This window comes from Ammospiza nelsoni, chromosome 2, assembly GCF_027579445.1.
Source record: "Ammospiza nelsoni isolate bAmmNel1 chromosome 2, bAmmNel1.pri, whole genome shotgun sequence".
NCBI lineage: Eukaryota > Metazoa > Chordata > Aves > Passeriformes > Passerellidae > Ammospiza > Ammospiza nelsoni.
In genome coordinates, this window is record NC_080634.1 from 24,651,164 (window position 1) to 24,723,252 (window position 72,089).

The following is a 72,089-nucleotide window of genomic DNA, read 5'->3' on the forward strand; positions in this document are numbered from 1 at the left end:
TCTGTCTGAGTTTTCTAGCTATTATCCCATTTGTTCTGCATAATTTAAATCAAAATATGGTATTGTCATGCTTGTTTAAAGGCTCTTCTTGCATTGCATTTGTTTTGTTCTGAGTTCATGATTTGAGGGGTTTTCATTCTCTTGCCTCCAACCAAGGTTTTCCATATTGCAAGTGTAGATCATACTGAGAGATGTATATTTAAGTTTTAGTTCTGCTGTGAGGTTAAGTTGAAATGCTTGTTGCTGTCCCTCTCTGGCATGATGACGTTATGCAAACATATAAATCCTATTTGATAGAAGGAATATGATTGTGAAGTGTCCCTTAAGTTTGTAGGTCAAGTTTGGATGTGTTCCCATTATTTATATTGTCCCCCAGTGCCAAACCATCTTATATTTACCTGTGCAACATCCACCAAGCCTCCAGGGTGGATTACTTGTATATATAGCAACATCTGGGCCGTAAGAGCAGCCTAGCAAGGAACAAAATAACTGCAAAGCACAGAATAGGCATGGGAAGAGCTGGCTGGTTGCTGGGTGTTTCGGCAGCACTTGATCATGGACAGCTGTGTACAGCTGTAACTCAAAAAGCAGTGAGCAAGCTGTTGCCATCAGAAAATGTCAAACTTGCAAGTAGGGATTTGTTTTTCTTCTTGGATACATTTGAGTGTTAGTTTGAACTATGTATTACCCAGTAGAATTAGCTCTCATCTGATCTCAGAAGAGTGTTTAGGAAAGAAACAAAGTAAAGTTTCCAGGAAACCAAGCAGGCAATTCGCTTTACTTGTAAGATACAGGGCGGTAGGTTCTGCAGGTAACTCATATGCCTGCCTGCCTGCAGCGTGGGGGCAAACCTCTGTAGCCTCTTTTTCTGCTGGAGCTGTGCCTGGTGTCATTTTGCCATCCTTCAGCCCCAGAATTGGTTCCAAGAACGCTACAAGGCAGCCAGGGTAGCAGCAGCTCTGGGAGCTGCATTCCTGTTACAAAACCCTAGAAACTGCCTTTTCTAAGTTGCTAGAGGCAATAATTAAATAAGTAGCTCTTGACATGCCAACTGGATTGAAAGGCTGTCCTGCTGGTAGTAACCCCAGTGTCCATCAAATTACAATTCAGTGGAAAAGAAGAGTGGGAATTTGTGGTTAAGTATGAGTCAGGCACCAGGACAAGCCTGGAATGAAGCGAATGAGCCCAAGAACAGGATTTGTATTATGATTAATGCTATTGAACAGTGCTGGATAATACTTGTTCTTTCCGTGAAGTCACTGCGGGTGACAGCTTGAAAATGCAAATGCTCTTTGGCTAACTAGCAGAAAGCCAGTTGATCCCAGTCAAGCCAGCTGCACTTCACACAGGGCATAGCAGTATCTGCATGTCTTACTGCTGCTTCAGCTTTTGGAGGAGACTCATGGAAAAGCTGGGGAGACACACAGAAATATGACTGAAAGCAGAGAATGGTAGGCAGCAAGTGCTGAGCACTCAGCCTTCATACATGAAGGTTATGGGGTTCCCCTTTGTGCCACAAGCATGGTCCTCACTGTTCTGTCCAGCTTTTGCCCTGGAAACTTCTGTTCTGGAGCACAGTCCACTGCTTTTCTAGATTAAGGCACCTACAAATATTTAGGGAGCAGCAGCCAGCCTGCAAATATGAGCTTGCCAAGAAGCTTGGAAACCTATGAAGAACAATCTGTGCTCCTGTGCTTGTTCCATAAAAACTTCCTTAATTTTATTCTTGATGAGAATAATTTAGAATGGATCATAAGGAGGGGTATGAAAGATCTGAGAAGCAAAGAAGGTGCAAAATTACATAGAGTGGAGCTACTTTCATTAAGTATTATAAGACTTCATTGTTTTATTCTACTTCCAATGTAAATTGGTTACAACAGCAAGTTTTAACATTAGTTTCTCAGTAGAAGATCAATCTGAATGACAAATGTTAGCAATATCAGCAGGCTGTAGAAACATGGAGCTTTCTTCCATCCTTGCAGCAAATGTCCACTTCAATATGTCTTTTCTTTCATGCTGCTGACTACCCTTTATGTAGCCTCACAGCACTATAAGAGGAATGTCTAGAAGTAGCAGTCCACAGTGGTGGCAGTGGCTGATTTGCACCTCACAGCACTTTGCCAGCATGTTGTTAGCAGCTGCTTTTGTGTGCATTCCCTTCTAAAACTCCAATATACAATTTTACCAAATTGATAACTAGAGAAAAAAATTTTTACCATGCTTCTAGCTTTCCATGGGCTGAAGTTTTCATCACTGATCCAGTGTCGTATGCAAAGTATATTTTTCACTTCTGTCTTTTTTTCCTTTGGCTCTCCCTGTTTGAGGCAGGATGGGTACTAAAGTATGAAGTAAGAGATGTGGTTGCTTTTCATTTCAGTTTTGTTATGTGGAGGGTACAATTATGTTACTGAACTGGCTGTCTACACTGGGTGTATTAGCCATGGTAGCATAAATCAGGACACTGTTGAAAGGTCCTGAATATGAATGCCAGAGCAGGTGATTTTCAGGTGAAATGCCTGATAGAACCTTTCCTTACTCACAGTTGCTGGATAGTAAGGCTGGTTCTGTGACTGGCTTCTTCAGCAGGTTCTGGCTAAGTGGTGCAGGGGTGTGAGGGAGCCATTCTTCTCTGGCAAGGGAACATGGAGCTACTGAAGTGTGCAGGCTGGCTCGTGGGATGCATTCTGAGTCCCATGTGCATTGTAGTTTTGGCAAACAGTATAAATATTTACAAATTGTGCTTCCTTCTAGCTCTCCAAATAGACTTCTTCATTAGAGAGGGAACTGAATATTATGTGCTTCCCATGCAGTCAGCAAGATATGAACTGGGATTTAACCCTGTGATGGCCGTCTATCAGATTCAGAGGTTTACAGACAGCCATGACATGACCCTCATCTAAAGAGAGAGGGATCTGTGACTGTGTCACATCATGAAGGACTGCAGACTGCACTGACTGGTACCAGAAGAAAGACTTAATTTGCTGCTAAATGTGTGCTTGAGTTTGCAAACCCAGCATTTGGGGAATGAAGGAAATATTATTCTGGTTTTAGAGACTTTGTGTTTCATCTGGTGTTAATGAAAGGCAATAAATGTTGTATGAGAAAGTACCATATTTAGTGAATTTCCTCTCAGGGATAGAAAAAATGGCCTCTGAGTTGATTAGAAATTTTGTATATTTATTCTCTTTATTTGTATTCTTATTGCCTAATGGGGAAGAGAGATGTGGTACTACAGTTTCAGTACACAAATAATAGTCAAATGTGGCTCTGCAGTGATCTGTTTGGTCAGGGTTCCCCTTAAGCTGTGATGAGAACAAATAAGCAAGAAAGGTCCAGCTTGGGCAGATAACAACATGTCTTCTGAGCTTCCTGGGCAGCATCCTTACACTACCAACTACTGCCCTTTGAGAAGAATTAGATTTAAACCATCAGCTGATTTCTACAGCCAACAAACATCACACTAGATTGTACCAGCTTTTGATCACTGTAAACTGGGCCAGATTTAGAATGGCCATGTGGACCTGGAATGTTACAGCCATGATAAATCCCTCATTCCCACAGACAGGTTAACTCCCTATTCTCTCCTCATTGCATGCTTTGCAAGTGCTTTCCCTCAGTTTAATTTTAGTTTGTGCAGTAATAGTAACACTTACTAATTTCTGTGCAATTTAGTTTTCATGCCATCTTTTGTTTCTTCACTTCTGCTATAGATTTTTTTTGTCATTATAAAATGATCAAGAAGGTTGGCACTTTAACAGTAAAATAGAAAATAGAAAGGACAAAAAGGAGTCCACAGGTACCAGCAAAATTATGGTCCAAGGGTAATTTTGCTAACAACAGTTTCCAGTTTCATGAGATCAATTCCTAACTGCAAATCATTCCACCCTACCATTTTATACAAAGATTTATTTGGTCTAGGAAACAAACTGAGTGACTATTCCCTTGTGTATCTACACACATCCATACACTTTTATAATTTATTTCTTCCTTTTTTTAACCTATAATAATGTGAGAAAAGTCCAAGTGAGAATTATGGCTTGGCAGAACTTTAGGTTATATTGAAAAGATTTGATGTTGTTATGACATAAAAACTATTCTTTGCTCCTGTGTCAGAAAGGGCTGTATAGATCATCTTTTACCCAATGACTTGCCTATTTTTCTTCCTTGATGAAAAAAAAAGTGATTGACTGTCATAAGCTAATTACATTTAATTCTCATGTGCTGAGAGAATGTAATAGGATGCATGGGGCAAGTCACAAGTTTGGTGGCTGACTAAGCCATTAGCTATTTTTAATGACCTGCTTGGCCTGTAGCAGTACCTGAGGTAGGAGTAATTGATTTTCCTAACAGCTGAAGGCTAGGGACAGCTTCCTAGACCTCATAGAACAAGGCATTTTAAAAATCTATATGGTTTTGAGAGGCCATATGGTTGCAATACATCTTTTCCAGACAGTGACTTTCCCAGTATAATTAGGCTGAAGCATTATGGGAAGGTGTTTTTACAAATTAAATTGCTGGGTTGGCAAAATATGGGAGTTCAACATGTAAAAATAAGAATATATCAGAAAGCTACACATTCTCTATCTTTTTTTATCAACATATGTAGCTAAGATAGCTTTCTTGGTCACAGCAGAAAGGAAGAAGAAAGGATTTTCTTGACACTCACTGCCATATGACTGACTTAATACTGTCTTGGAGATCCCCACTGATGAAAAATTTGTACAAATACCTTCTCTGTTGGCTACATTTTTTGTATCTGAAGTAAAAGTGCTGCAAGATTCAGGAAAGGAGGTAGCAGATCCAAAGTACCCTGCCATTTCTGCATTCTAAGAATCTTGTGTTTACTGTTCTCATTTCTTTTTATTTAAAAAGCTACTTTGAGCTGAAAGAAATAAGTAAGTTGTTCTGTAGGTAATTAGATTAAGAAAGGGATACATGATAAGAAGAAAATTATTCTTCCTGTTGCCAGCTGCATGATCTGCTCTGGCTGTTGTTAACTAAACCAGATAACTGTACTGTCATTGTCCACTGATGATTGCACTGTCAATCTACTGATCTGTGAGCTCAGGTTCAACTGAGAGCCAGTTTTTGTCTTTCAGTATTAAGGAAAGCAAGGAAAACAGCTCTCTTTTTCACCTGTATGGTGGACTTATTTTTAACTATTAGCATTTTGCTTACTTGTTCAGGCCTGTGAAAATTAGGGAACCCTGATTTAGAACATCCAAAAGCCTCATGGGCTGGGAATATGTGATAAAGTGAAGTAGCTGTGTTTGTAGGAGTTTACATTGAGTTTATGTATTATTTCCTATATACTTTTTATTCTTTCATCCTTTCAAGGAACTAGTATCAATGTTAAATGTTACATTTGGAAGATAAATAATCCTTCCAACTGAATATGAAGCTACCAAATTAGCTAAGCTGGAATATATGCGAGTTGTTTTTAAATGAACTGAGGTCACCCTTGCTGCCTCGAGAGGAATTGGTCATGTATTGGTTTAAGAACAAGTAAATAAATGAAAGACACGAATGTTGAAAATGTACTTGTGCTAGAGAGCTCATAGCATTCACATATGAATGAATACAGAAGGTCGAGACTCTGGTACAGCCATACAGCTCTGTTAGTTTAATCAGAACGAGAACTTGCATTTCTCCAGAGCTTTGCATTGGTTCTAGATGGGCTTGGAACTGAAATTTAAGTACAGGAGTTGCAGCCAACTTTCAAATCCCCTATGTCCTGCCTTTCCCTAAATCCCAGAGTTCCTGTAAACTAGAATAGAGTGCTGCTCTATTCTAGTTTGACTGTTTGGTGTATCATTTATCTTTGAAAAGTGCAAGAGAGACCATCCATTGAAACAGCTGAAAGATATCATGTCACACGGCTTCTCTAAGAGATCCCCCCAGATAACCCAATGCCTGCCCTTCCCTTTCTGTCAATCCTTTTCTGGAAAATATATAATAGACCAGTTAGATCCAATATCTGATGAGAAACTGGAGCACATTGCAAATTGATGTGTAATGCAATTTCATATAAACTCACCTTCTGTAGAGACAGGGAATAAATTCTAATTGCAGGTCAGATCTTTATCATTGATTAGGAGATATTGGAAATTTTATCCTAATAAGGATAAGTAACAATGTACATTAGCTTTCACTTTGGTCTACATTTGTAATAATTTAATTATATTTGCTGAAAATGACCCCCCCCAAAAAAAAAAAAAAGGAAGAAAAGCTTTTTTTTCGGTGGCCAAGACCAAGTGAGTGAATTTTACTTGTGGAGGTCTGCAAGCCTGCAGTGCACAGGATAACATTTGTGGAATACATAATATCTAAGCCAGTGCTACTCCTGGTTGTGTGAATTAGTGGACAGTTATGCTTTAACAACCTATAGCACCGAACCAAATACCCCTTGGGGGATCACTGGATGGTCTACTGGCATTACCATCAGCCTTGCTCAGGTGCTGTGCCCTTTCTGAGAATTGGACACTACGCTCTGATAGTGTGTTAGAGGACAACATGTGAGAATCACCCTCAGGAAGGTGCCATAATAAGATGTTAGCTACCTGTTGCCTTCACAATCTTTTCAAAATTAATCCAGTATCCAAGGGGACGAAACATTCTTTAGAGTAGAGGGAGCAAGAGTTCTTTTGCAGTCACGGCACTAACTCAGTGTGATTCTGAATAAATCCTTTCCCCTCACATTCATTTTCAGGAGCCATAGAATCAGCCATTGAATAATATTCGCTTAATAACATTTGCTGTTATCGTGTGCTGTTAATGACTGCAAAATGCTTTGTGGTTTGTAGGCGAATGGCACCAGATATGTTGAATACACCGTGCTGCATAAAATGCTGGGTATGTTTGAAAAGGGTAGATGAAAAAGGGCTGATTGTGAGCCCTTTGAAGTCTGGGTTAAAATTTTCACATATTTCCATGGGCTCTGGATCAGATAGCGAGTGTGAAGAGAGGGATGGGAGAGAAAATCTTATTCAAGGTCATCTACTTGTTTTTAAACAAGGAACCAAGTTGGTGCACTTGTGATTGATTGCCCTTTTTCCTTTTACTTGGAAAAATAAAGATGAAGGAAACATTACTGGTATCCCATTGATGTGCATCCAGTTTTGGAACAGAACATGGAAACTCTCAGCCCCATAGCTGTCTGAATGTCTCTGTCTGCAAATGATGATCCACTGATGAACACAGTCATGTAGATGGAAAGAACATTCTATAATGCAGCTCTGCTCAGCAAATCCTCTCACAAATAGACCCTCCAGCTACTCAGAGTCATGTTGCCTGTTTTATTTCAAGGGTCAGTGCCCGGGTGAGGAATGTGACATCTTGGGTCATTTATGTAACAGCCTAATCATGTAACAGGTGAGGAGAGAGTCCATGTACAGTGAAAACAAATCCCCCTGCCATTTCCCCCTGCATTGTCAAGCTGATTATAATGAAGAAAACATGTAAAGCTGAAGCCAGAGAACCAAGGCTTGGAGCCTACTCAGAGATTCAGAGAGGAGAGAGGGTGGTTGATTTCATGTCTTGTGGCATGGTCCCAGGATCTGTGGTCTGTGTGTGAATCTTTATTTGGTCTCTGTTCAAGTTATGATGCCTGAGCTTCTTATATGTGAGCAATATAAGAGAGGCTGTATTGTTCCCAAAGGAAGAGCTGTCTGCCTTCATTGTCTCTACTACAGACTTCTCCTTAGCTAGCAGCCTGTAAAGCACTGACTGCAGACCAGGGAAATGTGCCCTACCTGCACTTACTTAGTCCCTGATGAGTGTGCGCATCAGCTGATAGTCAACAGCTTTTCTCCTTCAGTGAACCTGTGTAAAAATAGAGCTCATCCATCTAGTTCCAATCATCAAAAAAAAAGAACATTTATAGTTGTTCAAGACCAACAATTTACTGAGTTTGTGCATACTATAAATTCTGGCAGACATCTTACAATTTTCACATTTATGGACAGCATACTGTTGTATCTAGTACACTCAACCTGATCTTTTAAAAAATATATTTCTCCAGATTTACTGGGGCTTTACTATAGTTATCATTAATAAGAATATTGAATAACTAGTTGCACTTTCTTGGGGGAAATATATACACAGGCAATAACATTGCTTGAGTTCAGATTAGTGTGTTTTAGCAGTTTCATAAGCAGTTTCTTTTTTTTAATATATGTTTTCTCTGACAAGCACCCAGTTAAAAGTGATGTTGTGCATATTTCATGTTACCTAATAAATATTTTATCAGCCTTATTAACCAGGTTAGAGGGAAAGAATAGAAAATTAATAGTTTATGTTAAGACTATGTTGGAAGGCATATAACTCTTACAGCTAATATATTTGCCACATTTCTCAGTTGGCAACCAAATTGTTTTGTATCTGCACAGCACTTCACCACTACGCTGGGCCATTTCCCTCTGTGCACATAATATTTATCATTATTGTGTTCATTAAATCAACATCTTTTGACAGATTTTCTTCTTGCTTGGGTTCTCCCTGTGTAGTGAGTGTCTCATTTACTGTCTACCTGGATGTTACTTATCTTTTAGAGAAAGACAGACAAAGTGAAAGAAGCAGTGGTGCTCTGATGTTGAAGTCACAGTGAACAGGAGGTCTTGCTTTCTATGAGTGTCTGCAAGTGCGTCATCCCACTGCCTCTCCAATGCAGGCAGGAACTCATCTTATGCTCTATGCATGTGTCACAATCATGGCAACTCCCTTAAATTATCAGCTTCATATTCTGTCCTCATATGGACACAGGTCTAAAGCCTCCTGGATTCCTTGAGAGTTGGTTTGTCAAGCTGGAATAGCCTTTATTATCCAGGGAAGAGTCAGGAGAAGAGCATGTCAGAAGCATGTAGCTATGCAGGAGGAGCGTCTCCCAGCTAGCCACAAGCAGGGAGTACATGCAAGGACTGAGGCAGAGAAAGAGAGAAAAGTGTTTTTGACATCCTTAGGAGATCCAGGGGTAGATGTTTATGCAACAACGACTGAAAATATCCTTGGAAGTAGAGAAATTCAGGAGACACACTCCACTGAGAATCACTGGCAAACAAAGAATTGTGAAGGTTTTCTCTTGTTTGGTCCTGTTTGAAACAGCCCATGGGCAGGCCTTCAGTACTCAAGCAGTCAAAACATCTAAGCTGTTTGCATAAGTTATCCATATGTTTTACTGCCAGGCAACTGAATTCTGGTTTTTTGCTTCCTTTAGTCTGTGCCTAACCCACCTTTACTGGAAAGAGAGTGGTGAGAAAGTGGAAACAATTTAACAGGATTCACAAAGAAGGGAATTATGCTATACTAAACCTGACTCACGGTAAACGCACTAAGCCCTATGGAAAGCTTTAGTAATGGTTTTAGGACCATAGATTTGGTATTGAAAAATATGCCAAGAATAGCTCAAAAATGAGCCAATTTCTGCCTTACTGAGGATTTTCCATTGATAATTCCTGTGCAAGGTCTGCCAGTATCTGACATTCTTAGCCTACTGTATGAATGCTGTCTGGAGCACTACCCTCTGTCCTGTACTTTTCATTCGCTCACTTCTGGACACAGTCCAGTGTCCCTGATGTCCCTCCATTGATTTAAACTTGCCCTGGATTAAGCTCAGCAGTTGCCTAAGCATATTAATTTCATGGTTGTTTGTGGTTATGTTTTGGAGATTATAAGGGTACTGACTGTTATAAATATCTTTATAGTTTAGCCTTATAAAAATGCAGTGCCTTTACCATGTTCTTATGCTTTTATTATTATCATTACTGAGTTACCCTTTTAACTTTTAAACCACAGAGTGGTTAATGAGAAATCATTAGCTATGGAGCACTATGACTTGGTTTGTGAGCATTTAGCCTAATCCACTAGTCAGTGCCAGTCCCAGCACGTGGGTCTGAGGTCACAGTACTCCCCACTCAGAAGTTTCTCAAAGCCCTTTGAGAAGCTGTGCTAACTAGAACAGTGACTATGTCCATATGTCACTAGCTATCTATGTAGACAAGTATTGAGAACAGGGAGCTAAAAAGAGTTCACATTTTCTTGGCTACCATATCAAGCCGTTACGTCAACATCTTCAAGTTACATCTAGCCTTGACCTTCAGCATCTAACCTGGGACTTTCCAGACGGATGTTTTTCAAATGAACAGTATCAGGAGTTTAGAGCCAGAGTCTGGTCTCTTTTGTTTGGGCTACTATAGAAAATGCACATACAAATGCACTGTGTGTTAAAAGAACCACTAAGTCCAAGTGCCCAGTTAAGTGCCTTGGCACATCCCTTCAAACTCCACCAAGCAGCTGTTTCAGTCAGACATACCTGATTTCTGTATGTGTATGAACTTTCCATGAAAATCCAGACTAATTTCTGCTGCTAGACACAAACTCACATGTTCAGTTGCTGTTGGCTCCAACCTTAAAATTCAACAAGGTTCTCAGGCATCTTTACCTGCAGGACTTGGTTTTACAGGTGCTCCCAAGGCCAGTGGTCTGGTTCAGGCTGTGTACCAGACAGCAGTGGTTAGGATTAAGAGCCAGATTCCAGACTTCCACAGCCTGATTTACTAAGAATTTGCCTTCCACTTTTCCACTTCCAGTCTCCATTGCTCATTTTGCTGAAGCCCATCTCCTCCACATGAAAAACTTGATCTTTGTCAAAGCAAATTGCTTTTTACTGTTGAAAATGTGAATTGTCAAGCTGCTTTCTCTGTCTTTGGGGTCTGAGTGCTGTTGTTAGTCTGGTCACAGGTGATATGTCTGGCAGCTCCCTAGATCACTGTCTATAAAGTATTTTAATCCAAGTCACGCTTTGATCCTTCAGGAACATTTTCCCTCCTTGCAGTAGTGGATGGGGGGTGCAGTGGTAGCTGAGGAAGGTGTCTTTTTTACCAAGTGTGTTGCTTGCAATACTTTAGCAGTTGGTATTCCATGGATGCAAAATGCAGCCCTAGTAACTTAGGGACAGCAGAGTAGCTCCACCCCTCTGTCCTGAAAGATCCTTGCCATTCTAGAAAATTTGTAACTGGAACTACTGAAAAAAGTGGTGCTTGCCTGTTGTATTGCACGAAATAGTTTATTTTGTTGTTTTTGCACTGATCACACGGTTTTTCCCCCCAAAAGCCCCGGTGGTAATGGTTTGTCCCAGGTTTACTCCTCCCTTTGCCCCTTCCTCACTTGTATCCCATTGGCTGTGGGGACACTGGGACACTGCTCTATTCCCCGTTGCAGATCCCCTGGAGTAATTCCACAATAAAGCTGTGGGGTTTTTTAGCCCAAAGGAGAAGAACGCCTCACATCTTTTACTTTTGTCCTTGTAGAGGCTGCGAGGGGCCGAGGGTCCAGAGCTAGCTGGATCGGATCCGAACAGCCCCGGGAGAGACTCAGCCATTTACACTTGCCTAGACCACCAGTGTAGCTTATGTCTTCAGCACATGCCCAGAAGACTGTAGATAGCTAAGTCGTTTTTCCACCTGGCTCATTGACACCATCTGCATGTGGTATCTGACCTGGCAACAAAAGTCATGGTGGGTGTGCTGGACACATGAGTTGCAATGTGCTTTGACTCCTAGAAGACAAATCCATCTTTGATAGGTGAGAACTGGTCACCTGAACAGGGAACTTAGGGCTGTTTGGTGGATTGTGGTGGCTGTGTTAATTGGGAAAATGCCATGCTGCTGGGTTGGCTCTGGAGGGACCCGTGCAGAGCCCTGAGGAGCCAGGCAGGGTGCCCTTGGTATCAGCACTCTGGACAAGTACAAAATGCCAGAATGTAGAACCAGCACACTCACACTGAGATTCATCTGATCTGTCATATTTATAGAGGTCTTCCAGCCTTCTCCTTGTCATAATATCATAGAGCCTCACTGTTGTCATTACATTTTTTGTTCATGATGCCAATGACGATTTCTATCCCTGACTTATGGAAGGAGAGATGAGATTCAGAGAGACACAGGGCATGTTTCACATGTCCAAATTACATGTGAAACAAAGCACAGTCTTAGTGTTTACTGAGCTATCCTGAAATCAGGCAAGCTGTGTTAGCTGAAGTATGTGCTTGGATTAATTAGCAATGTGGGCACAATGAAAGTATTGCTTTGAAAATGTCTGTTAGCATCTCTGTGTGTGGCTTTTAAGAATATCGTCCTGCTTAAAGTTCTTAGAATTGACCTTCAGTCCTATTCTGCAATGTGTCACAAGAGCATAACTGACATAAGTGACCCTCCTCTCCTCATATGAAAGGTGTATGGACAATCAGGAACTGCTCAAGCTCCTGGGTAGCACTTTAGCCACTGGGCATTCTTTCCATAAAGACTATTCATAGGGGCACTGTTCATGGTGGCTTATAAAAGGGTTTTTTGTGGGGCTAATTACTTCTCAGTCCTGCTTATTTCACTAGGTTCCCTTATTTTGTGAAGGTTTCTTTCTTACACCCAATCTTTTCCCCTCTTTCTTTTTGCTGCGAAACATTCTCTGCCATGACTCAGAGACATTTTGTTTTTGCCTTGCACAGCATCCAAGAAGCAAACTGCAGCTTGAACAGCTTGTTGGAGCATGATTCTCTAAACAGAATAATGGGTTTGTTCCCTCAGTTGAAGGAGTAAGCAAGAATCAGTTAAAGGCCTCTGCCTAGGTGAAGCCTGGTAGATGACATGGATATTTCTGCACTGTACTTTCAGCCTAACAACTTCCTAAGGAGAAGGTGGTTTTAATTATTTTCTGGAATTATCTTCAGATTTTTTATCATGTACCCACACATGCACTCTTTAATTTTTAAGATTTCAGACAATTAACTGCTTCTCTAGCAAAGCCTCATGATGAATATTCCCTCTTGATTTGTTTTTAATTGGAGTGTTCCTACATCATCAGTATGCTCATAACATAATTTAAAGAAAACATCAGCTCTCTTCCTACTGTCAGGTTGGCTGCACATGGGTTTAAAGTACATACCTCTGTTCTCTCATTCTCCCTGTGAGGGCTTATTCTATTTCAGACTGACTCAGGCTTTCAAATATATGCCTGAATGGGGGACCAGGTCCATTGCACTAAACTGATGCTTATAATGAGGCAGATGTCATCTTCTTATCCTCTCCCATTCTCTATCAATCTCAATTTCTATCAGTTTCTTTCACTGTCTATGCAGAAGTCAAGAAAGTACAGTATCACATGAGGGGTGAGGAGTGAAGAACACTGGAGCTTTTTCTGCATTGTACCATGCATGGTGCACCATAGAGCAACACCTATCAACATGCAAGTAAATGCTGAGCAAGCTATCTGGGATACAGAAATGTACCTGATCATGGTAGAATGAGCTAATTCCTTCTCCTCTAGAAGAGTGTCAAACAGCATTTTGCTTTCTATCAGGAAGATCTAGGTCTCAACAGAAAGGGAGACCCAAGAGTAGAAAATAGTCTGTTTTCTGATGACAGCTTTTTCTGAAGCACTAGGTGGTTTTTGTAATTTTTAATTAAGTTAACAGGAGAATCACGACCAAATCCTTGGTGTTATGCTCTGGCCGACTGGAATTAGACTACTCTCACAAGTTCATTTCGAGATGCTCCAGTGTGTCAGCACCATACTGCAGTCTGCTCTCTGTTAGGCCTAAGACCTTTGTTGACAAAAGGAGATGAAGGAAAATTCCAGCACGGGAAATCAGGTATGTCTTGCATAGCTCATCCTTTTTACCAGGGTGTTTGGCTCTGTGGACACATTTATATTTTGATATTTACTTCTGCTCATCCCACACTGCTTTATTACCCTCTTTGTTTATTTGGTATGGTCTTCCAAGAAACAGACCAAAGACTGAATCAATTTTTTAATACAACAAGCAGGAGAATAATACATATCAGTCTGTTGCTCTTTCTTTCTTTTTGCTTGATCAAAAGGCTTAATTCATTAATGCATTCATGCTGTAAATTTTCAGCTCACAAACGTGTAACAGCAGCTCATGATCTTTCCAGATATTCATAGAGCACATGGTGGAAATATGTTATTAACGTTATTGAATACGTAGATAGAATTTGAGTGTTGTGGTACAAGTGAATATATCTGACTTTGCAGTTGTTTAAATCTAATACAAATAATGAGGTCAACGGGCACAACAAACAGAGAACAAGTGCACACATGTACTGTTCAAGTAGGTTGATATCCTTCAATGAAAAGGTCACCTGCATGGTGGGTGATGGGAAGGTGTTAGGTGTATTTTTCTGGATTTTAATAAGGCTTTTGGCTCTGCCCTCCACAACATCTTTTTGGGCAAGTTGCCCATCTGTGGGATGAATGGATTCATGGTGTGCTGAGTGGTGGACTGGCTGAAAAGAAGAGCTCAGGGGGTTATAGTGAATTGGGTTACATCTGGCTGGAGACCAGGCACCAGCAGTGTACCTCAGATTCAGTCCTTAGGGTCAGTGCTGTTCAACATTTTTAACAATGGTCTGCATGCAGAAGTTAAATGTACAATTAGCAAGTTCGCCAACAATACCAAACTGGGACGTGCTGTTCACTCTCTTCAGGGACAAGAGACTTGTCGAGGGATCTAAATAGACTGGAGCATTGGACTGTGATTGGATGAAATTTAATAAGTTGAAATGCTGGATTCTGCATGCTGGACTCTGCATGCAGAGATTTCACTGTTGGTACTAATGCTTTTACATTAATAATGTTTAGTCTTTTTAGTTGTTACTGTGATATGAGTGAGGGGAAAGTGGGTGAATGACATCTTGGGGGGCTTGACATGAGCCTGGTCAAACTCATTCCATTGGGTTTGGGCAGAGTACCTCAGAGGCTGGATGGAATGGTGGCAGTGACACAGCTAGGCCCTGAGCAAGCACATGTGCTCAGTTCACACCAAGGCGGAGGTGCTCCCCTATTGCTGAGGAACTCTGTCCATTTGTATCAGACAGGGCACTAGGGGGCTGGTTGGGTTTAACAGAGAAAAGTAATGACCTGAACCCATGATATGCCTTTCTTGCTGGTGATCCTGAGACTGTGCTGTGTGTGTATGAAGTGGGCATAAAGCACCAAAGTACTCTCAGTCATCATTTAAAATTAATGTCATGGAGATCTACATATTTACTGTGCCTGCCAAACAGCACTTAATTACTCAAAGCCCTTTTCCTCTTGTCTGCTTTGTTAAATAATCCAGAAAGTAACAGCAAATGATGGCTCAGGTTATTGGGCTGAGAGTGCAGTATTTGCTGTGCTGCAGTGTTAAGTGCAGAGTCTGTGATGTGTGTACTGTAGTTCACATCTGCAGAAAAGCTAAATGTCAGAGGCAGCTGGAAAGCAGGTAATGTTGAACCAACGAAAGAGCAAACTGCAGGTTTTGATGCTATAAAGGTTTAGGTTTAACATTTCTAAGCAGTATGGAAGGATGTTTATGACACTCTTGTCTCATCTAATTCTCTTTCTGAATTGTAATTAAATATTTTGGAGTGGGTGACTTTTCCCAAACCAGTGTGGCACATTCAGCAAATAAAATCCTTGGGGAAAAAATTCTTCTTGATGATGCTACAGTTCAGTGTAACAACTGCAAGTCTGTTACAATTCAATTACTATTTCATTGCTGATTTTGAATTACATTTATGGTCATCAGTCAGTTTCTAGAAGAGAAGTGGCAGCAGCTGGAGTTACTTATGCCCTTCATTGCTTGCCTCAGCAATACAGCTCTTGTTGAATAAGCCACAGACACTCAGCAGTTCTCCTAGACCCTAAGGACGTCCCCTAGGACCCAGGGGAAGGCAGAAATATGAGACAGAAAAGCACTTTGTTATATAGAAAAGTGTTTCTTCAAGGCCACCTCATATTCTCCATCAGTGTCAAATTCACTCTGAATAAGTAAAATAAATAAAGGAGGAATTATTATTACATCTTACTTTCCATGTAAGATCATGTCTGAATTTATTTATTTATTCTATCAGGATCTTCTTTTGGTGATGAATATATCCGTTTCCAAGCCAAAGCTTGTTCACTTTAACAGGGGCCTGAACGCAAGCCAGAGTCTTAAGTAACTTCAACCTTTAAAATAATTTGAGCAATATGTTTATATTAACTGAAGCAAAGCCCTATATGCAGCCTCACACAACCATGGAAAAATGGAATTTCAGTTCAGAGGCCACAGGTCGTACCAAAGGCCCATTTTCATTAGTTTGTTGAGAATTTGTTTGCTTTTGTTCTTTTCTTGCCACTTTGTAAATTTGTGATCACATCTCCTCCTTCCACTAACGCTTCATTGTTAGCTTGTTTTTTCAGTTCTCATTTCTCTGTTTTCTTTGGTCAAGGGTTAAGAGCTCTAAACACAGATTAAAACATTTATATCAACATTATCAGTTGGTTCTGCTTCAATTGGCAACTCCTCTGCTTTTCAAGGATGATATCTGATGTACTGTGCTGGTTTTTTTCTTTTCAAAGTTATTTGGGGAGCTTTCTCCAAATTCTTTGCTGGTATTAAATTATCCTAGTCATCTCATCTCCTAAGATAGAGGAGATGCATTTATTTTAAGAAATTACATAATGGCATATTCTTCAGGTGGCTTCATGTCTCTTTCACTATTTTCACTCTGGTTCTTGTCATTTGCCTTATTCTTCTCTGAGATAGAACCATCTCTTCTGCACTTTCATGTGTTCTCCATTATTTGAGATGATTTTCTATGTTCTTCATGATTTGGGATGATCTCTTTGGGATCAGGTTCTGCAGTGTGATGATTTGTCTTGTTTGGGCAAGACTTGAGAATCTGACCCTGCAGGTAAATTAAAACGCTCGTTCTACAAAAATATAACTGAGACCTTGTTTTGTGTACTGAGATTTATCTATGACAAGGCTTTAATGCTAAGCTTAGCAAAACTGCTTTTACTCTTCTCAAATGATTTAAAGATAACCTGAGGCAAAGTGAGTCATGGTCTTCATGAGGTTAAATCAGATTTTTCAAGTAGGATGGAAGGGAATACACTGTTTCAATTGGAAGTGACCTACAGTGACTGTCCAGTCCAATGGCCTAACCAGTTCCGGGCTTTTATGTCTTAAGAAAGTATGTACAGAATATGTGCTGCCTTGGCCATTCACATGTCTGTTGGCACGCTCTTTGATTGATTCCCTCTAATTTGAGTTCCAGTTTATCCAGTATTCCTTGCAGAGATATATCAGCTGAGATCCTGAAAAATATTTACATGCATGACTCTTAAGGCTGAATTCAGTTGAATTTGGTCAAGCTTCACAAGCTGGTGAGACTGAAATGGATGTTGTTCAGGTATGGAGTTCAGAAAGACAAAGCCAAGCCTGTTGTCTCTGATCTACAGGCACTTTTTTTAGTCTTTTATTTGCAGCATGTGGGCAGTCCTGTGCCTTTAATAAACTTCTCAAAACATAGGTCCAGCTTACTATTCAGGGCATCAGCGGAACACATACCAGAACCCTGTAATGTGAGAAATAAAGTAGCAGTCCCCTGTGTAACTACTCTGTCTTGAAAAGTAAATCTAAGTGCAAGCACTGTTTATGTTTGATAATGTGTTATTAGCAGAACTCCTGCCTACGGTTCACGCCAACAACTCTGGCACAAAGTGCCACTACCAGTGACATTCATACTCTCTGATTGCAAACATTACTGTAGCCTTAAGGATGCAGGCCAGCACCTGTTGCTAATGCAATAAATATGGACTTGAAATCAAGTTTTAAAATAGAAAAAAATCAGTGTCTGGGTGTTAAGGGTCCAACCTAGGTAAGTTTTCCAAAGAGCCATCTGGTCTTCTGCCATATCTTCTAGTTCACCCACAGACCGGTTTCCCTTCAGCTTTGTTGACATCTCTCTGCTTAAGTAATACCATGACTCTTCGCCAGGTTTGTCTCATATTACAAAATCCTTAATACTGGGCTGGACGAGGTTAAAAGGTCTCTCTTGACCTTACAGGAAAGAAGCCTTATTTCAACATGGCTACAAGTTTGTTATTTCTTTTTTCATCAGTGCTGTGTTGCCAAGGTGTATTTATCATGAGTTCCATAATATTTGATGTCCTGAAAAACAGGACCTAAAATATAAAACCAAAGTGCTGATGTCCCAGCTCTCATTTTCAAGTGGTTAAACAAGAATCTCAGCCTTCACCTTAGAAAGACATTTCAAGGCTCAGCATTGTTGAGAAGTAATTGGAAACACTTGAAACACTTGAACACTTGAAAATTACTGAAAGTGAAAAATACTGGAAGTGCTTATATACTCTGCAAATTGAGAAATCGGAATATCTTTAAAAATAAAGCTCATTATTTTTTTTTTTTAACAGAAGCCCCATGGTTTTTAAGTTACTGTTGAGATTTAGGAACAAGAGCAGCCGAGTCCTTCTCTTTGACTGTCTGTTTTCCCAAATTACTTACACTGTTCTGTTATTCAGACCTCTCCTCAAGCTGACTGGATCGAATGGAGGACGTGGGTTTGTCTTAGCACCTGCCTTTACTGATTTTCAAGTTAAAGGAGACTCACAAAGAGAGTCTGGTGCCTATTGGTGTTTCTCTTCTACAGCTAAGCCACCTTATTTATTTCCATTTAGAAAAGCTCAAAAGGTTCTATCTGTTTCTTGAAGTTTGCTGTGTTTCCCTTTCTGAATAAAAGATTTTCCTGCCCTAGTTTATAAAAAAAAATTGCTGACAAGGGTGTCATCTGCAGCCCTTGTAGCATGGCTGGGTCAATGCTCAGTATTTTTCTCTCAAATGTTTGAATTCAATCCATACTGTTGTTATTTATTAAATAAATAAAACTTTATTTCCTGATGTCTTATTTATTAAAGACTAAGAATTTATTTTAAATGTTAGGCTTTGTGTTTGCTCTCAGGTCAGGGAAGAATTTTACTCCATATAGTACAAGTGCAGGTGTGATGCTTCTGTGCCTTGGAGCACAGGAGAATGAAGAAGTGCAGTGGGCTCCCTGCACTGGGCATCTGTTCTGGGCTGTACTTGGTCTGACTGGGCACAACTCTTCATTTCCCTGCAATGGCATCTGATTTGTGCCAGCAGGAGTGAAAGGTGGCTCAGGTTTGGGGTCCTAAGGTGTCCTAAGCAGGTTGAAAGGCTCACTTTACCAGAATGGCTTTAGGAAAGTTAAAGCAAACTTGATGAGGTTTTGAAGCAGACGAACTTTGTGAGACAGGCTCATCATCACCTCACTCTGCTAAGGAATTTGAGCTGGAATCTTAAGAGCAGCGTTTTCCCATATGGAAGGGTTAAGTCAACATTAGAAGTGGATACTGCAAGTATAAGTTTTTAGATAAAAACTTAGATAAGGGCTAAGTTCTGTTCCTAGTTTTGCTAACTAGTTGTCCTAGGACTTCATGGGAACCATTCTTTCTCTGCCTCTGTTCTGATTTTTGGATTTTTTTCTGGTCCATATCCCATTTCTGCCTTCCCTCAAGATACATTCTGTTTCCCACCCACACCTTTCCTCATCTGAGAATTACTTAACTTTCTGAAGAGGAGTTCTGTGAAATGTATCCTACACAGATGCACTGCTAGGGTGGAGCTGGGAATAGAGCAAGGGTGGAAACTAGGAACTGGGACAGGGATGAGGGAGAACAGAGGCATGAGCCAGCAGTGTGCCCAGGTGGCCAAAAAGACCAATGGCATCCTGGTCTGTATAAAAAATATTGTGTCAAGCAGTACTAGGGAAGAGACTGCCCCTTAGTACTTGACACTGGTGAAGTTGCACCTCAGATTCTGTGTCCAGTTCTGGGCCCCTCTTGAGAAGAAATATGTTGAGATTGTGGAGTCAGTCCAGAGAAGGGCAATGGAGCTGGTGATGTGTCTGGAGTACAAGTCCTATGAGGAGCAGCTGAAGGAATTAGAGTTGCCCAAGCTGGGAGAAGGGGAGGCACAAGGGTGACCTTATCACTCTACAACTATCTGAAAGAAGAGTGTAGCAAGGTGAAGGTCAGGCTCCTCTTCCACGCTGTGCCAGGGGAGGTTTAGGCTGGACATCAGCAAGACTTTTTTCACTGAAAGAGTGATTAGACATTGGAGTGGGCTGCCCAGCAAGGTGGTGAAGGCATCGTCCCTGGACATGTTCACAAAGTGACTGGACATGGCACTTAGTGCTATGGTGTTGTTCTCATGACAGTATTCCATCACATGTTGGTCTCAATGATCTTGGAGGTCTTTTCCAACCTTAATGATTCCATGATATGGGACAATATGACACTGCAGCTTCAGGACAAGAGACCAGAACTGCTCTTTTCCAGTTTAAAATTATATTTTTCTGTCTCATCAGAGGCCTTCATAAGCCTGTGGTGTACACACAGAATGAAGAGCAGCCTAAGTAGTCAAGACAAAGTTGTGTGGGAGATGGGCTTCCATCTAGAGCAAGTATTCTCAGGGATGATCTTCTTGTGCCTAATTTTAGTGCACAGCCTTTTCCACTGATTCCCTGGCATGAGTGCTTTCTCTTCTGGTGCTCTACTGTTTGGAGTTCTTTGGCTTCCTTTGCCTGTCTACCAGAGTCAGTGATCAAGCTTCTCCAGCTTCCCTAAGCTAATCAAAGTCTCTTTCTCACTGTAATCTACATATCTCAGCAACTGGCTCTCACAGAACTCCCTGATCACCTTTATGGTCTCTGAGAGTGACAGAGGGTTTGTTTGTGTGCAAATTAATATGCTGGTGTAAGGAAAATCAATAAAGAACAAGGCTACAGCAAAGCAAATCCTATAATTCCTTTATTGGACAAGAGGGTATGCTTCTAAACATGCTAAAAATGCTTGGAATATGGAAACTCATTGGCAGACACCACTGTTTCCTATGAAGCTTTGCAGCCTTAAATTGGCACATGGAGTCATCAGAGCCCTTGAGCCAGCAGCACCAAAGCCATTGCTAAGTTCACCATTGAATTAATCAACAAAGAAACTGAGCCCTAAATTCTGACTTGTTCAAGAGTGAAAAATCCTACCTCTGATCTTTCTGAAACAGATCAATATTCTTTCTTGTTGGACTGCAGCTGCACAAGTGTTGTGCAGTGTTGAAACATGGTCAGTTTATACTTTATAGGCAATATGTTCTGCAAACTGGAGGAACTAAGGTTACCTAAATCACTAACTTTGTCTCTTCTAAACCAAAATTGTATTACCAAGGGAAGATGGATGTCATACAGGCACCCACAGTGGAAACCAAATTCACCTGAAAATCAGACTCTTGAAGAATGTCAAATCCATATTTACTGAGCACGAATGGCCTGACCTTCTCCTGGGTTTGCCCAGACCAGAGTTCTTGGTTAGTTTCATCATCAGAGATTTTTAAAACAATATAGAAGAGACTCTTAGTAAAGCTGGGCTAATCTTCTGTTTTTATTGATGGATCTACTCTCATTTTTGTCAGATACTGATGTTTTCCAGTTGTAAATACCTGGAATTCTCCTGTGTGGGCAGACCTTTGTTGCAGTGGACTTATGCTGAGGGCTGTAACAGGTAATGCCAGGTGCAGCCCATCAGACACCTCCCAGTTACATTTTCTGCACACTTCCAGCTCTGAGAAGCTGGTTGGGGTCACTGGATTGGTTCCAAGTACAAAGTAGAAGACAGGAAAGTCTATTGCATGTTGGGAAGCATGTAGTATGTTTCCACTCATTCAGAGGGGCTATAGTGCTGGGAAGCCATTTCTATAGAGCTGCTTTGTGAAAGGAAGTTGTATGTGTTTAGAATAGCTACATGTATATATAAGAAAGGTAACTGCATATGCCATAGATTTGTGTATCATAAACATGTATGTCATAAGCAAATTTAATTGGGGGATACAACTGTCAGTGCAGCTTTAAAGAATCCTCTGAATTCACTGTTGCAAGTATGTGGGTTGGCAATTTACGTATTAGCTCCAGAGGGAAAGAATTATGTGTTTAGCAGACAGGTGATGAGTCTTGGTACATTTTTGTGAGCCTAATAGATCTTCTCCTGTAATCACTAATTCTATCCCACCCTGCCTATCCCCAAGATTTCCAAATGGAGTGCACTCAATCTTTTAAACATTCTGAAATGGGCAGTCATAGTCTGTCATCCTGCAGACAATAAATTTCCACTGACGATCCCTGCATGAAAGAGAGACAAAAGAGAGGTGTTAGTGAGCCAGAACTGCAGAAGATGCTATACAAGTAAGTGTAACTTTATACCAGGTACTGGTATGGCAAGAAAAACATCTGTCTGCCATTAACTGACCTTCATCTGAGTGCTCTGTGTTTTCAAGAGCCAAAAGAACATTAAATATGTGTGATAGTTACAACTCCCTTACACTTCTTTACAAGATAAGAAAATCTACTCTCTGAATAAGTAGGTCTCTGAAGACAATGAATCCTGATGGTGATCAGTCCTGAATTGGCTTTTAATCAGTGACCAAGAAGAAAAGGATAATTCTGTCAAAAGTTATTGTCATGTCATATATTGTTCAGTAATGTGTAAAAGGTGAATAGTACTTGGGTGATTTTAAGCTATGTCTAAGAGGGGAGTTATCCACACAGCAAATATTGATTTCTCATCCTTGATCAAATCACATGTGAGGAAGAGTAACATTTATGAATGTAAGGAGAGTTTATGCTCTTCTCAGTTTGTGATTGGTATTCTCTCTCAAGAGAGCGATAGGAAACCTAACAACTGTTAGTAGGAAGCCTGACTTGGAGCAGTGGGATTCAGCAGTGGAGGCCAGTGATTTAGTGTCCAATAGTCACAACAGGCTACAAATTTAATTTCCTCTGTAGCTTATTGTGTGTTAAATTTTCCTTTGACAGATAGGCATGAGATCAGAGGATCAAATACAGTCCTGCTGTGAAGAGAATGTTGAATTTAGGCTGCTTGATACTGGCTAACTTGAATTTAGATCCAAACTACAATCCTTGCAGATGACAGTTGTCATTTATATTGATAAATATAACCAAGAGGTTTCTGAAAGCTTGAATTCTACTAATAGTGATGTCCTAAAGATGAGGCATAGGATGGGTAATGTTGGTAATGGGTGATTTAATAGGTGCTTGCATCTTAAGACCCCTCCACCAACTGGTGCCAGACTGCTGCCTCTTGGGAATGTGCTGAGACCCCCTGAGCCCAGATTTTGGTATTAACTGTGCTTAAATGGTGTCATTGAGTGGGTGACTCTGTCCTGGAATAAGACTAATTTGACTATTAAGCCCTGTAGGTATACATTTTGTGTCTACCCTGCAGGTATAAAATGTCTCATTGCAACTTTTTTAAACTGAGGTTTTTTAAATGGAAATTTACTGTGCTGCTAAGCTACAAGTTTATCCTGAGTGTCATTTGGAACTGGGTCTGTGTCATGCTCATCAGCAAGTATTATGTAACAGTTATATAGTTTGGCTTTGGTTTTCTTTAGATTTTTCCTAGGTGTTTTAAATTGTAATTTCCTTGTAAAATTGTTACCAAAGATTAATGAAATGCAAGATTCATTTTTAGGTTTATTTTAAGAATAAACCCTAAAATTATTTGGTCAATGTGCATGCTTTTCAAGGACAGTTATTACTCTTTTGGTCACTAAGTTACCAAGAGAGATAAAAAAATAAAGAGGATATCTTTGTGGAAAACAATTAAATCGGTCAAAGTTTAGGTCTGCTAAGATAGCACCCATTGTCAGAGAGACTTTTAGCCCAAAATCTTAGATCAAGTAGGTTTTCTAAAATAGGACATGAAATTAAAAGTCAAGCTCTTTAAAAGAAATGTATTTTAGTCACCTGAATTAATATTATGCTTTAAAATACTGGAACAGAATTATTTCTGAAGCTGTCATTTCAGCTTGGATTTGCTGACACTAGCATATATGTACATTTTTTCCACGGTTACTTGTGTTTGAACTCAAGCATACAAGCCCAGCTTCTCAGGATGCAGGCAATTACTTTGTACTATTGCTGTTGTGTGCTTAATTCAGTAGTTATCAGCCTGTTTCAATTTGTTTATCTCTTAAAAGTTTATCAGTGGGGATGCAGATGCCATCAGGAATTGCCTTATGAGGCGTACACTAGAATATATCTGAACTCACCTTTGCAGATCTTGACACCAGTTAGTAGGTGTCATCCCCTCCCAGTTGCTAAATTAATGCATTTTCCTTGGCATTGGGAATCAATATTGAACTGTCTCTTTTGCTTTCCAACTGTCATGTCCTGTCAGATTTGGATTTTTGATGTATAGAGAAATTTCTTTTATCTCCAAATATTTTTGAATAATCTGTTTCCAATCAAGTTAAAACATTCTGTGAATTCCTATTCAGATTGAGTTTGACAAAATCCTCTTTCATTGGTCATATGAAACATATTAGGGACCTTAAATACCCTATAATTTAGCTCAGCTGAGCTTGGTGGATGTCCAGCTAGTCTGGGCATTTCAAACATACTTTACTGTTGGGGTATCTGGCTGTCGATTTATTTTTCGGTGATGATGTCCAAGCAGTTAAGTAACTGGCTATCCAGATGACCCAAACAAATGGAGCAGAGAACATTTCTTCTTTTGTAGAAGAAATGAGCTTATGACAGCCTTCATGTGCTATTTTAATACTACGAAGCAAAGGACAAGCTGTGGCTCTTTCCAAGAACACCTGGTAATTCCCACCTCCCTGTCCAACGTACTTGCTGCAGGTTGGGTTGTGAGTGTTCCAGTAGTGCTCTCTGGACCAGGAGACTGTTCCAACCAGATGACAGCCACCTAACAATGCCCCACCAGAAAGTCATACCATCATCACTTAGCATGTTTCAGAGCTCAGGCTGAAGGTATTAGTTGTTCAGTTTGTGGGTTTAATTTTGGAAGCTATTTTGCCAAGGGTTTGCAATGTGCATGTGTTTGTGGGCAACTTCAGTTGTTTACAGCCTTCTTCAGATAGCCCATGTCCTTCTCTGAAATTTGACTGTATCAGTCTGTCTGATACAGATACTGCCCTTTCCTGCAAATTTTCCCTTATTTATGTCTTTAGGTCATCCTGTCTGCATCAACGTTATCACCACACTCCTGAATGGGCTCCCGGAGATACTTCAGGCCTTTTCTAATTCTTTCCAGCTGCTTTTGTCTTGCTTTATAGACAGTTGTTTTCTCCTTTTGACCTATTTAAAATGAGACTGGAAAATGTAAATAGTAACCAGTTCTGAAGTCTGTTCTTCCCAAACAAGCAGTTAAAACTTTTGATAATAACTACAAAAATAACTCTTTCATTCTCTCTCCTGCTACACAGGCATGGAAACTCACAGGCAGTGGTTACAGAAGTGTTGGTGGGGATAGCATCATTATAAACTTTCTATGTCCTTTGCCACAAGCATCACATGCTGTCTCAAATATCCTTGTATAAACAGTGGCCTCACTGATGCAATGTCTTAGAGAGTAGGAAGGGAAGATATGATTTCTGCAAGTTTATTGAAGAAGTCTAAAAATACCTACCTGTTTGAAGTGATTGGGAAAGTTTTAACTGAAATACCTTCAGAGGCTTTTTCTTGACTCTTGTTAGCTCAAGAACATTGTCCATATGAACTAAATACTAGGGACACAAGTTTAATGTGCTTGAAAAGAGGAATTACAAAATGTTCACAGAAGTAAGTGGAAATGTGCATGCTCCAGGCAGGCTGAGATCAGAAGACCTTTTCTTGCTCCTATTCTGCTTCATGAGCTGTAAAGAATCATTAAGGATGACAAATTTGCTGACTTTTGTGATTCATCCTGCTCAGGAGTGTTACAGGCCTGAATCTGAATTCTGAAGTGGTATAGCAAGATTTTTTTTTTTTTTTCACTTCATTCTCTTGGCAACACAAATGGTTTCTGGTTGTTCTGAAAGCTGAGGACCAGAAAGTTCATTGGTACAGAAATCTTTTCTAGTTTGAAATTTGTGAAATATTTTCTCTGTAGTTTCAACCTGCTACTGTTGCAGGTGTATGACTGCCACCAGAGCAGAGATAGGACAAAAGTGTGCTGGTGGCTTCTTCCTCTTCCAGGCACTGTGGTCCTGTGAGGACCTGTACTCCCAATGTACATTTCCATGATGCTGCCTTTGCTCCAGTCACCCCACTGCCACCCTCTTCTGAAGGCTGCCTTTAGCAGCCAGAGATAGCAATCTGCTTAGAGGCATAGGCTACCTTGGCTGCTTTGCTTTCCAGGCCTGTCCTTGTGGATTCCAGACATCCACATGCGATGGAGTCCGGATTCCAGCTGCAGAAGAATGCACTGTCTGCATTATTTCCCCTACTCTCTGCCACAACCATGAGGAACAAGGATTAAGGATAGCACTGGGAAATATTTAAGATGAAAAGCCCAGAATGGGGCTGTCCCTTATGACCTTGTAATTTCTTTAATCTAAAGCGATAAACAGATACCCTTGAGTCAAGTATCTATGAGTTATTTTTCCACTTGCAGGAAGAATTTGCAGACATGGCTTCCATTTGGTAATAAACAGGATAATGTATTTTAGCCAGGAAATTATAGTTATGGACCTGTAGCGGTCTTAAAACATGTTGTCATTCTGGAAAAGCCTCCTTATTTTAGGTTGAGGGATCCCTATGGTGAACTTTGGCAAGCTGAGAACATTACAGTGACAAAAGCACTTTGGCTGCTTTGAGTGTTATTAGAGAGTGCTTGAAACATTGATGTCATTAAACTCCCACTTCTCTCTTCTCCCCCCCTTCTCATGTAGCCCATCTTGGCAGAGCATTGCAGCACTCCTTGCCTTGCTGTCTGTATTTTGCTTGATAACAAATGCTTTAATATATTGGGCTGAGGTGCCTAACAAAAGACATCAGCAAAGAAATAGCTCACTATTGATGTATTAGAGGGCAGCTTAAAAGAATTAAGATCCCTCTCCCACAATCAGGTTTCAGTGACTGCTTATACCCTTCTTAAACCTGCTCTGTTAGGATCTCTGTAGCCCTAGGCAGACTACAGTGTGGGATTTATGTTAAGCCCAAAGTTTAAAACTTTGCAGTTGTGCATAGTAAAAAAGGGAGAAACATTCCTTTTTAACTGAACAGAAAAATTGTGAATCCATTTGCATGACTAAAACTTCACTAGCCATAGGGCCTCTCCCAAGAGGACTAGCAAATGCCAAGAAATGACCAGAACTGATCAATAAAACGTAGTTAACTCATTTTCTGGAAAGGGATCAAGGTGCATGGCACTGCCTGAATTCCTGGAGTGGCTTGAATCTGTTAGAATTGTGTTGAAATAGATCGGGCAGTTTAAAGCATTCACATTGCATTTTATATGGTATTAACTTTGCATGCTGGCAGATTTCCTGCTTCTCTGCACAGGAAAGTGGACCAAAATAGGTCCCTGATTCCCTGAAGGCACAGGGTGTTTTTACTGAGCTCAATGAAATATGCTCCAACTAGAGGTAGGTGAGAAAGCATACAGAAGATCTGTTGCATTTGGTAAAGGTCAGATTCAGCCCAAGCTACCACTGCTGTATTTTTCACTGCTCAGATGGACATGGCAAATGATCCCCATTAGCATGCTCTGCTCCTGATGCACGACTCTGGACAATGAATCATATGGACTGTGAACTTTGGTCCTCAGAATTCCTAGTGCTTTGCTAAGTACCACAGCAGATGGTGTGTAGCCATGCTCTGTTGGGGGGAAATAGAAAAGACAGGCATTTTAAAGTTTCTAATGAAACATGTGAAAAGCAAACCTGTGCACAGCAGAGAAAGTTGTGGTTGCCCCACGGATGTAATAGTCATAAGTGTACATCATCATGTCCATATCTTCTCCATAGTGTCCTGGATATTCTGTTGTTAACCTTTACATTAAAGAAAAAGAAGATAATATAATTTGCCATCTTATAGAAGTGTCCAGTTGAATGACTACAACTCAATTAGTAGATTTCTCCTGCGTCTTTGAAAGTTCTCGTTTCTTAACAGCACTACAAGATGCAGTCTCACAAGACTGCCTTTCTCCTCTATGCAACTAATTCAGGTAGCTATTTGAATAAAATTCAGCAACTTTACAACAGTTAAGAGCAAACTGCAGTATTGAAATATATGTATATACATCTGCAGCTCTGGGATAAAAGCAATCTGAACAAGAAGATAAAATTTGTCTACTACTTATGTCTTTATTGCAGGGATTTGCTCCAGCAAATTTTCCTCTTGTGAAACTCTTTGGTTTGTAGCTGTAGACCACAGTAAATGTTGCCAAGTAAGACAACACTAAGCATTTATCCATGTATGAATTGTATTCAGTGAATGTAACAATTAATCCATTACTCTTTGTTCTTTCCTCTTTCTGCCCAATTTATAATGTAAAAATATGGGCCTGAACAGTATTTGTGCAGTGTATTTGACCTGAGGACCTCAAAGTGCTTCTTCAGTTATTAACCAAATTATGATTGCTGCTTCCCCGGGAAATAGGCAAGTAATACTGCAATTCATTTTACAAATAATGAGCAGATTCAGGAAGGGGCTGGAAGCTTGACCAGTACTTCCTGTCAACATTATATTTGAAGTCTGAATGGAAGCCTGGCGCTCCTTGTATTACACCATTTTACATGGGTGCTCCTACTGGAGTTGTCAGCCTCACTGTGAAACAGCAAAGAGAAGCATCAGGCTCCCCATGAGGGAGATGCTGAACCTGTGGAAGTACACTGCCCAGCTCCTGTTGAGACTAGCAGGGTTAAGACACATTTACAGAAATCCTGGCAACCTTTTTCTGACTTAATCCAGCCCAGCTGCAGTACTTGAATGATGCTTGAACATGATTGAAGCCCATTCCAGCCAGCACTCATGCATGTTTACATTTTGTTAAATCAGTGAAGTCTAAGCCCAGGCTTAAATTCTTTACTCACTAGAAATATAGTTTTTGGGATGGGTTTGACCTTTTATGAGGTGCTTTGGGTGTATTTGGAGCTCAAACTTATAACAGCTGGAGAACTCAGAAGCAGAAAGTTTACCTGAAAACTGAGGTACTCTGGGCTATTAGGTTGCTTTCCAAGTCATACTCAGCTTTTGAATGGGAAAAATCATTCAGTTAGAACATCATTCTAACAAATAATTTTTCCTTAACAAATGAAAAATGTGTCTGCATATGAAACTCAAGCATGACCTTAAAAGAGCCTCAAGTCTAATCACTCAACTTCTTTGAATGTATCTTGTTCTCATGCTTCCTTTCCTTTGGTCATGAAAATCATCACACAGATTCTGACTTAAAGTACAAGGACACCCATCTCAGAGTGTGTTTGGAAAGCAGAAAGTCAGGCGTGGTCACAGTGTCTGTTCTCTGAGTTCTGACCAAGGACACACGGATGTGCAAAGCCCTTGCGGTGCTCTGCCATTGCTAAGAAATGACACCAGTATTTCACAGGTCATGCAGACTAGGAGAAAGAGAAGAAACCATGAACACTGCCCACTCAGCCAAAGGAGAGTGCCCATATTTAGTTTACTAATTTGAAGCCTGAGTGTCTGATTGTGCATGTTCAGAAAATCCAGGGTTATAGAAGGTTTTAAAAATGAAGACCAGCTATGGACCAGCATTTAATTTTGCATTCTCCCATCAACTCCAGGTTTTGACACTTTGTTTAGCTATTATTATGAGAAACCACTAAGACATGTGTTTATATATGTTCTACCAAATGTGTTTCAGAACATCTGTTTTTGGCACTTAGCAAGGAAAATGTTCTGTAGTCTTGACCAGTGGTATGTGCTGGGCAGATGAGACTGTGCACCACACAATGTTTAAAAGCTGCTTTTTTCTCTACTCAGAAACAGAACTGAGAGTCAGTTCTTTGAACTTCTTTCATGGGCCTCTCAGTTGAAAAAATAAATCTGATGGCAAACTTCTGAATTGCTGTGGTCTCACAGACGTTTTGCAGAGGCATGCAGTGTTATTCTGAAGTGCAGTGGGAGTCTTCATTTAGCTTCCCTGTCTTTTTCTTTCTGACTGCTGTCATCTTCCCCTCCCTCTGTATTAACTTCTCCACGTTACCATGCAGCTTCTTAAGGCTCCTCCACTAAGAAATGTTCAAAAAGCAAATCTATGCAATCACCAAAAATAAATTATTTGGGGACTTGAGCTGCTCTGAAGTGTGTCTTGTTTCATAGGCAGGTGCCTAGGGGCTACTTTTGTTCTGGAGAGAAGAATTATAAATAGTGCTATGACAGCATCGTTCAAGTTCACATGAGTCTGTGTGGTCTGTCTAATTCATTTCTCTTTGATGATTGCTGTACTCATTTCTGAAACCGTTCCCCTAAGCCCCTGCATTTCAAGGTTGTCTGGCTTGCACTGTGTTCTTTAGAAGGAAATGCAATTGATCGTCCATGTAGCAGGGCTCTGTGGTGTGTCCCTTTTCTATTATCTCTCTATTTTTAGAATCCTGAGGGTAATTTACACAAAATGTGTCTGCACTTAGAGATGCCCTTGTATTTAATGCATAGGGATAGTCAGTATGTGGTTTTCTCATCATGAAGGGGAGAAAGATCATTTAAGAACCTATTGAGGGCCTTCCCAAAGTGGTCTGCCTGACACAGGACAGTGGTTCTGTCAGGTTTTGTTGTAGCTTGGTCTGTACCCTTATTATCAAGTACTTCACTGAAAATATTAAATGTTTTACTCACCAATGAATACAAAGTATATATCAACTTGTGAGCAGCCTACCATGGTCCTACAGACACATAATTTATTTTCTGACATGGTAGCATTTGTGAGCCACGTGTGGCAATGTATGGTTTGTACTCAAGAGGAGTCACAAAACGAGTGTGAGACACTTTTTCCCTTAGTTAGTGAGGATTTGCCTGCCCATGGGCTTTTCAGGTGGGAATAGCCATCCATAGTGACCTTTACAGTGCCCTGTAAGCACTTCTGGCATTGAACTCATAGCAAACAGAACTGGGCTAGAGGAGAAGTGAGAAACCTGGGAATTGCCAAGTGCACAAAGTTGCTGCTGCTGTTTGGGGTGTTGTATGACCAAGCCAGGATGCCTGTGGTTCCTGAGGCGGTAGGTGACAGGGGGCCCTTGGAAAGAGGCTGGCAAAGCAGCTGTGAGAAGATGTGTGTTATAGCAATTGTGGGCTCTAGGCACTGAGTAATTTGTAAGGCTGAGGGGTAAGGGCCAGCAGGGTGCATCTAGTGGAATTGTTTGTCAAACCTAGATACACACATAGGTGTTAAGTTTGGGGAAGGACTTGTGGGGAGAAAAGAGTAATGTGAGACCTTTATAAGTGGTAGTCTTTCCAGTCTGTATGATCTGTTTGCAAGAAAATACAGAAAACAGGAACTCTGGTTCAGCTTTTCAAATCTACTTCTGGATAGTACCAGGTGTATGATGTTTGGGCACAAGAGACTTGAAGCACCAGTGACATTGTTGAAAGAGGAGAAAGAAGGGAATTCAGTGTTCAGGACTGGGTAAGGAAATCTTATGATAAGGGGTGTATGTAGTTTGGTCTGTGAGCGGGAAAAGTTGACAGAAAAAGGTATTTTCATAATGGCATTTTTACCTAGAATAGGGTTGATGTGGAATGGTTTATCTTTTCAGTGGTTTACATTGCTCCAACCATCCCCACATTTTCCTAATGTATTTCACTATAATCATATAAATCTTGCTCAGGTTAGGATATGTTCTCAAAAAAGGGATTAATTCTTTACCAGGGTTACTGTTGTTTTTATTTCAATCTGAAAACAGCTGTGTTGTTTATTTTCCATGTTGAAGAATTGCTATGGTAGAGATTAATAGAAAACACAGAGTTACTCATTTAGCACTGAGAAGAATGTTTTGTACTAATCTACAGTGATCATTTGCACTCTTCTCACAATTGACTTCAGAAATAGTTATCATGAGTCCATTATTTACCAATAAGAAGATCAAGTCACACTGGTAGCCTTAATATGTACAACCTGCTGATTAAAGAAATAAATGCGAACCATGGGTATGCCTTGCTTTCAGATGCCAAGCAGACAAAAGAAATGAGTCTTTTAAAGTATGAGAGATAGTCGGTGGTAGAACAGTTTCTGTCTGTATATTGTATATTGTGGAATATACTTATAAGTATATATATAATATATACTTTTATATATATAAGTATATTGTTATAAATATATATACTCAATATATATATAAGTATATTGTGGAATATACTTATTCCCTGATCATAAGTACATGATTTTGGAATGTATTACGCTGTTCACTTCTTGTGCAACTACAATGCTAACAAGATGAATGGCTTCTCTTTAACCTTCATTCCCCTCTTTGTGGCTGAACTCTTCCTCAAGCAATACCACAGCCAAAAGAAAGAGCTGTTTCATTTTAAGAGGAAGACATAAGCTTTAACATTAACTGTCTGACATTTGAGGACAAGGAGTGTCTCCTGACACTCCTTACTTTATGGGCTTACATTCATATGTTGTTTACAAGTGCTTCAAGAGTATGTCTTTCCTAAAGGAAAAATTTTGTTCAAGAGCCACAAACCTGCAAGTTATATTCAATGAACATGGGAATTATATGCCTCTTTAATCAATTTCAACTCTTCCTCTAGGTGGAAGACAGAGGTCATCTGCTTTAAAATATGCATCCTAAGCTGAAAAGCCAAAGAAGGTCTTAGTAAGCTGTCACCAGAAATTCCAGCAACTGCTCTGAGTACAGATCCCAGATTGCCAAGCTGCTGGGGAACTAGAGGTGTCCTGGAGCTCCTCTAGAGATGAGAGGTTCTCTTGTGTGGCCATGTCATGTGTTTTGGGATTGAGCTCAGGCTCCAGGCTCTGAGCCCATAGATTCACACAGACACATCACTGCTGCTGTGTTCCCACTGTGTTGCACTGAAAGCCACACGCCCTTCCAGGGCTGAGAAGCCACAAAGCTGGAGGCTGGCACAGAGGTACCAGAGCTCTTCCAGGCCTGCACGAGTTTGTGCAATGCAGGTACAAGCAGCAGCAGAGAGCTCAAGGCAACTTGTGCTTGCTCCTCAAGAAATATATGACCAAAATAACTTGCCCGGATTTCCAATGTCAGATCAAATGTGTTTCTCCTAAAATGTCTCTGGAAGATGGTCCTGCTAATTGAACAGCAAGGTTCTATTTGACGGGTAATAGTTTTAAAAAATAATAATAATAAAAAAAAAGATCAACCTCCCCCAGCAGTAAAATACCTTTTTAACAATGGAAAAGGAGGAGTGGGGAATTGGGTTGTCCAGAACTGCATGTTTCCATGACATCTATTCTGAGTTCACCTCTTGGATTTGTACCTCTGCTACTGGCTATCTTTGAGAAACCTGCATAGGATCACATCATTTTCAATGTGTCTTGTGTGGCAGGTTGAGTCAGGAAAACAAATAAGTGCTTTAAACACCGTAACTCTTGGAAAATGTAATTGTTGCCTGGACAGTGTCACCATGACAGAGAACAGCCACAGCTCCAGACAGACCTTCTGGCGTTTAAACTGCTCACTGTTGCAAGAAGGGAAACAGTCATAAACACTCTGCAGACTTGAGGTGCTCTGTGTGTGACATGTGTTTGCTTTTCAGAGTATGGAGTCAAGCTTTCATTTCCTGGCAAAAAGTAAAATCAGAGCTCTAATGGGACCACTTAGTGCCACTGTCTCTGAATCTGTGATAGATTTGCTTCCTTTATGGTGCAAATCAGCACACAGTTTATTTTACTGTGGTAGCATTCCCTAGCCAGGTAAAGTAAAGGGAGTTTTTCTGCCTCCTGTGAGGAATGTTAATTATTTTCAGTATGTTAAAAATGTGCAGAATTGCAAGTCTTGGCATAATGAAGAGGGAAACTAAGTACTTGCAAAAAAAATTACAAAGCAAGTGCAAAACTATGAGACTGGAAAAGATTAGTAAATTTATTTTCAATATGAGCTTACTGCAGAGGAAAGCTGGGAATTAATGGTGAGAGGACTAGCTGAAACAGAACTAGTGGGTTCAAAGAGTAAGAATATAAATGCTAACAAATAAAGTCCTTCCGCATGTATTTGACTTCAGTCATTTTATTAAGCAAAGTGAAGGCAAAGCGTTGGTTTCAGTCAGCATGATGATGTTATAGATTTGTATTCCAACAAATACTAGCAGTTGTCAAAAAACACAGGGATATTCTAGGTGTGAAAAATAGGGCAAATTCTAACAAATCTGTTGCATGGCTCATGCACATAAGGAAAACCTGTCTTTATTCAATGCAGGGTCATCTCACTTCAGGCAGAATGTAGTCCTGAAGCAGAAGAGACAAGAGAAACCATACATAAGAATCAGCTGGTTTACTGCTTTTATATGTGCCAGAGAGGCCTGTATGGAGACAAATGGAAGAGGAAGGAATCAAATACTCAAGGTGAGAGATAATTTGAAACAGTTTTGTCACACCTCAATATTGTCAGTTTTCTTTAAAATGCATTTCTGTCCACATCTGGTTTCATACTTAAGGGTACATTACACATTAAAAGTCAAGGCTGCTGAGAAATTCTGCAGCGTGGATTTTCTTTGAATATAGATTTTCCTGTGTAATGATCCACAAAGTACCACCATCATTGCATACTTTCCTGGTACTACTTTTCGAGTAATAGTCATATACTAATGAAGTATATATAATGAAGTAGTGTGTTTCATGCCTTTGCATGAAAATAAGCCTCTCCAACCAAAAAATAGGAGTCAGCAGCATGTTGATTGCCAGTTCTCCACCGTTACTTTATTTACAACTAGTTCCTGGAACAGAACAAATACTATTATCGTGTGGGGCAGAAGCTGCAATAAATAATGATACACTATACACACACATCTTTGTTGTGTCTCACATGCATATACAATGTGAGGTCTTACTCATGGTAGCCCAGAACTAATTTGCAGTTTGTTTGGAAAACATATTCTTCCTGTCAAGTGCATGTTAACTAGTGCAAGATACAGACCAGAAGTGTGATGTGTGAACAAAGTCTTGTGACAAAAACTTAGAAATGCCAATGAAAGTTATGTTGTGAATGAGATCTCCTGAGCTTAGGGGACAGGAAGTTTGGTTTTGGTACACTGAAATTTAATAACTCAGACAAGTCACATCTGTGACTTTATGAGTAAAAGTGAGTCCAAAGTATGGGGTTTCACACTACCCTGGTGAAGTTTGTGTTGGCTGTATGTTACTATAACAACCAGTACTTGCCCAGAGTACTACTACACCGTCTAGGCAGGGAAAGAGAGTAAACCAGAAAAGAAACCATTCCTAGCAGATGACAGAAAAGAGACTGCTGTTTTGGAGGAGAGACTTTACCTGTGTGGGGAGGGTTCTCCAGTAAAAAAGTCCTTCTGTGTGGGACTGCAGGATAGCTCTGGTGGAAAAGGACTTCAAAAAGTCTCTGCGACAGCCCTCTGCTCCAAACAGGGTCAATCACAGGGTCAGACCAGGCTGCTCAGCTTTTATTTGGTTCAGTCTTGAAAGCCTCCAAGGAGCCTCAATAGGCAATCTATCCTTATAGAAGAAGCAGTTTACTTTACATCCCACTGAACTGGCAGTCCTGGCCTTAAGCATGTCAGCTGCACCCCCCAAGTTTGGTGTCATATGCAAACTTGGCCAGCATGTGCTCTGTTGCCTCCTCAAGATCATTGATAGAGATATTAAGCAGGACAGGCACCCAGGCAGGGTATCAACCTTTAACCACTGACCTCTGAGCCTGTTAAACCGTTATATTTTAACCCATCCAGTTGTCTGTCCTTCCAGACCCTAACATCCTAATTTGGATAACTGTATGTGGAAATAGCTTATATACATACGCCTTGCTAACTACAGAGGCAGAATGTTTTTTTAATGAACCCATAATCACAAACTATGCACCAGAAGCTTTTCACAAGCCAGTGACACAGTTTGCCATCAGCCAGTGACACAGTTTCCTACCAGTTTTACAGCTCTCCCTTCCCAGAAGAATGTGAGTATCTGGGATTTCTACCCTCCTTAGAGGGAAAAACACTTCACCTGCTTTTGAAATGCTGCCTTTTCTGCATGGAACTGCAGGTGAACTACATAAGGCTTTCTTTCTAAGCACAAAAATGGAGTGTTGCCACTGTTGGAAATAGAAGGGCAGTATAGGAGTCTGTATACAGCTGAGATGAAAACTAAAGACTCCAGTAACCTCAAACATTTACATTAGGATTTGCCTTACTCTGAATGCCAACTTGCAAAGCAGAGACAAAGCTGTTCCCAGTTGTCAAGACAACATCTGAGGGAAGTAGAACTGTCAACAATAACAAAAATATGAGATTTCTGTTGTCTCTCTCAAAATGTATGCAATATTAGAGGAGTACAAGAGATTGGAAGAACTGCTTAAAAGTCTGAGTTTCCCTCAGAGGGAAGAGCGTGGGCAGGTATGTAAATAAACCCGAACATACACAGGCAATATGTCTGCTGGAAGGGAGTCAGAAGAATGTTCAGAAGAATGTTAAAAGACTTTGTTACACAGTTCCTGTAATTTAAAGGCATTAAAAATAATAATAATAAAAACATTTATTTTCCACCTGGCTGGAAGGAGACTGAAGGATGAAAAGCAAGGCAGTGCTGTTGTGTTTGGCCAGTAGCCAGCCAGCCAAGTAAGACCAACAGGCACATAAACAGTTTGTATGCATCTCAGTGGGAAGCCTCCTTCAAAACTGAGGTGTGGAAAAAGGGTTCAAGCACAGGTTTACTTTTTTCTTAAATGCAGGCAGGTTATTCTTTGTATCACTGAAAATAGCTAAATTTAAGCTGAATGTAACCCTGGAGCATAAAATGATGACTTCTCTTGAACAGAATGGACAGGAAAAATACAAGCTGCCTCTACAAAATCTGCGGCTGTCTTTGGTTTTAATTTAGAGAAACCACACCTGTGGTGCATTTTAGAGAAACTGGGAAGCTTGGGATTTGCAGCTCATTTTTTCACAGTCTCCAATAAGTCGCCAGCACTAGTTGTGATACTCTGCTGAGACCACATTTTTCTTCTGGGTTTATGATCAGTAGCTCATTTTGACTTTGATCTTTAAACAGTTTTGAGAGAAAAAGCATAGTCATATGCACTACTAATATTTTTTCTGAGGTAAGTGGTAAAAGTTCAGTCTTGTAAGTCATTGTTGCACAAATGTGTAGCACAGAGATGCTCCTACTCCAGAAAATATGCTGGATTTATAGTAGGAAAATATCACTCCACTTTGGAGACTTCTGTCATGGTTTCCAGCACAGCTAGGCTGATGCTGATCCCTAGACCTTTCACTGAGGGCCAGCTACTGTGTTGTGCTGTTCAGTGTAACTGCACCCTTATTCTTTCCCTTAGCCTTGGATCCTTAATAATCCTGCGGCAGACTGGAAATAACATGCTTAGCTCTATAAAACACAGTTAACTCTTTTTCAGACAAGATTTCTGACAGGTCAAGCAGCCAAAGACATTGATAGGGATTGTTGGGAGAATGAAGATCACGGGTTTGGTGTCTGCTTGAACTCACCAGCAGGAATATGGGCACCTCCGGCTATAGCGGCAGCAGTAAAATTGCCATTCACGGTCCAGCACCGAAGGAAAATACTGACTCTGGAAACCAGCCACCAGCCCATTGTTTGAGCAGGTTTGATACCTAATAATGAGGGTAAAGAGGAGAACACACAAGGAAAACATGGTATTAGATTCCTTGATAGTTTCAAGCATTTCTCAAAACAGCATCAGCATTTTTGATATAGAGTACAAGTTGAGGGTTTGACTTTGTGCTGAGAAGCACTGTTTGCACTTGCTGTGTATAGAGTAACAATTTTCTATAAGAAACCAGCAGTAGTTAACCAATGTCTTAGCATTTATGTTGCACTTAAAACTATTTAATCAGGCTAAAGTATTTAATCATTCTAGTATGCTTACCACGAAAGAAGATTGTTCTGGTGTTATTATTCTCAACTGTTTACAAATCATAAGACTGAGTTCAAAATAGTCCATTAATATTTTTGTCTATGACTGTTGGTATTTGAGGATTTGGGCTTTATTGAACTAATCTTTTCAACTACTTCTCTACCACAATTAAAAAAAAAAGCTCGAGAAGCTATTTTTTAAAAGAAGTTCATTAACTTTTTTAATTGCTTGCTCTCATAACTATGTGTTTCGAGGAGAAGGGATTCTTTATTAAAAGCATTTAGGCTTATGATGAAATCATTATTTGATAGCAATCACATAAGGAAAACTGTGATTCGGATGTTATGTAATTTTAAGAGTCACATAAAGTTTGTGACTGGATTTTTAAAATCGGCTGCTCCGTGTTTTCTGTGTGCTCGATAATTCTAGCATACCTGTGAATCACTGCCTCCAGGCAGAATAGACATGGTCTCAAAGCATGCATGCCTCTGTCTGCACACCCTTCAACACTTTAACACTGATACCCAAAGTAATTCAAGTGGCAATCAGTTTGAATACCTTGCTTCTTGGAGACTCAAGACAAGGAGCCCATGAAAACAGATAGGTCATTGGTTCAGCTATCCGGTGCTCATTCTCTCAAGCACCCTCCTGGCCTCACTGTTTCCCTATCCTGAAAATTATAGGAATGCTGTTTCTTCCATCACTTTTCCTTTTCTTTCTTTTCCTTTCATCAAGGAAAACCTGTAGCAAACATTCTCTGCGATTTCATAAAATCAATTACAATGATCTATCTGAAAGACACTTTCAGAAGTAACTGTATGTATAACAATTACCAAAAATCTCCTTTAGTTTCATTCAATTACCTCATAATTTATTCTAAAGACCTGAAGTACCCAGAAGGGAACACACATCATCTAGTGGAGTTTGGTGTTTGGAAAGTCATTCACTTGTGCACAGGAGTGTTAGCGCTTGCAAAGACAGCGTGAGGCTGAATTATGCAAAAGCTGAAAAACTGATCAATTTTGACCAGTGCAGTGATGAATTTCCCTGCTTAGTTTTCAGCGTCCATTTTTGAACCGAAGGGTCTGTTTTCTGTCTCTTCCCCTTCGTTCTGTTGTTCAGACAAAAGTATTTACATTTGTTTTTGTCCCTGTATCTCCCAAGGTGATGGGGCCACAGTACTTGTTGTGCTTTGTGAGACTCTTTCAAGGACCTTCAGAATCCAGTTGTGATGGGGACTCTGAGTTGCCATGGTATCACACCAAGTATGGCAGTCTGGCTTTCACTCAGAGGATTTCAGCAGGGCTTTGATAGGAAGTTGTTCTGATTTTTGGCTCATAGGCCATAGGAACATATGGCTAAGACTCTGAGTAAACACAGTGGATAGCTGCAGATGATTGGTGTTATCCTGATGGAAGAATGGTTGATACACAGCAGGATAGGGATTGGTTCTACCTGTTGCACGATGAGCTGTGTAAAATAGCAACAAATTTGTGCCTCATCCTCCATCTCTCTCCCTTCCTATCTGTGTTTGCACTGCTCAAGTCCTCATGCCCCTGGGAGATTTTCTAGCTCTTTTGCATAGGTGCAATATTGGGAGCCCTTTATTTCTCCGTTTCCTTGGCCTTTCCTCTCCGAAGCTCAACACTGCCCTGCAACTTTCCATCCTCACTGATCAGATCAACGTCTCGTGTTCCTGCTCACTTGTCTTTGTGGGGGGTTCTTCCTTCTTTTCTCTTCCCACCTGTTGACATTCAGTCTGGGAAGTCCTGTCCTCTTTGCCTTTGTCCTACTACAGTTTTTATTTTCCTGACATGTTATATGTTATAAGTAGAAAAAGCTGCCAATTTTTTTAAAAAAGGTTGCAGAGTGAACAGGTTGGACCAGTTGCTGCCAGGGTGGAGTTCTAACTGTTTGTTATTGTAATCACCAGTCATTTTCGTTAACTACTCCTTTTGTATCAGTACCGCCCTGCCTAAAGCCAGGTTGATGGCCCTTCTCGGACAGTGCAAGAAGAGACATCGGAGTCCATGCAGATAACCTCAGACCCAGAATGCAACGAGAGAGGACTCCCAACAAATTTACCAAAAGACCCCAAAAACAACGAGCCAACACAGAATTAAGAGATCAAAGTGATGTCTGGATATGAGGAACAAAGTACAGAGCCTGCAGAGATGCTGAGACCTTTTTTTGCCCCTCGCCCTAGCCACGAAGGACCCCAGCTAGAGGCAAGACCCTGGGAGGCAACCCTAAAGTTGTGACTCGGGGCTCCTCCGCACTGCTCTGGGGAGGACGGGACCTCCAGCTCTGCTCCCCAGGGGACAAAGCTGCACTGTCCTCCTCCTGCGAGCCACTCCTGGGAGGCGATGACGGCGAGACTGCAGCCCCGTTGAACCTCCCAACCAAGAGCTGATCTCTTTTAATAAAGACACTAAAAAAGAGAAAAGATCTCCTGCCCGGTTTTTCTCATTATAGATGGATAATAAGATGATTGTCTCTCATAATTAAAAGATAACTATTGTGTGAATATTAAGAAAAGCTTTAGTGATGTACAGTTATGTTTTTATAGTTTAGATGTCCTCTGTTCTCCGCACGGTTCCCTTTCCCCCGCCCCCCCCCGTGTTGTGACCATCAGACAGCCAGGGCTGTCTAGGACAGAAGCTGTGCCATGTGCCCCTTGCATGGGCAGCTGGGAATGGAAAAAGCTTGGCGCTTAGGGGGCAGCATGGCAACACCTCACCTCCAATCGAGTCACAAGACAGCAGTCTCCACCGATAAATGGCAAAGAAGAACTGACTGACAGACTTTGGGAGGGGCCAGGGCTGGCTGATGCAACCCCCAGGGGTATAAAACACTGAGCAGCCATCTTGAAGATGCGCTGGCCATGTGGTGTCTATGATGGCAGTTCCCAGTGCTGCAGCTTTTTCCTTCTGTAGTCCTTTGTTGTATTTTTGTTAACATTTAATAAACCTTTTTAAATTTTCGAAGTGAGCAGTTGTTTCTCACAGGACACATTATTTTCTACTAATATAGTTCGGTTGTGATGGAAACATTCATTTTGAAAGAGATGTCACTCATGGACACTTCTCTCTATAGTAAATTGAGAAACAAACCTAGCTAGCAAAACACTCATATGTTTACATGCACTCACATTTGAGTACCGGATTTTAGGAAGTGTGGTTATTTTTTATTCTGATTCTGTCTTCTCATAATAAGTTTGATTAAAAAATATAATTGGTGTTGCCTTAAAAATTAATTTCTTAGATGGAAAGTGTACCTGGATGTAAGTAATGTTTTATAATTAAATTGCATTTTTGTTTTAGTGTAATTCAAAGTAAAATTTGAAATACGTATTAAAGGCCATGTTCAATTCTTTCTCTTTGCTTCTGTCTCATACACAAGGTCCTGTAATCTTTTATTCAAGCTCAGTATTTGGTTTAGCAAAAACAAAAATAATAGTGATGTTGAAGTACTTTTCTTTAGCTTTGAGATAATGTAAGATTATTTGCTGTAATCTTTCTAGTTTTCAAGTAAAATCCAGACACTCCTTCAAAAATGAAGAGATGCTCTCAGAACTTGGAGTGCTTATTTGTGAGGTCATATAAAATATTTCCTTCCCTTTCTTTTTCCCAGCTGACCACTTTCCTACAAGCAGAAAGTAATTCTTCAAGGGAAACAAACAACCTTCCTCACACGCCTTTTCAGTCAGTTGCTCTATGCACTAATCTGAAAACAACACTTAATATATCAGATTTTTTCCTTCTCTGTTGAATTCACTACTCTTGAATCACAGCAAATCCTGAAGTAAGTATGGTGAGTAAAAACTAGTGATTCAGGAACTTGGATTTATAGCCACGTCAAAACAATATTTTTTTCACAAGACCCACTCTTCAGCACTTTTACTATAAAGGCTAGTTTAGTATTCATATTAATGTTACCAGGTTCTCCTCACTCCTGAAATCCTGACATTGCTAAGAAGAGAGGAAAATGCCTCTTACAAGGTGAATGCAGAAGAACGTGAGAAACTGGCTGGGACTGTGTGGGATTAAACTTGGCAGTGGGTAGGTTTTCTTTTTCTAGCTGGCTCAAGTTGCCAAGTGTGAAGAGTTGTCTTTTGGATCTGATACTGGGAGAAGAAGCGGCAAACTGGTTGGTGGGGGGAGTGAGAAGATTGGTGGTGAAGATCAGGTGCTCTTGGATGGGAAGTTGCCCTTGCCTTGGGTACAGGTGTGGGAAATGACTGCAGTGTTCCATAGAAAGTCTTATTCTGGAAGGACTTCTGTGTAGCAACAGGGATATGGTATCTGAGACCTTCCTGGCCTGCTGTGATTCCTGTGAAAAACCTCTCCTCTGCCAAATTTTCTTCTGAACTGGTTAATGAGTGTTGTACAGCTGAGCTCTGTCATGGCATGCAGTCAAAGCATGCATCCATGTTACAGATTTAGTTCAGGTCAGAGCTGCTTTTGTTCTTCACTAGTGAGCTTTCATCTGTGAGACCAAAAAAGAGCTGGTGTGAAACAAACCCACCCAAAATGCATATGTGAATTTTGGATCTGTGCATGACCTGTTTTACCCTATAGTTCCTCTTAAACTGTGCCACATTTTTTGTGAACATCAGTAATAACCTCGGCAGCCAAGCGTGTTCCTCATTGCTCAACAGGTGTTCCTCATTGCTCAACAGGTGTCTGCCAGACTGAATACAAACCTTGCTTGCAACAATAGAATTGTTTTGAGCAATGGAATCAGTTTTGGTGACACTTCAGACTTATGCCTGCACATTAATTTTGCTCTTTTCTAAGTAAAGCCCCAGAGTGTTGTGCCCCACCTAATGCTGGTGCTGTGTGGGAAACCTCCCTCTGAGGCCCCCTGTTCCTCAGATACATCATATCCTGAGGATGAGAACCCAAAGAGGAAGGCTGTTCATTACAAATCTGCTCAGGGAAGCCCACGTTAGGCTGCAGGGAGTAGTGCTGTTAGAGAATGCACTGAATTCCTGCTGCACTGACTGGGATTATGCTCCCTGAAGCTCTCTAGAGCCATGCAGGGGCTGACAAACAGCTCAGTGGGCACCAGGTCGTGCTGCATTGAGGGTGATTTGTTCCTATTAACAGGGTAACATGAGAGTGCCATTCCATGTCCCTGTGGAGGAGAGGCCCTATACTGCTCTCCTGAGTTATCTTTGTGGTATGTCCTCCCTCTGTGTAATTGGATTAATTGTGTAATGAGAGCTAATTCAATGGTCAGTCTGCTACAGGTGAATGGGCAGACATAAGAGGTTGAGGGCAAGCTCAGGACACCTGCAACTCTGGCACCCAGACAGAGGGAACAACTTTTGTGTGTTTGATTAGGCCACATCAGTCTCCAAAAGCCAATTTTTCAAGGAGTGTTCCCTATCTGTTGTGGGGTGCTGAGACATGTTGTTATGCCACATGCCAAAGGCAGCCTCTGTAATAATATCTTCAGCAATATTTTTTTTCATTCCAGGGGCATTTATGACTGATTGTTTTCTCCCTGACCAAGGGAAGGCAGTGTGATGTATTTAATTCCAATAGAAGGCAAGGCCCTTTTCACTCTGGTGATTTCTTCTTGACAGTAGCTGATGAGGCCTCCTTTTCTACAGAAACATTCCTCTTCTCCTCAGATGCTCCCTCTGGACTCAGTCCATTGCAGCTGTGCTAAATGGACTGGTAGCACTAGTCCTTTAACATAAACTTAGGGCTCTGAAGAAAATTAACTTGCTTGTGTAGATAGCACAAATGGGAACATTTTCAAAGAGCAGCTGGATTATTGGGTTTGGGTGATATCATACAGCCTCAGATCTGAAATTGGGGACTGGTTGCAGATTGGGAACAAAAATAGTTCCTACTGATATACCAAGGTGTGCTGCCAGAACCTGAACAGGAGGATCCTTTGCTCAGTAGTCTGTCTTTGCACCTAGTTTGTGGGCAAAGGAAGGAGAGAAAGGGAGTGGAGAGGGAGAATCTATATATCTGGTTTTTCCAAGTCCCATCTAAACACTTTCTCAGATATCTAAACAAGGAAAAGAGGCAATAAACGTGGAGTAAATAGCTCTTGGCTGGAAATCCTTCTCCTTTTTGCCTTACAGATGACTGGGAGTATGAGGATATGGCATGGTTTCATTTGTATCATGTGGTGTAAACCAAACTTATTTTACTGGAAGGAAGAGCTGTTTGTCTTCACTTGCAAGGTTTTGTTCCTTTGTTTGTGTGAACCCTGTCTTTTGGTATGATAGTTTTCGGCAAGAAAAATAGCTTTTATTAAAACCCTTGCTCAGAGACTTGTCCGTAGAGACAACTCTGTAGTATTCAACAAAGCAGTGAAGAACAGTCTCACCCTCAATCATTCAGACCTTAGGTGGTGAAATATTTAAACAAGGTCAAAATTTCTACAGTACAAATGGAGATAAGAACATAAAATTTGTGCACCCTGAAAAGATAGGATTCTTTGAGAAGCTGCAGCATTAAAAATTAGAAGGAGTAGAAGGACTCGAGGACTTCTGCAGTAGAAAGACTGCAGAATCAGGGCATGCTCTGAGACTTTTCCCTACTCCAGACATGAGGATTTCCAAATTATCCAAGAACTGGTTCTTGCTCCCAGTTGCTGTCTCTCTTTTGAATATCAACTTGGTTAGCAGACAGTTAACCTTAGTCTGAAGAAGTAAGGTGTTGAAACAGATTCAACAAAGTCTTTGCACATGTACTTAACTTTAAAAATATTCAAAGATTAATGAGGCTGAGAAGGCATTCCTGATCATCTGATCCAATTTATTGTCACAATTTCCCCTTTGAGTCTTCTAACAGGTTCACAGACTTCTTATGTCCTTTCAGCAAAGCATAAATGCACATAATCTCTTCAGAAGGGCATGAATATTTATGATTAACTTCAGGGATGCAGTGAAGCACCGTAGGTAGATATATTCTGAAAAGCCACTAGGTAATTCTAGGTAGTGGTTAGAAGGGATTGGTCTTCATGAGTCTGCTTGTGAAAGAGATGGGGTGTCCAGAGAGTAGTTTTTAGAGTACCTGTTCTCTCCATTGACCCTGGAAGGAGGCAAAGGCCATAAGCTAAGCATTATTAGGCATTAGATGCCTAATGTGGATCTGTGCCATTGTCCTCTTTCTGTTGGATTGTTTTTTCATATCTGAAAGATTGTAAGTTTTATGTTTTGATTATCTAAATCTGTATAATCCCTAGTGTTAGTGAAAGAAATAAATGTACCAGGAAGCTCTGCCAGTGGTTCCCTCTTCCCCCCAACTCTCTTATCCTTATGGTCCCACCATCCCTTTCTGTCATTTTGTCCCAAATACTGAAGGCCAAAGAAAATAATGAGTGGGAAACTCTTTCTTCTCTTTTATATTCCCTCTTCATTTTCTCTCCTAAGCTTGTTTTTGTTTACTGCATTTTCTAAAGAAACCTCTCTTGAGTTTGTCTCTATTGTGCAGCTTTGCAGCAGTCAGGAATGGTAATTTGAAAATCACCATTTGAAATTTGAAATGCCATAAGCACAATATGTCAAAGGTTATTTAAATTTGGTGTTTCTGTCAGACTAGATTTCCTGATTAGGGTTCTGGGTGAAAAACCAGAGGGAACTCAGAGAAGAGCTGCAGGTATGATCAGTGCTTGCTTAGGACTGTTGGAATACAAAACCTCCAGAGGAGAACTAGAAGAACGGAGACATATTCAGCCTGAAAGCAAAAGCATGGATGAAGGTGTGTGGGTGAGGGAAAGGCATAGCTGCTACCTATTATTAAGTAAAAAGGATTTTACAAAAGATTCAGCAAGCTTGTTCTCGTTGCTCAGTGAAGGTAGGGAAAAGAATAAAAAGCCTCAATTGCAGCGGAGTAGCAGCCTTTGACACTGGCTCCCACAGCGTACTCCTGCAAAAGCTGGCAGCCCACAGCTTGGATGGATGGTGGAGTTCACCCATCCCTGGAAGTGTATAAGGACAGACCAGATGTGACACTCAGTTGACCTGGTAGTATTCAGTCATAGGTTGGACTCAATGATTTCAAGTCTTTTCAGACCTAATTGATTCTGCAAAATTTTAGCAAAAGCTTGGCAGACTTGTAGTTACTGGTGGTACAAGCAGTTGAGCATCACTGGATGTGGTGTGCAAGGTGACACAAAATACTCTGTGAGACAGAGCTGAAGAAGGAATATTTTAGTCCATCCTACAAGGATGGGAAAATGTACTAGCAAGTCCAGCAGAGTGCTGTGTCAGCTGACCTGAGAATGACATATTGCTCACCAACAGATTGGTTTGTTGGGAGATAGCAGGGAAGAGAGTTGGCCAAACAGGAGCCATTGGTACATATGGTGACTCATATTTGAGGTCCCACTTGATTATTGCATGAATCTTTTTAGAATTGGGGATGGCTCCAAATAGCACTGAGGTGGATGGGGAAGAGAGAGAGAAGAGGGGCACCTATGAGAAGTAAGAATGCCAAGAGAGAAGGCAGGATTCTCAAAGCTTCCCCAGGATATATCTGTGCCACCACATTAATTTGAGGCTACACTGGCCTACACTTTCACTCCAGTCACTGGGCTCTTGGGCAGCATTGGGCAGCTCTTGGGCAGCTGCTCATTGGGCAGCTCTTGTTGGCATTACCAGGGGTGTGCTTGCATGCTGCAAGCCTCTCTCCATGAAGCACTGTTGAGAGAACTAGCTCAGCCCTGGGGGTGCAAAAGGAAGGAGGAAGGAAGGAAGGAAGGAAGGAAGGAAGGAAGGAAGGAAGGAAGGAAGGAAGGAAGGAAGGAAGGAAGGAAGGAAGGAAGGAAGGAAGGAAGGAAGGAAGGAAGGAAGGAAGGAAGGAAGGAAGGAAGGAAGGAAGGAAGGAAGGAAGGAAGGAAGGAAGGAAGGAAGGAAGGAAGGAAGGAAGGAAGGAAGGAAGGAAGGAAGGAAGGAAGGAAGGAAGGAAGGAAGGAAGGAAGGAAGGAAGGAAGGAAGGAAGGAAGGAAGGAAGGAAGGAAGGAAGGTCTATGCAGAGTAGGCAGAGAGATGTAAGGATGTTGGACTGCTGGACTGCAAAGGTAAGCTAGTGAAGAATTACTAAAATAACTCCAAAAACTAGTAAAGGGAGAGAAACTGAGATAAACAATTAAAAAGGGGTTGAAAAAGAAATAAGGTTTTTTTATGAAAGAGAGAAAATAAAGGGTTTGCTATAGGAAAGAAGTAGGCAACAAAGAGGACAAAGTGAAAAGATATTTTTTTAAGAGATGAAGGAAACCAGATTCAGATAATACACTGTGGATGTAGTCATGCTGACATACCGAGCACAGTGATGAATGGATACATAGCAGAAGAAAATGTTCTGTATAGACTTATACACTATCCTGTTTGTGAGAAGTGAACTTGAGCAATTGCTGCCACGGAGTTCTAGAGAGTGAAAAAATAAGTTTATTTTGAACAAAAAGAAATGTCTAATTCAAAATTATTATGCAATACATAGAAATTGCATAAGTATATGAAAAATGAAGAAGTTGTCCAGGATTATCACAATGTATTCTTTCTGCCTGTTTTGCAGCTCTCCCCCTTTTTTTCAGTTCTTATTCCAAAGTTAAACATAGAGTCAATTGTTTTTTCCCTTAGCAATTGCATCAGCCATAGGCATGTGTCACATGGTAAATGAAAGAATATGATTAATTCAGAACAAAATTTTGAATCATTTAAAAAGCAGAAACTTCACATTTCATAGCTAACGTATTCCCATGTAAAAAAAAAATCAAAAATCACATTGCAATTTTTAGGACAAAACCATATCAAGTATTTGAAAATACTCATTACTGCATGCATTTCATTCTGTCCAAAGAATATTTCAATCCCAGAATTGTCCAATACTCTGTTTCCCATTTCATTAAAAACCCCAGAAAATAATTAAATACTGGGTATTCTGCCCAAATATGAAAAATATGAAATGCTATACATATTTCCAGAAATTATTGTCTCCACATAATGTGATCACCTGTGCCTCCAAGGTTAATGGAAAATGTAACATCTAGCTAAGCAAACTGATGCTATTGGGGAATTAACATGATCTTCTGCGATCACCAGGCAGATATATGTGCCACCGTCATCACTTGTTAGTGTGGATTTTTGGCTCCTGTAATAACAGCACAACTAGAAAACAGCATTTGTTTATGCTTAAGCCAAAAAGCTTAGCAACAAAAACACAAAGCAAAGAGCCAGTGCAATACAGAGATTATTTTTCCTAATCAGAGTGATCAGAGCGTGAGGATGAAGTGAGGAGTTTTGCAATTTGTTTCCCAGTTTAGTCACTGATTCAATGTGTCTTTTCAAGAGGGACTTTATGCTCTCCTCACCGTAGGTGCTTGCCTCATTTTCCTCATCATTGAAACAATAGCAACACCAAACCACTTCACAGCTGAGGTTGTGAGTGACCGAAGGACACTGACACCCTCCAGCAAGAAACTGCTACCGAGAAGACAAATGTGATGCTGATCAGCTCCAATGCATGTGATTAAAGAGTCTTAAGGCAGCAAAACCTGCAGGTTATCATGGCATTCATATGCATTTGCATTGCTCTGACCACAGTATTAGGACCCACATTCGACAGGGGTTGTCAGGGCTGTGCCCCTCAGGGATGGCTGGGGTTATCCTACCATTCGGTTCCCGCCCTGTTGATCTCTTCCCACCAGCACTCTGTCGGCTCACCGAGGCTCTGGGATGCTGGCATGCAGGCATAGTTCCACAGTCTGTCAGAGCCTTCCTTCTTGCTGAAGACACTTCTGACGGCCACGATCACCTGCCCATGCGGGCACTGAAAGTTGAAACCTTGCCGGTACACATTGACCCATTCATCATTATCTCCATAATTATAGGGACCATAATAATAGTCACTGTACTGGCCCCATGCCACAGTCACCAGAGGCAGGAACACACAGAGAAGGAAAATGTCCATCCTGAAGATGTTCCTGGCTTAGAAGTGCCCCTCTGGTTTGTGGGGCTGGCCCTTTTATATTGCCTCTAACATTTGGCTTCCAGATGTTATGTTTCCAAATCCAAGTGCAGTGTGTCATTGCTTAGCAAACCTCTGAGCTACAGAGATGTCCAATTACTTTTAAGGTGGAATTCTGCAAGTACAGTAAGACTTCAGTCCCTAAGAGCAGGGTCTTCCCAGCACTGCAAACCATCTGTGATCCTTCACTGCAGAGCTACTGAGCTCAGCAAGCTACATGTCACAGTACAACTGTCACAGACATGCCACTTTCATCCTCCAGACAGCGGTTACATTTGGAAACTACTTTATTTGAAATTAAAGCTCTATTTGAATCTGCCATTTTCCATCATTTCCAACATGCAATCAAATGTGATCCTCTGTGTGTGTGGCCATCATCCTTTTCCTAAATGTGTGTGGCCATCATCCTTTTCCTAAATGTGTGTGTCATAATTCTGCCAGTGCCTAGAAAGAAGGGAATTGGGCAAGGTGAGGGAATTCAATGTTCCTGTTGAAAAAACTCCTTTAGAAATTTTGAGCTGGTTTGGTTGGAGGCAAGGTGGAGCACAAATTACTTGAGACTCTGTCTTGGCATACAGCCCACCCTGAGAAGTAGGGCATTGGCTTCCTCCAAGCAGAACTGATTTTGCTATGACTGTATGTGAGCTCTGGGAAACTGTGGACTCAGCAGATATTTTAATTTGAGAATAAAGCACATAAGCAAGTTACAATGAGAAAAACTTCATGCGTGATCAGAGCCTACTGAAATCTTTGAGCGAGGGCCTTAAAGCTACCTTGATTTTATCATGGGCTAGGAACACAAGGCTTTTGCTGAGGAACTGCTGTGTTGCAAATTCAAAAACAGACTTGCCACTTGGAAAGTGTTTATACGCAACATCCTTAGGCGATTTCTTTATCAGGAACCTACTCTTTTCAGAGAAGTCTGGGATAGTGTTCATTACTTAACTGTGTACTTGACCCATAGAAAACTCTGGAACTTGAGCATTTTTTAATAAGACAGTCCATGCCTATGTTGCCTCTGCTGTGTTACTAATAAAATGTATAACCCTTGGAACAGTTCCAGATTCAGGTTCTGTCTCTTTTAGTGAAATCCAAAGGCTGTTTCTTGCAGTAAGGTTCTTCTCAAATCTTTTTACTACCTCTCTTCCACATTTGGACCATGCACAGAAAAAAGGAAAAGAAACAAAAAAAAAAAAAAATTATGAGCTTTTATTCTGTTGCTGGTACTGACAGAAAGGCCTGTGATAGTAACTGGACTTGTTCCTCTCTAGGGATCTCCAAATCCATCCTGCTGCCTGTTCATTTTTTTGCAGGACTATAAGCATCGCAGGAGGCAGATGCATTTACTAACAAACGTCAGGTCTCAGAACTGCCTCATCGGCCAGATGCTTTTGTGTCTTTAGCTAATAGCTTTTCTTGTAGTAGATCCTTGTTCACCAAAACTGTAGGCGGTGGTTGGCTCTTTTCCTGAGCAGTGCAGCAACATCTCGGTTGTCTGTGCTTACAGCCAGTGCAGATCCACATGCACAAGGCATGGTGAGAGCTGCTGGTGTGGCTCAGTGCCTCACTTCCAGCTGCAGCATCCCTAGATGTCTGGGGAAGGGGACTATGGCGACAGCAGAGAAGAGCCCTTTCCTTCAGCTGCCCTCCTCTAGATCCTAGGTACCAGTGGGGGACATGAGTACCCAATGTCTTAAGAGAGTGGAAATTTAAGATTTTAAGATTAAAACCCCTCGTAGTTATGTGATGAGCACTAGAGTGCATGAGCTGCACAATCTCACATGAGTTTTTCAGATAACTCAATAGTGTATTTTTCCCCCTCTTACTTCCTTAAACACACAGTCACATCAGGGAATGCTGCACACTGCTGTAGATGCCTAAGAGGCATTCTGGAAGAAATTTTAGCAGGAAGAACCACATTCTCATATACATATGATCCTCACCTCACATAACCCTTTATAAGCACCATTGCTGGTAACAAAGTTCTTACACAACCCACAAGATTACAGGCAAGAGGGAAAGAGAAGGTGGAAGGAAGGATCTATGGAGAGTAGGCAGTCTTTGCCTACCTTTGACATGCATGTGAAGTTTGAGGTGTCTGTTTTCCCCTCTGACATACAGTCTACCCTGCCTGATCCCAGTTAGTGGGCAGAGCAGCACTTCCATGCTGCACTGTGATCAAGAAGTGGCTTGGCTGCTACGCAGGGAAGACAGTGAACACAGCAGCTGTGGAACAACAACTCCCTGTAGCAGTTGTGGCAGTTTAGACATGGCAAGCCTTATTCTGTTCTGGCCACTGAATCAAGCACAACAGTTCAAGAGCCAGTACTTTTGAATCTGCAGCAGTACTTTTGAATCTGTCTTCTGCTACAGTTTGCACTGCAAAAAAACCCTGATATTTAAAAATCAGTCCCTCTCAGAAATTACCTACCCTTTAATTTGACTTTAAAAATATCAGCCTTTCATATCCAATGTTTGGAATAGCAGAAAGTGTCAATGAAGTAGTAAATATGAGGTGCTAAGATCAATCTTTCATTATTAGTTCCTTGCTGTAGAATCTATATTGTATGGTAATTGTTTTCCCCATCAGCTCTAAGAAACGTTGCATTTAAATCACATAAAAAAATTAATTTCTGTCCTGCCCACTGGTGACAGATAAAAAGGATTATTCTTGATACCCTGCCTCCCTGGCCTAACTTTGGAGTTAGCTCAATTTTTAACACAGCTTGGACTAAAGAAGAATCTTCTTTCCAACTTGAATTATTCTGTGTTTCTCTCCTGCTAAGGGTAGTAGATGCACCATTACTCCAGTGATGCAGGTGTTATTAGTGCTTTGGAGCATTAGAAGAAATGCTGCATGATTTTCTTGCCATGCCATGACACAGGCATGAAATGCAGAAAGATTTCAGTGCTTTGAACTAAAATCACAGATGCAGAAGTATTATTTGAATGCATAACAGTAGCCAGCCCAAGCTCTATACTAAAATAGGAGAAAGAATGGTAAAGCTCTATTTGTTATTTGGCATACATAAAGATGCTAGAGCTGAAATGAGAAAAGTGAGGGTTCAGGCTGGGTCAGTGACAGGTACAACTAAATCTGTGTCTACAAAACTGAGTTGCATGAAAGTAGTATCATGTGGTTTTATTGGAATATCTGTGCTGTTTAAGTTCCTGTGTCTGCAAAGGACTGGCTCAAGGGCAGCCAGTTTTTACCCCACTTTGAGGGCAGAAGGAGCGTATGAGGGTGTTATCTCACAGCACTTCACCATTTAGATGCATAGGAGAGATTTCATCTCATATTTATTACTCAGGACTATGGCCAGAAGTGAAGCTTTGCATTTTGGGCTGGTGAAGGAGGCTGAGCGTGTAATGCTGATCCCTGAAATCCTCTGTACACAAAACAGGTATGGCAGAAGCAGTACCACTAGCAGCAGCAATATATGTCTGCTTCCAAGCTAATGAACTGCATTGTGGCATTTCACCATAAGAAGAAAGTGGTTTTCATGACAGCTCATATCATCCCTGAGGTCACGCACTGTGAACATATTTTCCATATTTTATTGCATGCTGTCTCAGTGTGATGCTGGCAGTTCTGATAAAGCAGAGTGGCTTGGATGAGTCAGGGAGGCTGAATGATCTAGGAGTTGTAAATTGAATTCAATTACAGATTACTTTTCCTGTCATCTTTGTAGCATGGCTTATATATTTATATATATATGTTCAGAAACACAACAAAGGCACCCCATATCCTCAAACTTTGAAATGCAGGAAATTTATATATATATATATATATATATATATATATATATATATATATATATATACATAAAAGTAAGTTTCCTACATTGTCGGTTATCATAAAAGTTTGAGGATTTGAGGTGCTTGTATTATATTTTTGAAATGAGATTACAGAGATCTTCGTATTGTGGAGGACAAAGCTGCTGAAAGACTGCTTCATAAGGGGTAAAGATATATCCTAGTCAACTTTTTAGCTCAGAGATACTACCTTCTTTCAGAATAATGTATATGGTGAAGGCTGGAGTTAATTTGTTACATTTTCCAGCTATTAATGATATTTTGTGTAGCTCCATTCACTTGATGTTCTCAAAATATTTTGATTAAGCCTTTTGAATCATCTTTTTGAAAAACAGGAAAGATTAAAACCCTTTCCACAGTGGGTCCAGTGATCTGCTCAATGTTCACCAGTACTTCAGGGCTAGAAAGAGATTTTAAACTTCAGCATCTGGGCTGGAATTTAAAATCCTACTCCAGTCCTGGGAAAGCACACATTTTCCCAACTTTTTCTTCCTGCTCCTTCCCTACAGAGATGTTGGTTCAGCTTCTACTTTGTGTAGCTCCTTTTGTGTGAAAGGGAAGCTACTACTTAAGATATTGTGATACTGGAGGATATTGCAGAGCTGTGTTCTCTTCGGAAATAGCTGTAGAAAATTCTGATATGATACCACCTGGAATGTTGCTGTGGAGAAAAAAAGTGCTTGCTGCAGTGCTATTTTTCCAAGTTAACATAAGCCTTTGAATTGCTTTTGTAATAGCTTCCTTCCAGCATATGTATTATTAAATTATGGATTAAAAAATAGAAGCAAACAGGAAAAGCAAAACTTAAATCACAAAGTCTCTGAGAAAATGATAAGAAAGCTGCACCGAAACATTAGTAAAGAAACAACTGAAACAAATTTTTTCAGTTTGGGAAACTATCTGGATGCCATGATAACTATTTTCCTTCTGTGAGTCTGAGATCTATTATTTTGAAAACTTAATTTTCAGCTAATCAGCAAACAACTGCATCATAGATTAATCATCATTGCTAGATCAAATAACCCCCAAAAACTGCTCAAAAGCAACAGTGACAGACCTTTTTGACAAACCTTCCCCATCTTCCCTTTGAGTAGGGAAAAGTTGGATACTGGAAAAGAGCTGAGTTTTGCAATGGAAGGCATCTTCATCAACAGTAGAGTTTGTACAAACATCCTAGAATGGCTACCCAGAATATTCTGGTGTTAAATAACCCAAGAACCAATTGCCATCATTACAGACTTCCACAGATCTCTCCACAGAAATAATTTCACATAGATTTGCTAAGGGTCATTTAACCAGTTCTGGTACAGGCATTCGTCAAATATGGGCATGAGGAGCCTGGTAACCTGACTATTATATACATATTGTAAGAAGTCATGCACAATTTATGAACAGAAATTGATGCTTTTTTCATTGTTGTTCTTCAGACCCACTAAAACTGAACAACCCCCTCTATGGTTTAATCCTAATCGAAATCAGGCTTTCGTCAGAGCAGAGGTGTAACTGCTCCTCCCTAGCCTGTTCCACATACTGTAAATGCTGCCCTGTCGTAGTACCTCTTACCATTTATGTTAAAATACTCAATCCCCGAAGCTGTGATTACAGTGACCCTTCCAGGATCCTTACAATAAGGAAAAGCCAAGTTGAGAAGTGTTTGCCATTACAGTTTCACATGACAAGACAGAGCATGGTACCTTTCAAGTCATGTTACTGCTAAAAGCAAGGAGGTTTTTCTGAGCACTTCTTGCCAACAAAATCTGTTCTTATTGCTGTAACCACTATCTCTTTTAGCAGATAAGCTTGAGATCCATACCAAATCTTAGGTCCACTCCTGTATTAAGCCTAGACAGTCAGAGTACAGAGTCTGAAGGTGAAGCTGGCAAAAGAAATTTAAAAAGCCTTGAGGATACAGGAAATTCAGTGGGCATTGATTCAGGAAAGAGCCAGATGCTTCAGGCTGAATCAGTGCTGAACCTCTTTGTAGATTTACAGGCAGCATTTTGCCACAACCTTTTTATAAATTGAGCTGAGTAATCCTCTTTTCATCATTTAGCCTTCTTGCACACACATGTGTCTGTGGACTTTAATATAAAAATTTATATTAAATAATAATATAGCAGTTATATTTAGTCTTTGAGCTGAATTCACACTTGTCTATCTCTGTGCTTTTGTTGTTTCCCACTTGATACAGCAGGAGACCTTTCTTGGAAGAGCAGTCATCACCAGATCAGCACAGACAGAAATGTTCTAAAACTTTATGACTTTTTTCTCCAGTGGTCTCATTAAACATTTGAGTGCAATTGCTACTAAACTTAATACGTAAGGAATTTTGTATATGATAAATTGCCCTTTCTGTCTTTCAACTTGTTTTAAGTTTGGCCTCAGAATGTGTAGCTTCAGCTGATTCTTGAAGCATTGAGAAAATCTGTTGAGATAAAACAGGGAGGAAAAATGTTACATTTAGAAGTAGAAGTTACAAAAAGCAATCAAAGTATTATTGAGGTACTCTTCATAATCTGAGAAGAGATACAACAGAGGCACCAGCCCCATTTTTTTTTTAATTTTGAAAGTCCAACACAATGCTTGTTTCCATGTAAGGATCGGTTACTTCTGTTTCAATTTAATTCATGGGACACCTTTTAGGAATGGCCACAGCAGACAGATGTAGCATTTTCAAAATCCATGGACTACTGACCTGGGGCTTAATATGGGTGATGTTTTCCAGGGGTGTGACTGTCAGTGTCCGACTGAGCAGTGTTAAGAGATCAGCTGTGATGCTTGTCATGCAAGCCATTTGTTGTGGATGGAGAGTGGGTTTCACCTTCAGAGAATTTTGGTATATTTAGAAAATTCTCACATGCCTTTTTCCCATAGTCTGTGACCAGCAGCTCATAGCAGCACCATGAAATGCTGGAGGGGAAAATCTGAACTAATAATAACTCTGCACAGACCCATGGGGTAAGTTTGAGGTCAGGACTGAACTGATCTTTTATGTGAGAATGGCAGTAGCTGTAATTCACTTGCTGGTCATGGGAATGGGCTGAACCAAAGCCAGTTTTTTTCTGAGGTAGGTAAGGGGGAAAAGAGCTGACAATGTGACTTAGAAGTATCTCAGTTTTACATGCAAAGGACCCTATCTCTGCGTGATCTTTCAGGCCCATGCAAAGTGAATGCTGAGTAGGAATACTCAGAGCTCATGGTGTTTTATTTCAGTTTTATACTTTCTTTGTGTAGGCTTCTTTGTGTCAAAATAAAATCTTAAGAGTTCATAATGATTTTGCTGTAACAGTCACTGAAGTCAGGTGCTGTCTGGCAGCCCATGTTATGTGGAAAATGAAATGAGATGCCTATTTGGTTCCTTTTGGCTGTGTGCTTTGTGAATTTGGATAGCTGGAGTGACACTGAAACCCAGCTCCCAGCACCATCCATTTATTTTGCATTCTATTCATGAGAATGATTTCTCTTTACTGTTTTGCTTTTGAGATGCTGGAGATGGTGGGGGGAAGAAGTGAGGAGAGAGGAAGAGAAAATCTGAAGAAGGGGCTTCTGCACCCTACCACTATAATTCATTGTGATCTGACCGTCTGGATTTTCAGCCCTGCTCAGCCATCCATCACTCCTCATGTGACTGTCACCTCATATTATTGTAATTAGCAACTGCCAGCCCCAGAGATTTGACAGTGGAAGTGAAAAAGTCCCAGAAGCTCTCTACCAATTTAAACTTAACCCTGTCATTACAAGACAGATTGCTCTGCTCCAGAAGTAGCTTATTGGCAATTGCTGAGATAATAGCGTGGTCCTGTGATGGTGTCCAGTTCCTTGACTCCCCCTGCTTTGTTGTCCTTGTGCCCTCCCAGCTCCTAGGCTGCTTCACCCTTCTTCCTTCCTACGTGCCACCCCTCTTTGCTGCCTATGAGAACTGAAGCTACCAATGAGGGTGCTCAGGCTGGCAATCCCAGTCTGTGGGTGGATGATAAATTCAGCTTTCTGTAGTTGTGCCAATTGAGGACTGTCTGCTCAGCCTCAGAAAAGACCCTGCTGTTCTGTCTCTGTTTTTACCCTCCTTTTGGGGCTTATCCCCCTGTGCCAGCACTCCCAAGTAGAGAGCCACCAGGGTCCCTGTCTGTTTGAGTGGCCTTTGTTTTGTGCTGCTACGACTCCCTGTCTTTGTTGCTGGTGGTATCTCAGCCAGGTGGATGAAAGCTAGGTCAGATCTGCCTTCTCATGCTACAAGTTCCTCACCTTCACTTATAAACGTTCTCCAAGTGTGATTGGCAGCTGCTGTTGCCAGGCCCTCTTTACATGGCATTTACAGATCTTGCTTCATTGTCTTTTAAGCAGGGGGTGGCTGGAGGTCACCCTTGTTGTTACTTTCTTCAGCTAATTAGGTGCAGCTCCTGCTCTGCTACTGTACAGAGGTGACAGCACTGACAGCTCACTGGAAGGTTGTCTTCCCCTGGGAAATATCTGGGGTTGCAGATAAAAAATTGAGATATGGAGAGTGTGACAATATCTGATGCCCAGTCTCTGTGGTCATTCTATCTATTCAAACAAATAGAACAGAGTCAGGTAATAAAGGTCCTGATAGTCCTGCAGTTCAACTGGGTGATGAACTGTCAGTAAGTGTGACAGGCAGGTTTGACATGGCCCAGGCTCAGATACCATTCTGATAGAGTTTGCATATAATCAAAAATGTAATTGCTTAACCTATTCTGCACCATTCTGGCAAGACACAGCTTTTTTTTTACTCTGGTGTTCACAAAAGTTGGCCCCCCTAGTCCTTAAGAATAAGGTGATGCCCCTTTTTTTTGCAGTAGTTCTGCACTGCCATGATCAATCCTCATCCACGGTGTACTTTGCTCCATCACCTTGCTCTTGCAAGTAGTTGTCTACTATTAATTTAACCTCTCTGGGAGACTGGGCCAGAACAGCTTCTGCTCATTGACACAAGAAGCATAACTGAGAGCCCCTGAAACATGATTTTGCTATCTAGGTTATATTTGTGTGAGCGATGAAGTTTCTGAGCCTGCTCTCAACCTTCAAACATTTGGCTTTGCACCACACAGTTTACTGAGCTTTATGCCAACCCACATGATAGGACATGTTTGTGTGAGCATTCTTGTATTTTTTTGTTGTGTCTGACACCACACTAGATACCAGCAGTAACTGTGCTCACCGAGAAGCAGGAAAGTGCCCACAAAGCTGTTACTGCCTTAAGCTTTTCTAATCACATCAAATTCCCATGATTTGCCAACTACATCCACAGAATAATACATCCTTTTCTTTGTGCTACATTCTAGTTTATTTATTGCATTGAGAGCTCCAGCAAATGTATTAGGGCAGCATGTTCCCTGTGTCTCTTCTCAGCTTTAGTACATTTACAACTGCTGTTTATCATGAGAAAAAATTGCATGGAGGAGGAGCCTTGAGGGTGCATAACCTTGGTGTTATGTGGTTTATATGCATAAATGAAGAGAAAATACTTGCCAGTAAATGGAAAGATAGACATGGAAAGAACAAAAAAGAAGCAGCAGAACTCTAAAAATCTCTGGAAGCAAAGTTGTATGTTTGGGTTATTCATAAGGTAAGGCATGACAGGCAGTAGGGAATAGTTTGTGTTGTACTTCATGACTGCCTTCAAGGGAATATGACAAGATTAAGAGAAATTTCTGCTCATCACTTAAATACTGCACTACATTTTATGTCCACACAGCACAATGTGAAGTGTCAGCACTCATTGGTTTAGGAGCTCACAATTTAAGCTAACTGGAAATGCTTGTGGATAAGTCTTGCCCTATGGGATTGAGCTGCTTCTGTAGCGATACCCAACGACTCTTTCTGGTGAAGCATGAAAAATGGAAATGTTTTCTTCAGCAGAGATCAGATACTTGGCTCTGGCCAGGAAATAAAGGCCAGAAGTTGCTATTCTGCTAAGCATGGGAGGCAACACCACACCATCCTTAAGTTGCAATGGGTACAGCATACTTCAGGTTGGAAGACACCTCTGGAGGTTTCTGGAGCAACTCCTTGTTCAAATCAGGGTTGGCTGAAGATCTGACCAGATTGCTTTATCCAGTCTTGAATATCTTCAGGGATGGAGAATGCACACCTTGTCAATTTTCCACCTGCAGACAGAAAGCATGAGTTATACAAGTGTAATGTAATATCTTTCTGACCAGAGGAACCTGGTAACAGAATCAAAGCTGCTGTTACTCTGCTACTTGAGCACTCCTTGCTCTGTAGCTCTCTTTATCACTCCACCCTTCAAAGCATGATATTGAAAAAAGTGTATTTTTCACTTTAGGAGGCATGTCCTGTCTCTGTGCCATTAGAATGCTTAGCAACATGGATGCAGATGCATGCCACACATGCAATGAAAGTCAGGCTGTTTCTCAGCCTATATTAGGCACATTTCCCAGCTCTCACCGCATTATTTTTATGATGAATCCAAAACTCATCAATTAAAAGGAGTGCACCAGTGTTCTTTTATGTCAGGAATGGGTTAGACTAATTGCCTTTGAAACGATCCGTGTCCCTAGCCCAGTTGTGCTCAAGCTCTCCAGATGGCAACCTTGCACCCAGTAAAAGAACTGTGTGAATTGCCTAAAACCCTTTTTGTATCACCCTTCCAACAATATTATTGTGTATTTAAGCCTAGTCTTCAGAATATCAACAGTTCAGCCGGAGTTGCTGTTTAGTAAATCCTGGAATCCTGGGTTAATAAATCTTGACACATGGGGTTTATTCATAGCTCAAGATAGCTCTGCCACTCTAGTGTTCTGAATCCTTAAACAAATTACTTTGTCTCTTCATATTCCTGTTTGGCCTTCTGCTCATTTTTGGTATTTCTGGCCTAATGCTCTAAACTCAGTTGTTAAGTTACTGTCTCGTTATGGATTTGACAATTGATGTCTTGCAACTCCAAGCAAATACCCATGTTCTCCAGCTATTAACTATTATTGCTTGCTTCTTGCTCTCTGTCTTTTCACAGGTGAACTCACAGTTTTGTGCTATTGTGGGAGAAGATGGGGAAAAAAACTACCAAGTATTCAGCAGAAAACAAAAAGCTATTTCTTAGCCAGTGATTATAATAACTGCTATGAACCAATCTCTCCTAATATACAGTTTCCTGACATTAACTGAATTTGACATTTACATTTGCTTTTATTTCTTCCAAGAGCCCTGTGTCATTTTTCCCCATTTAAAGTGCTGTTGTACTCTGAAAATTGTTTTTAATATTGGCACTATGGGGGTCTCTATTTATTCTGTCAAGTTTACTCAGAGCAAAAACATGTGGTGTGACAGCAAGAAACTCTCTCTCTGGCTTTTGTGATCTTTGGATTGTGGTGGAAAAGGCTTTTGCTAACTCCTAACGCTGCAGACCCAGATGTCAGTATCTTCCTGAGCTGTGCAGAAGTGATGGAGAATAATGAAGGAGAGTGTGACGCACAGTGCTGAGAATAGACAGTGCAGGAAAAGCAGAGACAGCAGGCTTCTCTCTCTTCTCCCTCTCTCCCTGCTACAGAGGATTTATGACATTGTAACAGGCTTTGCCATGAGTTGAATACGAAAAGAATTTCTCCCAGACTGTAGTACAATCAGCATTTTTGCTGCATTGGCTTCATTGCTTTGCTTCAGTACTCCAGTGAGCTGACTGGCAAAATCCGAAACAGCATGCAAGATCCCTGCAGCACTGCAGGCAAAAGAGTGCCCAAGCTGCAGAAATAATGAAATAATGTAACTCATAAGTGCCCTTCAGTTAGTCAGAAGATTCCCTGAGGAAGAAAAAAATCCTGGAGAGAATGTTGCCAAAATTACTTTGCTGTCATCCACTGCAGAGGTAATAATTTGCATATAGTTACTGCTCATCGAATTCCCTGATATGGCCTCTGCCCTCCACACCAGAGCACTGCTGGCTGCTTTCATACACAACACACAGATCCAGATTCCTATGAACATGAGACCAGGATGATGAGATCACTTATCTCTTCACCAAGATGAAACCCAACCAGAAAAAGCAATTTCATTGCTGTATCTACATCTCTTACCAGCTTACTCCATCCTTTCCTGTCTTTTCCTTCCAGTCTGAATTCGAGGCTCTCAAGTAAGGTTATTAGGTGCCCACAGTGCTGAACGCAATGAGATCTTGATCTTCCTTCATCAATCACTATCACAATCACATCAGCATTTATTCATTTACAGTGCGTTCTTTCAGTAGGAAGGTCTGCTGGGACCTCAGTGGTAATAAGAGAGTGCTGCTTTTCTCAGCCATGACTCCTTTTAAGAATATAAATGGCATAGCTCTTTATGGCACCCAAAATGACATTTTTCCACAGATACCAGTGATTATTTTTTGAGTTGGCTTTTTCCTTTTATGCCTATTTGATATTTTTTACATGGTATATTTAATAGCTGTTTGGCACTTTGCATGTAAGAATCTTGAGGTACAGAATTATTTTTTCTATTTTACAGACATGGGAATCTGAGGAAAAACATGGAAAGGTTTACCTGTCATCAAGGTCATACACTGAGTTTATAACAAAACTGGCATTTTAAAAATCCTAGCAGTTCACCACTATTTCTTTCCTTGTTTTTCACCATTCCCATTCTCTGTACCTTCTCTCCTTCCTGTCTTCCTTTTCTGCTACCATTTTGCCAATGTCATATCCTCTCTTTCATCAGGTCTTATCTCTGAAGGTGGGTTTTTTTTTTCCATGTTTCTGAATCTGGATCTGATACCCAAACACTTCATATGCCATGCAGACTCAGTTGCTGCCAGTCCTGCTTCTCTTTCATGTACTAACAGCTAGGAAATTCCACAGCAAACTCCCAGCTATTTCAGGGACCTTGAACACTGCCAGTAATTCTCCTTTCTCCTGTTATTTTTTCTGTGGCCCATTATAGTGTTGGCTTTTAGCTTTGTTATGGGCCGTTAGTATTTTGCTTTAGAAACAGGTCATTCTGAAATGTTCTGGAGCATGCAGTGTGTAAGGACTCAATGACAGTTTTCCATGGGACTTTCTGGACTCAGTATCTTTTGTATGACTGTGTGCAGTAGTATGTGGGGATGCAGCCCATCTTTTCTCAGCCTCTATTTCAAACACAATTCCTAATAGAAATTTTCTTTCCATATTCTCACATTGAAAAAGTCCCCAGATTTCTTCCTGCATTAAATATTTAGTGTTTGCCCGGCAGTGCACCCCCCAAAAAAGACAGTCATCTGTGTATACAACAGCTAGTTAAAGGACATGTTTAGGCTTTGAGTGAGGTTTTCTCGTCAGAATTTTTTCCTCTTTACTTTTCCAAAAAATAACATAAATTCTGCACGAAGTTATTTTAATAACTTCTGGGGAATATACTCTGTGGAGTCAGAATCACCAATTCAGAATTCTGATTTGTATTGATGTGGGCACCCTTTGTATTTTAGACACCATGTAAATGTCTTTTCTGGATAGATTTATTATCTTGTTTTTAATACATTGAAACAAGGGGCAGCTGCTAAGGAGGAGGGGAGGCACTTTGCCAATGTGAGGACACCAGGGGAGCTGTCTGCCAATTTCAATAAGAGAAGAACAAATTTTTTTTTGCTTTCCACTCCTCCCCTCCTTCCTTGTGCTCCTACTCCCTTACATTCACTCCTGGAGAGAGGTAGGAGTTCAGTCTCCAAACTGAATCAATTCTTGCTGCCTTCACTGAGACTGTCAGCAGAGCAAGGTTAAGTGTCACAACTATGTTTTTGTGTTATGAATAGCTTCTTCTCTCTGCACTTGCTTGATATAAGCAGGCTTGTAGCCCCTTTCCCCTTTATCCTGCTCCATGCAACATACACATTGCAGACCACTAAACCTGGAATTACTTGGCTTTACAAAGCTTCCCTAAAATGACTTGTCTCTCCCTGTCTCTCTCCTAAGAGCACCACAAGATCTCTGAAACCCTGTCTTTTGTCTGAGTGTGCTCAGAGGAAATAATCTTTATTTTAAAGACCGTTTTTTCTTCTCACTTGTTTTACATCTGCCACTAGTTATCCATATGAACAAGGCATGGCAAAACAGCAATAAGAAAGAGTAACCGCATACTGATGAGATGGCTACTAGGTGATCTGCCTTTACAGCATGTTCCAACTAGCTCTACCCAAGAAAACCATCGGTGACTGGAGTAACAACATGGCTGGGAGAATCTCAAGGGATTAAACGAATTCCAAGTGGATCAGCAGCCTCATATAAGATGGTCTGGTACTGGTGGAAATTACAGTTTTTAGGTGGAACAAGGAATTAACTCCCTACTGAGCTGTTTTCCACAAGAGTAGAGACTGTCACAGTGTCTATGCTACTTCTTGCAAGATGCTAGATTCTGTCCTACTCAGAATTTCCCAAGCACTCTTCATTTGTAGAAGCAATCCTCCCTTCTTTTTGCTCTGAGCTCCTGCTAAGCAAATAGTAGTTACTCTTCTGGGGGGAAATTTACCCTGTGTGTGGAACAGAGAGTACACTGGAAATAGCAAGTGTCAGCCATGCTGTTTGATGGAATGATAGAACTTGCTCCTGTTGTTTAAATGCCATCATTCCTATGTGGAAAACTATAGCCTAATGGTGGAGTATTAATCTGGTGAGAGGAACTTCTCCTCAGCTTGGAAATCCATGTATGGTTGACAAAACAACATCTAAAGCTGGCCCTATGTTCCCCCTTAAAGATTTAACTGCACTTCAGCTTTTGAAGCTAACCCATTCTGCTGGAGGACTGCCCAGTCTTGCTTTGGCTTGCCTCTTTCTCTGGATTCCTGCCACCTAAGAGATGTTAGCTACTTTGGTTTTGTTTTAGAAATGTGGAAAATGTGGCTCATATAGGCTTATGATAATGGATTGCTGGACTTTTCAGGCTGATGTTGTGTTTTGTATTCTGCATTTCATGCTCAAGAATTTCCCTTGTGTAAACCTCACCCCTCTTGTTTCTTTGCAAAGAGAAGTCTTTTGGAGAGGGGACAGGAGTTACCAAGAATACTAAGGGAAAGTGGTTTGCCATGAAAGATGTGACATATTCTGTACTTCACTGGGGCTTTGCAGCAGAATCCTGTTTTGCTGCTCTCTGATATCCTCTTTTGCTGTATATACTGATGTTTGTTAATGCTTAATTACTAGTCTGCACTGCTTGAACCATCTCATGGCTTGTTGAGGTTCACTGAGAATCACATTGCAGTCCACAGCCACCTTGGTTTTGTAACATCAGAGAGAAGAAAGCTGTCTGACAAAAACACTTCTTACAGGAGTTTCCAAACAGACAGTCACCACAACTCTTATCTCACTGTAGCTAAAGATATGCTCATGAGGTAACAGGTTAGAAAAAGTTTATTTATTTAGTAAAATAATGTATGTATTTATGTATCCTACTCCCTATTTAGATTTATATTTAGGTTTTCCTTCAAAAATTAGAGACCATCAATGATTATGTGCAGTGCAGATAATAAAGTGCATGATTTTATTGTGAGACCTTGGGCATAGGGCAAGTTTCTCTCCATATCTCAAGCTAGGGCTCCCCACCACCCCAGCTCTTACCTGCATGAGTGTGGTTGTGCTAAGGCAATGTGTGGCTTCACACTTTCACTTCTCCTTCAGATGTCTGCCAAAGGTATGGCAATATCTTGGCATCAGACTGGCTGCAGGGAAGGAGGGTTGGCTTAAGAGCTGCAGAGCTGACTTGTGAGACAATTCATTTTTTGTTTGACCTTCGCTTCATTCAAATGCTTTGGCCATTTTTTATTAGTTGAGCAATGTCAAACTTCTCAAGAGGATATTAAGATATGAGCACAGGCGAGAGTGGTGAAATGCACAGCTCCTGTCACATGCTGGGGCCCTAATTGCTCTAAAGAATTACACACTTTGTCGAGTCCTGTTTGTAAGTCCTCTCTTGATTCAGCCTATTTTCCACCATGGGGAAGTGAAGGTGAACTGCTTAATTTGCATAGCACTTGGAGGCAAAACTTTTCAGAAAAATTAAGGCCTTAACATGATGATTTTTATATGCATGCGCCTGTCTTGTTAGCCCATGGCTGTCCTACAGAGACAGCATTTCCCTGAATGGCTAGGTTATACCCATGTGCACAGAGTGTATGAAGTGCTTTTGGTTTCTGATAAGATGAAATGCCCTTAAAATAAACCCTGTCCCCACAGAAATCATGAACAAAGCTCCAAGTGACATCTGAGGGTGCAAAGTATTACAAAACTTAACCTTCTAGAAATGACTGAAGTCTGGACAGGCCAGATTTTTTAAAGGTGTTAGTAATCTACTGTACAGAAGAATCTTATTTCTTAGTCTTGTGTGCTGTGCAAACACCTTTTGTTTTAGGCTTCCCATGATGATCAGGTCAAGAACTGAACATTTGATAAGACAATTTACAGCTCTATGGAATCAGGCCATAATGCTCCTGTTTGGGTACTGGAGGGTCTTACATAAAAATCCTGAAGCATTTGTCTGAAAAGATTAGGGAGAATCCCAATTCCAGGTCTGGGATTCAACTACCCTGTTAGTTTTTCATGGTTCATATTCCAAGCCTAAACTGGGATCCAGACAGAGGCATATGGTCATTCCGCCTCTGTAGAAGATCTGAAACTGCAGGCTGGCATTTCCCTGACCTCAGTCAGAGTTGATCCTACTGCTGTGCTTTGTGGCACCAGCCCATTTCTGCAGCAGCATTAGGTTAAAGGACACCCAGAGGCCTCCTTGTCAATCACAAAGGAGTTGAGCTTTACTCCCTGACATATGATTCCTGCCCACAGCCAAGGTCTGAAATAAAGCTGGCCGAGGAGAATTTCTCAGACATGCAGGTCATGGCCAGGCCAGAATTTGTGCTTGGAGTGAGTCAGCCCCAGAACCTCTCTGAGACTGACATTTGAAGATGAGGGCAGAGGAAGACAGGCCATGAGCGCATCAGTAACACTTGTGTGTGTGCACATCTAAGCACATCTAAGCACATCTGTGAGTGAAGTCCTTGCAGCTGGGTAAAAATTTTGCTGCTGTGCTTTGCAGACAATGTGGGTAGCTGGACTGGGCCTGAGGGTGGGAGGAAAGGGTAAAGGCAACTTCCCAGCTGAGAAGTGCCATGACAGAGACTGGACTAGATTTCATGCTCTTCCATTGATTTTTGTGCCAGGCAGCCATGGTCATTGTAGCCATACTAAAACCAAGGTTTTCCTCTTCCTCCAGGGGAAAAGTGAGGCCAGAAAAGAACCACATACACGACCTATCTTTGGAGCTGTGCTATGTCTGCTGCTCAGCTGAGGGCCTCTGGACTGAGTTTTTCTCTGCAGTGTGGCCAGGTGGCTCTTGATACCTGCTGCACAGGGCTGCATGGGATTTGCTTGTGGGAATGAAGGGAAATGGCTCACTCTGTGCCAGGCAGGATAGCATCAACAGGAATTAGAGGAAAACTTGCACATAAGAAGGAGGCAGTACCAAAAAGTGCATTTGTTAGGAAATAGGTTAGTCACAGTTAACAGGATCAAGATGAGTCCTGTGGACAAAAGGCACTAACGGGACTGTTTCTACTACTGTTTCAAATTTCCCTTTGGCTGCTTCACAGATCCAGAGATCTGTAAAGGATTCCTTCCTGGGAGCAATCATGTGGAGACCTTCTCCACTTGATTGTAGCAGTGTGAATCAGGAGCAAGTCCTTGGAAGTCAGTGCACCTGACATAGTAAAAGAGAAGATGAAGGTGTATAAATACAAGAGCTAGGAAAGGGAAGACTTTAACATGAGCTGAAATGACTGACACAAGAGGCAGTAAGAGAGCAATTCCTTCCCATACTACTATTCACCTGACCTTAAACTTTAGTGAGAATTACTATGAAAGGACTGTTCTGCCCTGTATCCATTTTGGCTCCTGGCTGCTCTGCACCGTCAGCCAGCAGGTGAGATGCTGTGAAGTGCCTGAAATCAGGGTACCCAGCAAGGCACACTGCTCTTGTCCCAGCACATACCAAAGGATACTTATGGCGTCATGAACAGCTCTGAAGGAGCAGTCAGCAGCAGGGATTGGTGAAACTCTTTCCTTACTAACCCCAAGGACAGGCAATGACTTGCAGGGATGTGTACTGTTTTGTCTCAATTGCTAGTTCCTGTTTCTCTCAGTTCTGGATAACTGGCTGCTGAAGTTGAGGTTATTTCTAAACTCTTGGAAAAAAAATTACTGAAGCTTTCTACCTGATCATATTGGTACTGACCTTTTTCCACTGTTGTGGAAAAAGGCTGGCTGGACTGTGCAGCCCAGAGCAGAGCTACACGTTCACAGAGCACCCAGGACTAAGCCCAGGACAGCTAACCCAGATGGTTCTGATTCTGTGTGCAACATATGCCATTGCAAAGAGAGGGTTTGGGATATTTGTAAGCTCTTTTTGATGAGGTGATATCTTCTTTTCCACCAAATATATGCTGTCCTAGTCTGTAGCTTTCTAAATTTCCTATCAACAGCTTCAAGGAGTCTTGGATGTAAGGTGTCCACTTTTAATCCTCTGCCTGCAGGAGTTGGAGTTGGGGCTTGGAGGATGGACATGCAAAGATACAAAGATACAAAAAGATACAAAACAGGCAAAGATGTAAAATACTTGTTCTACATTTTCAGTTATCACTTCGTCCTCTTACCAGATCAGCGGATGTCTATATTTCATCTCCAGTCCTAATGGAAAATGTCTGCTAGTATTTTCTCATTGACTTCATTCATTTTAGAGAGCAATCTTGTAATTTTGTCATTCATTGTGAGCTTCTGTTCCCTCTAGTGGTTGCTGGGCTCTGTGTAAGCTGTAATATATGGGGAGTTTTTTTAGGTCTGAACCTATATTCAAGATCTGATTTACCCTCAGTGGTCGTTGTTCATGACATATATTCACTAAGAGAATTGGAGACATTTAATCCAAGCTCTGGAGTTTGGAAATAGTCCTTGTGTACGCCTGAACTTCTCAGGACCTTGGGTGTCAAGCACCAGTCCACCAGCAGGTGTCCCAGAAGCCCATTGGTTTTCAGCACAGTGGGCACAGGATCTCTCCCACCTGGTCCTGGATCTTCTGAAGAGCCGTACAGATGCTCTGCTACAAGCAGGATGCAGCGCCAAATAAAAAACACAACGTACAAATTGAAAGTGTGTGGCTTGCAGGACTGCTGTGCTGGAGCCAGGATCTTCCCCTCACCGCGTGGATATGCTCCTTGCAGGGGCTGAGGAGCCTGCTGTTGCCTTGGTGACTGGAGCCGGCTCTATCAGCACGGCCAGGAGAGTTTAATCCACTATAGTCCAGAGGATTAAGAACGAGTTTCTGCAGCACAGCACAAGAAGGTGTGAGTTCAGGGATGACGTCAGGCAGATATATTTTGTGCCGTGTTTAGCCAACACAGGACTACTGGGTTGAGAAGGCTGCTTATCATTCCCCAGTACTGCAAAGAGAGAATTATCTTTCTCATACTCCAAAAACCCTTCATCTTTGACATGAACAAGAACTCCATTGGGGACCACCAGTTCTCTATTAGCAACACCATCAACAGACAGTAGTTTCTCCAGCTCTTGCAATGGAAATGAAACCTCTGTCTAAGGGTAAAACAACAATAATATTGCACTAGTTCATGTTAGAAGCACAGGAGCATGTGCTAGCACCATCTAGCCATCATCTCCATCATTGCAGCACCAGCTACTTTCTCCTCTTTTTTCCATCTTTGAGCTCGATGCAAGTAGTTATCCTCTGTTTTCAACTACAGCTCTTACTTACTCTCTTGTATCCTCTGCCCTCTGGCGTTACTGCACATCCTCCCCCACTTCTCACTGTCTCTCAGGGAGAGGCTGAGAACTTGCAGGAAAGCCATTGCTTATGTGCTGGTACATGGCAGAGAGGATGAGATGTTCTGGTGGTGTCCCAATCCTGAGATCCTCTGAGAAGGGTGAAGCCAGGGCATTCCTGCATTCTGCTTCTAATATGGGCTTGAAATCATGTGAAAATGGCAACAGTGCTTGCACTGGGGAAGCTCTATCTTGACCCAAGGCACAGCCCTAAAAGCAGAGAGTGGTAAAGTCACCTCTGCTGCCTGCTGTCTCCTGTTGTGGCAGCCCCAGGTATGGGTCAGCTGGACCCAGCTGTCTGATTTCAAATCTATGCATCCAAAGCAGCAGGGGAGGAGCCAGATGATCAGCAATTAATTACCTGAGGCAAGTAATTCCTGAGGACTAGGCAGTGCTATGGGGTCAGACATCCTTGCACAATATGGAGAGCAGTGCCCTATTTCATGCCATGGAGCCTGTCCTGGCAGCCCACTCTGTCTTGGAGCTGATCTTCTGATCTGCTTTTCCAGGCTGTGCTCTGCTTGGGTGGTGACGTGGAGGTAGTACAGCAGCGTGTGAGCGAGGGCAGGGTTTCCCTACAAGCCCTCAGTCCTCGTCCCCAGCATGTGAAGGTCGCTGGCTCCTGGGTAAATTTCCATCGGATGCGGCACTCTCCCATTGCGACTCAGCATTTCTGACACCCGACTGCAGCTTCTCTTTCTCATTTAATCATTTTCTTCATAAGGGGAACTAACAGCCGTTACTAGAGCGATTTGGCCACCATCCAACAGTGTGTATATTACTCACACATTTCCCTGCTAGCAAAAGGGGGTTTTTTTCCACTGTCTGGTTGCAGCCTCTTCCTATCTTCATCATTAGATGGCTCAGAAGGTCAGTGCTAAAAGAGAAATCTCAGAGCTTTTCTTTACAACCCAGAGTAAGGGAGGGCCAGTACTGGGGGAGAGGGAAGGGGTAAGAAGGATTGGAGGGTATGCCTGACTGAATTCTTCTCTAGGATCGTCTCTGGTACAGCTGAAAACATGATCCTGGAAAATGTAATATTTACAGAAACTGTACTGTCCTGGTTGGGTAAATCTCAAGGTCATCTGATGATCACTGCAAAAGGACTGGCCAGATACTGATGCTTTTGCCCTGGCATCATGAGACCATAAGACCTTCAATTCAGCACTGAAATCTGCATACAAAATGGGATCCTACTCCCTCTCCCTAACAACCATCTCTCCTGAAACTGCCTTAAGAAGGAAATGCCTGCGCAGCTTCTTATTTTTTTTTTTCCTTTTTGTTGAGAACATTAAGCCATTAACTCTAATTCCCTCAGAGAAAGAGATCTGCAATTCATTTCATGTATAGGGCATCTCAGGATTTTGCCTGAAGGACCAAGTGTTGGCCTGAAGCCAGTTCTTTCATTTCTGAGCCCTTTCCATTCCTTGAGGGAATTCTGCATGGACAAGCTGGATGCCGAAGTCCCCAGAGAGAAAAGAGGAGCAGAGGATTTGTGGTTTTCACTACATCTGCTATATTACTGAACAAAGACAAGTCCTGGCCTCATCATCAGGTGGACACAATCCTTCCACTGCCCCCAAAAGTACTAACTGTCAAAGAAATTGGTGGTCATGGGGAAAGGTAAGAGCAAGGTCATGACTGCAGCTATTTCAGTCTGGTCCAAACAACTGTGCAGGTCTGAAGAGTGAGGGGTCTCCATTGGAGAAAATAGAGTCAAGGAGGCACTGTCCTGAGGCAGGTACTCACTTCTGAAAGTTTAAAAGATTCTCCCCTTTCAAAACATTAAAAGCAAACTAAATGTGACTTCTATATAACCTTTCTGAACTGTCTTTCTTGAGCACAGAGCAACATCTTTCCTAATATTTTCTGTTTCTGAAGTATTTTCTCCAGTAGAGTGCTTGCAAGTCTTTAAATTTTGTGTGTGTGTGGGGGGGTTAATAAAGTAAATTAGGATAATTATTCATGTCTTCAAGCATTTATTCAGCTGTTAACTAAAATTCTTGATTGCAGTAGCAATATTTTTACCAATGCAGCAATTCAAAGCAGTAATAAAGAAAAAAAAAAGTCAGACTGTGAAACAGTGGTCTGCAATAATAATAATCATGTTGCAACTGAAATAAGAGGCATGCAAAGCATGCAGCAAAGGTGAACTCTCAGAAGAGTAAAGGGCATGAGAGATACCTCTGCTGTTCATGACCTTGGGCCATGAATGTGTGTGCCTGGCTGTACTGGAGCATGTCCTTTGGTGCCCACTCAGGTGAGGCTGGAGGGCTTCTGTGAGCACTTCCCTGGTTCTCAGCCCTGCAGCACCCCAGAGAGCCACTCCCTTCTGGGTAAGTGAAACCTGGTCTGCTTGTCTCCATGGAAATACTACAAATATCTCCTGTCTGTCAGGCTGCTCTGAGGTGGATTTAAGCCTGGTATGTACTGTCTTGGTGAGGAGTCATTCTGATGTAGAGTTCATGACTAGGTAGCTGGCCAAGAACAGACAGCTCAAGGGAAGTTAAGGGAAAGCACTGGAAGACTCACAGTTTTGAACACAGTGGCTAACAACCTGAACCTCAGCCAAGTTCAATGGCTCATTAAACTCAGGTGACAGGATTTTGTGGGTCAAGGGGAAATGGATGAGGAAAAATGCTGTGGAAAAGCATTAACTTAATGATGCAGGAGAAGACTGTATGTGAACAAGCAGTGCTGTACATAAGCATGTTCAGACATGAAAGGGAGACATGGGGTAAGACAGTTTAAAGCATTTGACCTCCAAATTCCCAAATTGAACCTCCCTGCTCTAGGAAGGAAAAATTATGTATAGATTTAAAGTTGGGTGCTATAGAGAGAGCAGTGGTTTCTTGTGTCTCTGAAGATTAAAGGCTGTGAAGGGTATGAATTCCTGGCCTAGGATGATCTGTCTTGCTAGGACTTGTGTGAAATTGAATCCACTCTGGAGAATTCATACCAGAAAGGCTGCAGCTCATACACATGACATTCTCAGGGATTAGAAAGATGATTTTTCATGGGCCAAATTACTTTAGAGACTCTGGCGCTGTCATATCAAGGTGAATCCTATTATCCATATGGGGTATGCAAGACAATATGAAAGCACCACTGGCCTATGGAATGTAGAGGCAGCTAACTTGCATGGGAAGAGACGGCAGAATGCATCAGTGGGAGAGAAGCCTGTGTGTACACTGTTTGTCTTGATAAACTTCAAAATGTAGGGCAGATAACATGGGCTGAGCACTGTCTCTTCCTTGTGTTCAGTGTTGTCTTAGCCATATTCCAGAAAATAAACGGTTGGCTTTTAATCAGTGAGGTCCAGCTCAAGGAGGCAACATTTGCATGATGCATCCAAAATAAGCCTCCATTAGGAACTCTATGCTGTTCCTCAACAGATGTTTTTAACTTTTCTTTGAATCCTTTCAAAAGGAAAATACATTGCCCAGATCTGTCAGCTACCTTGATGATTAATGGAATGCCGAGTCATCAAATGTCTTCAGATGGTCCCACAGAGGGGTCTGGTAAACGAGAAAGACAAAGCTGTAGCTCAAACATTGTGGAGGCCTTTGTCTGCTTGGTTTTTTTTCTCTTGTTTTTTTAATGCTTCTTGTTGAAGAACTGCAGTGTAATAATTATTATGCTTATGCCCCAACACATGTAATGGAGGCATGAGTAAAATTCTCTTCTTAGACCTTGTCCTTTGGCTGTAGCACCAACTCCACAGTCATTTTCTCCTGCTGG

General features: G+C 41.2%; 1 protein-coding gene across 1 annotated transcript; it reads right to left on the reverse strand.

The window, feature by feature from the left end:
• Nucleotides 1-20,649: 20,649 nt before the first annotated feature.
• On the reverse strand, nucleotides 20,650-48,695 carry DPT (dermatopontin). The gene is made up of 4 exons (XM_059466444.1): nucleotides 48,365-48,695; nucleotides 37,335-37,460; nucleotides 27,596-27,703; nucleotides 20,650-22,025 (listed from the first exon to the last, which is right to left on the reverse strand). The coding sequence occupies exons 1-4, from the start codon at nucleotides 48,661-48,663 to the stop codon at nucleotides 21,959-21,961; spliced, it is 600 nt and encodes a 199-aa protein (XP_059322427.1). The 5' UTR covers nucleotides 48,664-48,695; the 3' UTR covers nucleotides 20,650-21,958.
• Nucleotides 48,696-72,089: the final 23,394 nt, after the last annotated feature.

Coding starts and splice junctions, on each gene's coding strand:
- DPT (XM_059466444.1), bottom strand. CDS start 48,663: ATGGACATTTTCCTTCTCTGTGTGTTCCTGCCTCTGGTGACTGTGGCA. Junction 27,704..37,334: donor AGGTGCCCATATTCCTGCTG/GTGAGTTCAAGC, acceptor TTTAATGTAAAG/GTTAACAACAGAATATCCAG. Junction 22,026..27,595: donor ACTTTCTCTGCTGTGCACAG/GTTTGCTTTTCA, acceptor TCTTTCATGCAG/GGATCGTCAGTGGAAATTTA.